The sequence below is a fragment of the Cupressus sempervirens genome, chromosome 3, assembly GCF_028749045.1.
Source record: "Cupressus sempervirens isolate cs-2001-9-10 chromosome 3, ASM2874904v1, whole genome shotgun sequence".
In the NCBI taxonomy this organism is placed as follows: domain Eukaryota; kingdom Viridiplantae; phylum Streptophyta; class Pinopsida; order Cupressales; family Cupressaceae; genus Cupressus; species Cupressus sempervirens.
In genome coordinates this window covers 72,496,546-72,568,634 of record NC_143120.1, presented here as the reverse complement: position 1 = coordinate 72,568,634, position 72,089 = coordinate 72,496,546, and positions in this window count along the sequence as shown.

Here is a 72,089-nt window from a genome sequence, read left to right as displayed (position 1 = left end):
ATGGGAGAAAAGATCTGATACTATCCTTGCAACTTTTAGAGTATCAAAAAAATACACTCATCATCTGTTTTGTTTTTACCACATCCCTGCAAAACTGTGCATAGATATTTGAACTTCATCAAGAATTCCTCAATGGTGGGAAAGCTATCAGGTGTCAAAGAAGTCAACTCTGCATTAAGTTGAAGTGCCCAAAACTCATCCACTTGGCCAAACAAAGTCTAAAATTTGAGCCAATAAGCCCGTGGAGTAGTCAAACCATCCAAGTGAAATAACAAACTATCTAAAATTTGAGTGCAATCAGTCCCATGGCTTCATCCATTTTGTTCCTGTGCTGTAGAACCTCATAAGGTCACATAAGAGCAAGCTGATTCACATTGAGGCAGCACCATAAGCCTCTTGACATGAGAAGCCTGGTCATTTGTGTCTTCCAGGTGTGATAGTTGTGTGGCGTGAGTTAAATCACAAAAGGATTTGACATTGAGAGAAAGAAAAGACAGAAGTAGAAGGGTATGATTCTGAAGGAAATTACAGAATAGGAAATGCTCCCCCAACCCCCCCCCCCCCCACAATGAATAAAAAATATCCCCCAAAACCAAAGCAACAACTGTGGAAAAACACAAAAATTGAGAAAAGAACCTGGAATTTGAATGCAAAGAAGAGGAAAATAGAAGCCTCTAATTCAATGCCAAATTTAGAAGCTCAAACAAAGTTAGAATCACATGAAAATAACACCATTGTCTTTGTCTCTGAGTCAGCTTTTCGGTGGTTCTTTCAGATCACAAAAATACGTCTGTATGCTCAAGTTATGAGCAAAAAATTGATTGCTGCTCCAAAAAAAGGCTCTCTGAAAAATTATAGACATAGAGTTAAAATTGATGCCCATATGGCCACCTCCAGGAAGTTTCCAGGAAAAAAAATTTATTTTCTGAAAATGATGTCATCCATCGAAAAGGTGATGTTAGCATTTGCCAAAAAATGATGGCAGCAAGTGACGTCAGAGACCATTTTCTGATGTCAACAGTCGTGATGTTGACGTCAGCTAGTGTGGTAGCTGTGGTGGTGCCACTGGTGGCGGCAAGGCAAAGGCAGAGCTGGGCTGGTGGCTTTGTCGGAGGAGGTGGCAGGTTGGCAATTCACTGGTGGTGGCGGGGTGGAGGTCGCGCCATGGGTGGAGCGCAAACGGCAGCGGAGCTAGGGCCGAGCGCAGGCGGCACTCCGACAGTCGTGGGGTGGCGCTGAGGTGGTGGGTGGGCGGAGTAGCCCTAAACATGCCCTTTTTTTTGATTTTTTTCTCAACAAATGTGTCTGTACGACCTCTAAAAGGGCAAAAATATTTTCCAAGATGCCTTGAGGCCAAAAACAACAAGTTTTTTAATGTATTTTGACTGCAAATGGCCTTTCGAATCCAATGGCAATGTCCATTTGAGCCCAAGTGCCCCAAAAATTTTCCCTTCACCCTTCTGAAAAAGAAAACTCCTAAAAAGTTGGGGTTTCTGACTGCGAATTGTGGCTTCAAAAATCTTCAAAAGGGGAAGTAGCAGGCTCACTTTGATACCATGTAGAAGTTGAGAAATTCAACTTAACAAATCCTCAAGAAAACCTACATGCAAATATCTTGTAATGAAAAGAAGCCAAAAAATAGAAAAAATAGAGCTTAGAAGTTCTCAAAAATGTGAGAGAGAAAAATGTATTCTAAGTTATGCAAACAAAATACAAAAGTTCAACCTTTTAAGGTGAATGAAACCCTAAAGGAAAGAAAGCTAGGTTTACACATTATAATTAATATAAAATATTAATTATATGCACCTAAGAGAGCTAAAGCACCTAGAGTAATAAATAATTTACTCTAACAAGTCCATCATTGATCTATTCCTCCTCTCTACAATTTGATGCTATGGGGGAGTTCCAGGTGCTAATGTTTGTCTCTTAATTCCTTTATCATTGCAAAATGTCTCAAATTTCTTTGATGTGAACTCTCCTCCTCTGTTTGATCTTAGGAACTTCAGACTCTTCCTTGTTTCTTTCTCAACCTTGGCTAAATACCACTTAAACATTTGAAGTGCATCATATTTTTGCTTTAAGAGCATGACAATCATCATCCTAGAGTAGTCATGAGCAAAAAACATTATATATCTATCTCCTTTGTAGCTTTGCACTTCTATTGGGCCACATAAATTAGTATGGACTAACTCTAGTACTTTTTTTGGAAGTATAAGTTTTGCTTTTGAAACTTGACTTGGTCAACTTTTCTAGCTGACACTATTTACATATTGTATTTTTAGGCTTCTTCAATTTAAGAAAACCTCTGACTTTCTTCATATTGCTAATGCTAATCAAATTATCAAAGTTGACATGACATAGCCTTTTATGCCATAGCCACTTATCATCAAATCTTACAATAAGACAAGTAGCATGTTCAATTGTGTTTTGTCTTTGATGTTACAAAAATGTCATATAAGTTATTAGATAGAGTCTACCAAGCTTTTTTGGTTAGAAAGGCATAAGACAGAGTCTACCAAGCTTAGAAAGTTAGCAAAGAAGGTACAGTGTCTACCAGGCATTCTCAGGCTTTATCTTGTGCACATAGTTGTTACCGAGCTTTCAAGGTTAAGCAAGGAAATTTAGTTGTTACTGAGCTTAGTCAGTCATCAAAGGGAAATATGATAGAGACAGTTCTTACCGAGCTCTCATGTTTAGCAAAGGAAATTTATTTAATAGTAACAGATTTTAACAGTAACAATAATAGTAAAGGAAATTTAGTTCTTACCAAGTTCACTCGGTAGCCAAAGGATTTTGTAGATTTTGTAGTGTTAATTGAGTTGAGATAGTTAACTCAAGAAATTATTTTTAGAGTAGTATTTATTGAGCAAGGTTGGCCAATGAAGGATTTCATTGTTTTGGGAAATAAAGTTTATTTGTTTAATGTAATATTTGTAGCTAATTGATGTATTGTTTATTGGTAAATGTAACTTGTGAATGAGCTGACTTGATAATTTGAATGGTATATATAAGAGGTCAAGTTGTGAATTCTAAGTGAGTGTGATGGATTTGATGTGATATGAATGTGAAGGAGGACTATTATTGTGAGAGAAATTTTTGAAAGATGACCAGAGATCATTGAGGAGTAGCAAAGCTATATTTGATCAAGGAGGATCTAATGGTGTAGAATAGAGATCTGTATTCAACAAATTTAGTTGCATCTTATTCAGGTCAATTCATTGTTACTTTCTAACCATTGTAGCAGTGGTTTCAAAATCTCTTAACAAAGTTGGTTTATTAGCCATTTTGTAAATCCTCTAACAAGGTGGATAGTTTAGTTGAATTGTTCTAAAGACCTCTAGCAAGGCCACTCCTAATAGGGTGATTAAATCCTCTAATAGGGTCACACCTAACAGTGTGTTTTGTAATCTTTAATAGGGTTGGCTCCTAATAGGGCTCACTTTAGAAGAATGAAATTTGGTAGCTAATTACTTGATGGTTTTTCCCATATTGGGTTTCCATGTTAAATCTGGTGTCTCTTGTGTTCATGTTATTTAGTTTTGCATGCATGCTAATAATTATGAATTCTTAAAGATCAGTAACAAGTTAATCAATCAAGTTACAATATTTTTGTGAATGTTTCGAGTGACAACAGTGACTAGTTATTTAAGATATCTAAGGGATATGTGGATTTGTTTTTGTGGTAATTGATGCACCCCACCCTTCTTAGTTACTCCATCTATAATTCCAACATACCTCATCATCATTTTCATCAGAATTGTCTTTTTCAACAATGTAGCACTTTTTGCCTTTGTCTTTATAATCTTTGCTATCATCTTCTCTTCTATTTTTGTACTTGTTGCCTTCTTTGTAGTTCTTCTTCTATGTACACCTTGGAGTGATATGTCCTACTTCATTGCAATTAAAACAAATGATAGGCAACTTGCCTTTGAACTTACCTTTGCCTCTGTGAAATCTCCTGGCCAGGAATGCTTCCAATTGTTCCACATCTTCTTCATCTATGTTGCTGTGATTGGATGCATATTTTATCTTTATTTTCTTCATATTTGTTTTCACCTCTTCAGTGTCTTTCAACAGTAGCTTGGCCTTGAAAGCAAATTCAAGATTCTTAGGTCTGTAGTTATCAAAGTTAGATAACTCAAATGCAGTAAGTCTTCCCACTATGCCTTCAAGAGTTAGTTTTTTTCTTGGTATGCATCTCAACTCTTGGATGGCTGATACTCTAATAGCATAGTTGGGGAGAAAGATTCTTAAAACTTTGCTAATAACAATTTCATCATCTAAATGACTAGTCACACTTCTTGTTACACTTACTACTTCCTTTATTCTAGAGGCATATTGAGCAATGTTCTCACCTTCCTCCATTTTCATGTCATCAAACTTTCCTCTAAGGCTTTTTTCTTTAGCTCTTTGGACATTCTAATATCCTCAATAAATATTTTTCAAGGCTTCCCACATCTTGAATGTAGAAGTACATCCCTTGATGTCATCAAATTCAGAATAGTTGAGAGAAGAGGCAATCTCCAACATTGCCTGATTGTGCTCCTTCTTTTTCTTCATATCTTCTATAGTAGGGACACTAGTTAAATCAACATGTTCCACTATGATTGAGGTTTTTGCATGATCACCTATTGATCTAAGGTGTAGCTTCATTAAACTTTACCATGCAATAAAGTTATCTATGTTGAACTTGGAAACTTCTCTCTTAGACATCTTGATCTTTTTGCTTCTAGTACCTTTAAACCAAATCAGTAGATGGCTCTGATACCAATTGTTAGAAATGCTTTAGAATAAATGAAGGGGGGGTGAATTATTTATTCAAGGTCCAAATGTCCTAATAAAACTTTTTCACTAAATATAGTGACCCCATTTATACTAACCATGTGTCCAATTTAAAAATTCTTCTTAGCAAGTTACTAATAAATCAACATGTAGGAATACAGCATGAAAAATCAACACATGACATAGTGATTTACGTGGAAACCCAATTTGTGAAAAACTACTAGTAACATGCTACCTTGTTTCTCACTCTTCTAAAGTGATGCCCTATGAAAGGCCAACCCTATTAAAGGCTACAAAACACATTGTTAAATGTGACCCGATTAAGGGATTTCAACCACCCTATTAGAAGTGGGCCTGGTTAAATGACTTTAGATCATTCACTTGGAATGTCACCTTATTCAAGGATTTCTCAATGGTGGTTAGACCAACCTAAGTCCATAGGATTTTTCCCTAACTGATACAATTGCTAGAGAGTAACAATAAGGGCTTTTGACCTGATATAACTCACAACATAACTTGTATTTTTTAGATCTCAATTCAATTCACAAATTTTCTTGGCTTTTAGTCTTTGCAACTTTGACAGCTTGTCCTCCTTTCAATCTTTGTCTCCTTCAGTCTCCATGCTTGTTGTGCCAATGCAATCACCTCTATGGTCACTTATCAAAGTATAGTCTCTATACTTTGTTCTCCCTCTCAATGCCTTCTCCTTGACATCACACACTCTCTCCAATATCTATTTTCTTCTTAACTTGTAACTCCTTAAGTATGAGTTTGGAATAATTTTCCTGCTCTAATCTTCTTGTTCTTATTTTGGGTTTGAATGGATTAGGTAAGATACAATGTATCATCCCCTTATCTTATTTATTCTAGAAACATCATGTGTAATCCACTTGTATTCACCTAAAAATGGTTAACCTAGAATTATGCACCACCAGCTCAACATCCTTATCTTCCATCTAGTTCACAAAATTTAAGGTAACAAACTTATCAACTCAGATTTGGAAAATCTTTTACTTTTTAAATAATGTAGTAGCTCAACACTATTGACTTTCTAATGCTTGACACATGCTGTGTTACTCAACACCTACTATGGCTACACTCAGCATCAACTAAGTTTTATTGATGCTCAACACCTATTACATTTTGTCTAGCTCGGTACCTAAACTTACTTGGCAGCTTTTGTTTCACTCGACACACACTAGATTTTTTGTTTTCTTGGCACTCACTAATAATCTTCTCAGCATGAACTAACTTGCTTGGCACCCACTAATTAATTTATTCAAGCTTTACAAATAGATTTGTTATGACTTATTCTTCTAGAGTTTCTAAGTGTGGCCAACCTCTATATCTTCAAGTGTATTATCAATACATCACTTTACCATTATCTTATCTGATTCTTGTACTTCATTACAAAATCATAACTCAACCTTTCCTTTAGGTGCTTTTGTTACATCTTATTGATTAAATCCTCTTCATCAATCAACTAAGTGATAGTACTTGGATCTTGTAAGAAATTTTCATTCTAGCAAATAGCAAGTCTGACATTAGTGACAAAACAATGATTGAAAACATTCTTTCTCAACAATCTCCCATCTTCAATAATGATCTTTTCAGATAGATTTCAACAAGATGGAATAAAGGCTATGCCAATATTATGGCAAGTCATTAGTAATTTTTTGATAAGTATCAGTTAGCCCCTACAACCCCAAGTTCCATCACTGATAAAATAAGGTGGACATGAAATTAAAATTGGATATCAAAGAATAAAAGAGGATATGATAGAATAAGATAAGGAGAAGCAATGTGTAAATCAAAGACAAGACATCAAATCTTATAGGATCAAATTATGCTCTCAAGGGAGAGTATTCATGTTTTAAAAACATGATTATTTTATTCATGAAAAAATGTTTTTTCCACTAATGTTAAAGGGGGAGATTGTTGATTTTTTAGCCTATGTTTCCAATTAGTGTTGAAACACTTAGTCATTTACTAGGAAAAATTATAAAGTCATCACTGCAAGAGAGTTATTAAGTAAAGGCCAAGCATACAAAGCTTATACCAAGTAAGATAGTGATTGCCAAGTATTCAATAGTGACTAAGTAGAAGAAAGAGCTGAGAAATATAGTTGAGACTAAGCATGTTGACAAGTTACTATGTTTTGATAAATAAGGTATATAGAAGCCAAGTAAGAACATGGAGAAGTTTACATGACCAAGCATCAAAGCATTCAAGTGTTGAGTAGTTCACTTTTGACATATAAGTTTTTAATGACACAAACACATATGTAAACAATTTTTGGCAAAATTTTCTATGATATTTAATATTTGAAGATCTAGTTAAGGATTTTATCACATGTCATTGGAAAAGGTAATGATCATAACATGTGCGATTCAACCAATAGAAAAAGGGATAGAAATGAAAAAATATAATGAAGTGTTAGTTTTTAATAAAGATTTAGATCCTTCACAAGATGTCTATTTAAGGAGGATTCTAATCCTAGAATAATAGAGGTTTTTGACATGCATAAGAGTGTATGGGTATGTAAAGGAGTGAAGGAAGAAGTTTCAAGGACAAATGAGACAAAGAGAAATCATAGCAGTGAAGGATTCAATAGAGTTATCAGCTTACTATATCAGATTAGAGATATAGCAAAGAGGAGACCCAAGATCAAATTGTAAAGAAAATTAAGGGTTAGGTACTAAATTAGTTATTGTTAATTGAGAAAGGGTAAATATCTTAATAGTGATCTTAACATATCTATGTAAGCCTCCTAATAGAGTCCTTACTTCATTGTGAGTGTAAAATATTTTAACAAGGTGAGACCTAATAGTCTCTTGAGCTTTTAACAGGGTAGACCCCTCATAAGGTAGATCATATTTTATGATCAAATATTGTAATCCTAAAAGGTTAACTTTACTATTGCAATAGTGAACATTTGTGGGTTTCATCCCAACCCTAGTTTTACCTTCATCTTGAAGTGTTTCTGGGCAACCAAATTATTGTGTTATGTATTGAACTCTTTATGGATGTGATATATTTTATTTATGTGTTAGCATTACAATTATGGTAGATCTATGAGATTAACTAGGTATGAATGAATGAAATTGGTCTTGAGCTCAAAATTTTAAGATCCTAATTCACCCCTTCTCTGAATCTTATATCTCATATAACTATTCCAGCAACTCCTTCACAATCATCTCTTTTTGTCCCAATTTTTTGATCTTCCTTAACAAGCTAACTTGATAATCAAAAGGAAGAAACATATTTATCTTGTTCACCATCTCCAACTAGGTTCTAATATTTTCCTTTGCTCTTTTCTATCTATCAATTTGAAAATGCTCCCACAACAATGAGATTTAACCTTTCATACTAGTGACTGTAATCTTCAACTTCCTATATTTAGGGGTGCTTTCAAACTCAAAGAGATCCATATCAAATATCCAATCCAAAACAACATTGGTATCCAAATTTCAATCATAAGGAACATCTTCCACAATAAGATTTGGATGTGCCATAGATAATATTCTTAATAATCTTTCCTCAAGTTCAAGATTAGGGTTTCATGCTACTAATTCATCATCACTCACATCATCAAGGAAAAATCCTTTCCTCTAGGATTTCTTCACATCATCTAATCTAGTTACAATATCTCTCAACATGTCTAGTGTGGCATTGTAAACATTTCCTCTACCTTGAACCATTTTGACAAATAGGTTCCTACAAGATTGTAACCCTCTACTAGTTATAGGTCAAATCTCCAAATCTAGCACCCTACAACCAAAATCAATCAAGGTTCTACACGATCCAATATTCACAAGGATGAACCTCAAGCTCTACTACCACCTGATGTAGGCATGGTTTGAAAATTAGGCCCAAAGGCATGCCTAAAAGTCCAAATACCCTATAGAGTAAACACAAAGGAAAAAAATAATAGATAACATAAATGAGAGAATAAATATAAATATATTTAATTATTCATCAAATTATCAACAAAGATGCCCACTTGTGAGTCTCTTTGGGTTAGGCCAATACAAAAGGGTTAGAAATTAAAAATACAAGATCCATGATCTCTACAAAGTTTGGTTCTAAAATCTCTCTTCTATGAATTTGATATTATTTTTCTTGTTGATTTTCCAAGGTCTCTTGATATTCTTGATTCTACTAATCTTGCTGGTCAAATCTCCTCTGAGTTAGACACTTTATGTTTCACCTTTGGATAATGTGTGAGATGTTTTCTTTCCTCTCGCATATGAACATTTTTCTCTATATTTTCATTATGTTCAATCTTCTATGTACTTTGTTGTGTCTATAGGGGTTAGTAGGTAGTTTTTAGAAATATCCCCTCTCTTGGGTATCAATGGCTATCATTCATAGACATTTTTACCTCACCCTTCTTTCTTGTGTGCTTTTTTATTTGTACTCTATTTTTTATTTTCATTAATCTAATTTTTTACATGCTTTAGTTAATTTAATCTAAAGAATATAGATTTTGAATTTTTTCAAAATTACTTATTTCTAATTTTTAGGTTGACAAAGAAGAAAATGCACTCTACTAAGGTTTGTACAGCTTCTATCTTAATCCTTTCTCATTTGGCAGCTATCATACCACATTTATTGTGGGAATTATTTTTGGTTATAATGGCCTTAGCCTTCTCTGACCCAGTATTTAATGTTGTTACTAGAGCTACCACTGTTGGAGAAAATGGCTCTACCAAAAAAATGTTTGTTCAAGTTTATTCCCAAGGTGTTCCACAAGGTAACTCCTCTCTTGATATTGTTTTGAATGTCAAGGAATTTGATAGTGCATGCACTTGGCTAGAACAATAGACCTTGATTGGGTATTTTGTGGGTCATACTCCTTTTGAAAGAATTCTACAAGAATGGGTTTCCAAGGTCTATACACCTCAAGGTACCCACCTTGAAGGCATTCAAAGCCTTACCAAAAGATTTTTCCTTTTTGGCTTTGGCAATTCTAGCCAAGCTAAGCACACATTTATTCAAGTCCCCTAGTCTATCAAGTCCTTTCTTCTAGTTTTTTAGCATTCATCTCACAAATTTTCTATCTATGACTAAAAAATTAAGATTCTTGTATGGTTAGAGTTCCCTAGGCTTCCTATCCCATGCTGGTCTTTTCTACAAGACATTCTACAAATTGTTAGCAAGGTTATTTTCCTTGAGCTAGACAAGTTTTTCAATGCTCAGCCCCAATATAGGGTTTGTGTTAAGCTCGACCTCTTTAGGGACCTCAAAGAACTGGTGGAAATTCAGATAGATGGTACCACCTTCACCCAAAAGGTTCTTTACCTAAACCTCCAAAATACCTACTATTAGTGCTACTTTGTAGAACACAAGATTAAGGATTTTTCATTGCTAGGAAGGAATCATTCACCAATTCAAAAGGCCAAACCAACTCTAGCCACTAAAAAGATGAATGGAGTGTTGTGAAAAATGGAAAAGGCTCCATTGTGACTAAGGTAGGCTTTCTCAAGATAGTGGTTGTCTCAGCTCAAGCCTAGTGACATCAGAGCCTTTAGTCCTTTTGCTTCTACCTCCACCTATTTCAAACCCTACTGCTTAGGGGATAGTGGATGTTCATACCCTGAACTCTTTCCCTTCATGGGTTTGATCACTTCAAGAGTCTTCAATAATTTAGTCACATCCCCTTTATCATTCTCATGGCCCAAAAGGTTGCAATGAGGTATTCAAATAGGGGGAGGAGATATAGTGGGTAATCCCTCTTGGAGACCCCTTGTTTGATGCCTTCACATTTTTAGACAATACTTTATCCTCTCTTGGGGATGAGGAATATATCCAAGTTGTGTTATAGTGAATTTCCTCTCATGGAATATATGGGGGCTAACAAACTTCCCTAGAAAACATTTTATTCATGATACTAGGCATCAACTTGGTCATCTTGATGTTCTACATCTTCAAGAAGTTAAGGTTGTTAGGATTCTTCTTAACTTAGCCTATTGTGTTATTTGGCTAGATAGAGCCTTATTTTCTTCTTAGCATGAGGCTAGATGAGGTGTTGTTATCACTCTTCTCTCTCTTCATTTACTTTTATCAGTTATTTTGCATGGCTTTGACCCCATGCAAAAAGTTGTTTGGATTTTGTTGTCTTTTTAGAATTATTCCTTTGATATTGTTAACATCTATGCCCCCAATGATTTTGTTTACCATTCACATCTATGGTGTTGGTTGGAGAATCACTTGTCACCTACCACATGGGTTTTTTGTCTGGATTTCAATATGGTAGAGTTGGCTATTTAATAATGAGGGACATCTTCAGCTGGAAAACAAAAAGCTTGGTTTTACATGCAAATCAAGCTAGGCCTTTTTTATCCCAATTCTAACCTCCTTTGATGTGGTGGGGTTTGGCATACTTGGTCCAAATTTAAAGCTAGGTTTGACAAAGTATTAAAGAGAAAAATGCCATGCCTTTGGCATTACCTATCATTACCTATCATGCATTGCTTATCATGCCTTTTTCACACAAGCATGCATTACCTATCACCCCTTTGCTAGATGTGACCTTGCCATACCATTACCCCATCCTCTTTTCTATCACCTAGCACATAGCTCAGCCATGTCCATGCAAAGCTCAAATTTTTCTCAATACTTCCTTGATGTCCCACTCACACACTATTTCCCACCTTCTTTGATTCTGTAACCTTGAGCCTAGACCACACACCCTTGTTGGGTGGATTCAATGGTGAAATGATGCCATCCTCCATATTGCACAATTTCTTCACATTTATTGGAGACAATTATGTTAATATGAATGCTGATGGTATTCCTTTGCAGGAGTATCCTAAGTATTGGTGAGCATGTGGCAATATTGAGATGTTGCATTCATGACTATGTTTGTCATTGATGTCATCATAGTAGTAAGTTTATGAAGATTGGAAAAGTAGTAGACAAATATCATAGTGGTACAAAAATTGTTTGGATTGTCTGGTAATGTGTGAGAAAGGAAATTTTATACATTGTGTCCTGATGTTGAGATTCAATGAGAATTAAGTAAGTTTAAGATGTATGGAAGATATGCTTGATTTAGAAAGAGTAGTATAGAGACAATGTATTTGATAAGTGGTTTATGATTACATTACTCATATGGTTAAAGTTTAATAAGGTTGATAATTGTGATAATAGTTGTATAATTGATTACCCCCTCTTAGTTATATTGGTGGACTTTATTCTCTAACATTTGGTATTAGAGCATCAAGTCCTTGAAGATAAATCTTAACAACTTTGGGAGATCAATGAAAAATCTTTTTAGAAAGGATAGTCCTAGATTTTATGGAGTCAACTATGATAGTTAGAAAGAGAAGATGAAGAGTCATCTACTATGTATGGTCTAGGTTATTGGCTTTTGACAAAAGGAAACAAGGAAATTGTAAAATTAGAGAAACTTGAAGAATCTAGTGAAGTAGAGAGAGACATATTCATGTGTAACATGAGAGCTAGAGAATCTTTACTAGAAGCTCTTCCAAAGAATGAATACAATTAGGTAAAGGCACTTCAAACATTTCATGAGATTTATAAAGTATTAGAATCTATTTTTGAGGGAGATACACATACAAAAACAATAAGGTTGCAAAATAGGATATCTTCATTTCAAGATAAGAAGCTATGTTGGTAGAATATCAAATATTGTTGCAAGAATCAAGTTATATGGTGGAACAAAGGAAGAATATGATGTTGTGGGGAAGATCTTGAAAACTTTGACACCACCATTCAAGGAAGTAGCACAAATGATTTAATTGTTGATACCATTTACTAGGAAATTTACTAGAGAAACTTTTCTTATTAGATTGGAAGGATCAAAAGTAGGTCTGAGATAGTTTAGACATTTAACAAGAGTGTAGAAAAATTTCATTGCCTTAAGTGTTTGGACAAGTTTGTGCACAAGTGCGAGCACACATGGAGATTTTTCTAGTAGTAGTAGAACTAGATCTAATGAAGATAAGAAGATTGAATAAGGTATAACCCTTCTTGTAAGAAGTGAACCATATGGTAAGAATATATTTAAATGTTGGAATTGTAATGAATTTGGTTACTATGCATCCAAATGTCCCAAAAGAGGGAAAAAGTATAAGGGGAATTTTAAGCCTAGGAGACCTACAATTTTTTTTTATGCAAATAAAGAAGAGAAATTTGATTAAAGTGTTCAAAGTGAAAGTGGTGATGAGCTAGGATTTGTAGCTATTAAAGAAGATGATCTTGAAAAAGAAATTAGAGAAGAAAAATCCCTAATTTCCCAAGTTGAAAAGAAATTTGATTGGATAATATAGGGTGGATATTCACATCACATGACTACTAATATGAATAAGTTTATTAAATTCAAGAATCATGATGGAGGGATTGTTAGAGTTGGTAATAATGTAGCCTATCACATTACAGGGATATGATCCATTATTCTTGATGGAAAGACTAACACTAATGATTTTTATTTTTTTGATGGATTAAAGAATAACTTGTTTAGTGTTGGACAATTGGTGGTCAAAGGATATTAGCTGCAATTCATCAAAATATATTTGCACTATCAAGTATAACGATGGTAAGATGATTGGAACTAGAACAAGGTCTATATGTAATGTATTTTAGTTGAATCCTATTGAAATGAAATGTTTGGTTGCAAAAGTGGATAATAGTTGGTTATGGAATGGGATTTTTTGTCATAAAAACTTTGGTAACATTGTGAAGGTTAGTAGAAAATTTTTAGTTAGAGTTCTACCTAAGATAATAAGGTCTACTAATATTGTTTGCAAAGAATGTATTTTGGCTAAGAAGAAGAAGGTGTAATTTCCTAGGAAGAAGCTCACTACTAAAAAGAAGCTAGAGATTGTTCACATAGACTTAAGTGGCCCTACTATGACAAGAGGATTCTATGGTGAAAGATATTTTATGATTTTACTAGAATGATGTGGGTATCTTTTCTTAAAGAGAAATATGAAGCTTTTGAGAAGTTTTATATCTTTAAGAATGGATTTGAGAATGAATCTAGTGTTAAGATGAAAAGCTTGAGATGACATAGAGGAGGAGAATTTACCACTAGAGAATTTAACATGTTTTGTGAAAAGAATGAAATTAAGAGACAATTATCTTCACCCAAGGCTCCTGAGTAGGATGGGATTGTAGAAAGAATAAATATACTAGTATTAGAGACAACAAGAGAAATGATGTTTGACAATGATGTATCAAAGACATTTTGGAGAGAAGCAGTTAATACAATAGTCTACACTATGAACAAAGTACAAATCATAAAAGGTATGAACAAAACCCCTTATGAATAATGATTTGGTCATTCGCCTTCAGTAAAGTATTTTCAAATCTTTGTAAGTAATTGTTACATTAAGAGAGATGATAATTTGGTAAGATTGATTCAAGAAGTGATGAAGGTATGTTTCTTGGTTATTCATTGAAAAGTAAAGCTTACATATGTTTTGATCATAGAACTAAGACAACATTTGAATGTGCAATTGTAAAAGTTTATGAAAAGTTTGGAGTTAAAGAAAAGATGATCTATTATAATTCTAATGAAGAAGAAGATAAGACTAGAACTGTTAGAGAAAATGTAGAAATTTTTCTTGAGAGTAATAATGATCTATAGACTGATGTGCATATTGTTTAGTAAAGAGGAGAAAAAAACTTCAACTAAGAAATGGGATAAGAATTGAGTTAGCAACTCCTACCTCTAACAAGAATTTGACAAATAATCACCCACTAGAATAGATAATTGGGAGCAAAGACAAATGTGTGATGACAAAAAAATATAGTTAATGAAGAATTATGTCTGATTTCTCAAGTTGAACCTAAGAGTATAGATGAAGCATGTAAAGATGATCATTGGATTCAACCAATGAAGAAAGAAATAGATTAGATTGTCAAGAATGAAACATGGGAATTAGTTCCAAGACCTAAAGATAAGAATGTTATTGGAACTAAATGGGTATTTGGAAACAAGATGAATGAACAAGGTGAAGTTCTAAGAGACAAGGCTAGACTTGTGTGCAAAGGATATTCACAAAAAGAAGGAATGGACTATGAGGAGATATATTCCACTGTAGCTAGAATAGAAGTGGTGAGAATGTTCATAGCTTATGCAGCAAATAATAAATTAAAAACATATTAGACGGATGTTAAATCAACCTTCTTGAATGGAGAACTTCAAAAAGAGGTGTACATTGAGAAGTTTGAAGGTTTCCCTTTGACAAAAGAGAAAGATATGGTATGCAAACAAAAGAAATTTTTATTTGGTTTGAAGCAAGCACCTAGAACCTTATATCCAAGGTTGGACAAGTATTTGGTATAACTTGGATTTGTTAAAGGTATGACAAATAGTAACTTCTATTTTAGAGAAATTGAGAATGGGTTGTTAATAATAGTAATATTTTTTGATGACATAATATTTGGAGGTAATGATGAAGCAAGTGATAAGTTTTTTGAAGAAATGAAGAATGAGTCTAAAATGAGTTTGATAGGATAAATGACATTTTTTCTAGGTTTATACAATGTACAAAAAAGTGATGACATTTTTATTTTTCAAACAAAGTACTTGAAGGTCTTGTTAAAGAGGTTTGCCTTGGAAAGTTGTAAGCCTATTGGTATACCTATGATAAATAGTCACATGTTATCTAGCAAAGATGAGACACCTATAGCTATGCAAAAGAAGTACAAATCCATGATTGGGGGTTTGAAATATCTAACTCACACTAGGCCAGATATAGAAAATAGAGTTGGGATTGTAGCTAGTTTTCAAGCTGATCCTAAGGAGTATCATTATGCAATAATAAAAAGGGTATTCACATATTTGAGGTGAACATCTAATTATGGAATATAGTATGAAAGATCAAGTGATTTCACACTATGTGTTTATACTGATGTGGATTGGGCAAACAATATGGATGATAGAAAGAGCACCAATGGTGGAGCATTCTTTCTTGGAGGAAGATTGGTTTCTTAGCTGAGAAAGAAACAATACTATATCTGAGAGAGTACAGATGAGGCAAAGTATGTAGTAGCAACAACTAACTGTAATCAAGTTATGTGGGTGAAGTAGATGTTGAGGGATATTGGGATAGAATTTCTAGAACTTGTTATCATATATTATTATAACAAAATTATAGTATGTCTTAGAATATTGATTTGGATTCTAAGACTAAGCATATATCTATTAAGGGTCATGTCTTAAGAGAGAAGACATCAGAAAAAAGAGCTAACATTATAATATGTGAGTACTAAAGATCAAATTATAGATATCTTTACAAAGCCCTTACCTAAACATACATTTGAGTACTTGAGAGGTATTCTTGGGGTTATGTCTCTTCCTACTTCTAAGTAGGTGATGTAGAGATTGCATCAGTATGCAAAAGGTCTAGAGTTCTAGAGTTTATCTCCTCTAAGTTATAGTCCACTCCTTTGAACCATGTAATGGTTCCTTCCTTCAATGTTCACCTTTCACCAATCTTGGCCTCCAAGGTTCTTAATGAAACTTGCCTCCTAGGCATAGTTGATTTGATACAAAAATAATGCTAACTAATTTGGGTACTAGTTTGATTAGCCCTTATTTACCTTGTTTCTTCCCTTATAACTCCAAACCCTTTATTAAGATCTTTCCCATACACATCTTAGGTCCTTACCAATGTATTTGATACCTTCCATATCCTTTTTAGACCCTCAAAACACTTATATCCATCTTAGCAATCATTTTTCTATTGCTACCCACCTTAGGCCTATTTAGGCCTAATTGTATTAGGTCTATTTTTACTATTTTGGCTAATTACTACAAATTCTTCCATTCAACCTTATGGAAGACCACATGATTCTGCAATATATCACCTATCACTTTAAGAATCCAAAATTATAGTGCTTCAAGTCACCTACAACCCTAATTTCTCGTAGGCCCTAGTTCTTAGGCTATCTTTAAAGCCTCTAGACCAGTCACAACAAAATGCATCCAATAGGCCTTTGAAATTCACACCAACCCTTAAAACCATTTGTTCCTTCAAGGGGACACTCTAGGGCTTTCATTCATGCCATGAGTTGGTCATACCAAATCATGGTTGTGCTCTCCAATCAATTCTTCACACTATCTGGGCTCACTGGGGCATCACTCCAAAATTAGGAGTTCAGTTGTAGGAACAAAAATGAAGAAGAAAATAGTATATACAATTCATAACCTACCATTCCACAAGGTCATGCATTTTAAACATTGGATGATCATGTTAAGGCCATTTTAGTTCCTACAACTTTGCAAATGAAAGTTGCAGTATCAGTCACCTAAAATATAGTATAAAACTTCAATCTCTCAACTCAAAATTGAACTTGAACATGCAAATGAAATCTAAAACAAAAGCTAAATTCCCATGAAGTTAGATTATGAAATCCAATTTGTACACCACCATACAAGAGGGGAAAAACATTGTAAATGTAAGGAAAAACTCTAAAAAACATTAGTGCAAGTTGTTTACATGTGTGGTCTACAACTAAATCTTCATCACATGCTCAAATACGCAAGCATCATTTGTTACAAATTCCCATCCCTTCATTTGTAACTTCTTCCAAAAGTTGCTTGAGCACCTTTTGAGCATTTCTTGCTTTTGAAAATTTTAGTCAACTCAATGCCCACTAACCTATCCTAGGATCTTTAGGATTCTAAAGGAGACTATGTCCCATATAGAGTAAAATTAAAGAAAATCCCCTCCAAAAAATGATATAAATTATTGGAAAATCTTTCATTATTTTGAAAAAAAAACAAATTATTTTTATCAATGAATCTCTTAATTTTTTTATTTTATATATTATTTACATTGGTGATTATTTTGGAAACATAATTTTTTAGTAGAAAATATTGGCAAATCTCAATAATAATAGGAAGTTTTCTAATCATCATGGAATATTACAAATTAAAAGTGAACATATTTTATCTCATGTAAATTATGAGGATAATTACATTATATTTTAAATCAATATTGAAAACTAAATATTGGTAATATATCCCTAAAGTAACTAATAATTATGATAATTATTGGTGAATTAATTTGAATTTCTTTGATAATATATAATATTTAGGTGAATTAAATCTAATAATGTATCAAATATTGTGGTGAATCTCTGATTTTAATTTTTTTTATAAAATAAATTATTGAGTGATTTTAAATATTGTAGAACTAAATGTAATAAAAATTTGTGATTTAGGTTGCATTAAATCTTAAATTATTAGCCCAATTACTAGCAAAAACTTTCTAAAATTTGTAAAATTATGAATATCGACCACTAAAAAACACCCTAGTCCCATAGTTTCACAAAATTAGCAACTTTTGGTCCACTTGACAATATTTTGACCTTATGAGAAACTTGTGCTCTAGAAAACAAATTAAGACAAGTTTAGATTCAAAGACCATTGGATATTATTATTCTTACACATTCTTAACTAACCCTAAACAAAATATAACCCAACATCAAACCAAAAATGGAGGTGCTTTGCACCAATCAGTCCAGTGGTATAGAGCACTATTATTTGACTGGACTAAATGTTGATGCTTCCTACATAAGGGAGTTTCTATGATGAGCAACATCAATGAGAACTCTTGGTATTTGGTATTGAATAGTGTCTTTAGATACTTGAGTTGGTTAAAGACTTGGAGTAGTAATTTGACATAATGAGACCTTTATCATTGATGTCAATGGGGGAGAAGAGCATGAAAAATATCTCTTAAGTATGTGTAGGGCAGAGATAGTTATTAGGGAGATTTAGAAAGATTCATGTATAAGAGAAGGAATATCTCTATGAGGGAGATACACAACATGAAGAGTTATTAATGCCAAAGGAAAAGATAAGAGTACCTTTAAATGGGGAGAAGTTGAGAGTTGTTTAGTATGAAAAACTATTGTTGACCCTAAGAAGTTCTAGAGTAGAGTAGTATCCCAGAAGATTTTCGATTTGATTGATTAAGAGGATTTGAAAAGATGACAACAACAACAACAACACAATATTGTTTGGTATTCTTGGAATATAGATGTTTTTCATCTATGTTGCCATCAATGTCAAAGGGAAAGATTTTTAGCATGAATACTAATGGTATTCCTTTGGGCGAGTATCCTAAGCATTGGTGAGCATGTGACAGTATTGACATGTTGCATTCATGACTATGTTTTTTATTCATGCAACATAGTAGTAAGTCTATGAAGACTAACTTAGTAGCAAAAAAAGATCATAGTGGTATAGACATGGTTTTGATTATCTATTGATGTGCATCCAAGGACATTTTATACATTGAACCCTGATATTAAGATTCATTGCGCTTTATGTAAGCCAAAAATGTATGAAAGATATACTTGATTTGTAGAAAGAAGTACAAAGATAGTGTACGTAAGAAGTGGTTTCTAATTACATTACTCATATGGTTAAAGTTTAATAAGGTTGATAATTATGATAATAGTTGTATAACGAATTCCTCTCCTCTCAATTATATTGGTGGACTATATATTCTAACAAGTTGGCCACATACCATAGAAGATCTTATGAAGCCACTACTAAAGATCTGTGTACAACATCAAAAGTTCACACCATGAATCTGTTTGATACATATTTATAGGTCTGACATGCTAATATTTAACACTAGAAATAAGTTGCACATAGTTATACCACTAGAGATGCTCAAATCAAATCTTGTCTCCACTAGATGGAGGTTGGCAATTAGGCTTCTAATGAATATTTCAATGTAGTGTGGGCTCACCATTCTATCGTAGGCATCAGACACATAAGGGAAAACCAATAGGTTCTGTCTAACCTACCTAGAATCCTTCAAGATTTTGTGTTGTTAGTAAGCATTACAAACCAACCTTTTTGCTATTCCCAATAGGCTTGGTCTAGTGAAATATGCCTTTTGTGAGAAGAAGCTCATGCTTGTTGATCTCAAGGAGGCTATGATCTCTATGGTTGATGATAAAGCCCTTGGATGTGATGGTTTCTTGTGTAAACTTTAGAAATCTCTATGGGAGGAAATTGAACCTAATTTGTATTAGATATATCAAGAAGCATACAATTCTCATTCCCTAGGAAGCATTATTAATAAGGGTAATCTCAAATTCATACCTAAAGTCAACAATCCTAAAGACATATGCAATTGGAGACCCATCACTTTGTTGAATGTCTCTTACAAGATTATTCCCAAGGATCTCTCCATTATAATCCAACACCATCTCCCTTAGATTATTTATCTAGACTAGACTAGCTTCATTAAATCTAGATATATTCAAGATAATATTATTGTTGCTTGGGAAGGTACAGAGTAGGCTTGTTAATCCAAACATTAGGCCTTGTTTCCTAAGATTTTTTTCCAAAGCTTGTGATCGAATTGAATGGCCTTTCATTTTGGCCATGCTTCAAGCCTTGGGGTTTTGCCTCGTCTTTCTATAATCAATTCATATGCTTTTTGGCAATTCTTTTGCTTGAATTACAATAAACAATCAACAATTTGAAGCTTTCAGGCTTTATAGATCTATCTGTCAAGGTTTTCCTTTAGTGTCTTGTATTTATGATTTGATGACTGAAGGATTTGGCTATCTTCTTTTCAATGCTATCTCTTGGAGTCTTGTGTGTGGTATCACTCTCACAGATTCTACTTTGTAGCTTGTGAATGACCATTTTATGAATGACTCATTTCTCACCCTTCTGGAGGATGATGATAATATTGCCAATGCCTTAAATTCTTGGATACTTTTTGCCTTGCCTCTGAGTTTGTTATTCAATGGCACAAGATGCTTTGCTATAGATAATCCATTTTTCTAGGCCCTCAATTGCTGCAATGTTATGCATGGAAATGGGTTAAGTGTAGTGAAATCTTTCAATTTTTGGGCATTTCTTTTGCTTTTCAAGTTTCCCTTGTGGAGGTATGGAATGTTTTCTTGGTGTTGTTTGAGAAGATATTGGACTGTTGGATCACCAAACCTCTCTCTCTTGTAGGAAAATTTTAGATTTGTTCTAAAGTGTTGGTTGATATGCATGTTTATTAATCCTTGTGTTGGGCCCCTTCTAAAGCTTCATACCTCAAGCTTGAATGCCTACTAATGGATTTCCACTGCGTTTCTGATGCTATGCATCACAACTTTCATAGAGTTGCCTGGAATTTTTTTTGTCTTCTCAAAGACTATGTTGATCTTGGACCACTTCCCACACGCAAATAGGGGATTACCTTATGCGCTAAATGGGTCATTTAGGCTCTCACTGGTGATGAGGCCTAGAAAATCTTGTTGTGTCATTGCATTTCTTTAGGCTTTTTGGTTAACCAGCCATACTGGAAGGGGATTGGCTTTCAAACCCTTATTGTGACCACTAAGCCAATGTAGATTCAAGTTAGCTTTGTTGCTAAATGCATTTGGAAAGCCTAAGAAGCCATCAAGTTGTGGCCTTTTTGGATAGGTAATGGGTTCAGAGATGGGCTCTCTATGAACCAACAATATTTGTGGTAGTCTCCCTTATTTTTTGTTCAAGGTGTTCCACTGGCTAAAATTCAAGGAGCTAGTGTGTTGTGCTTATTTCAAAGGGGAGTCAAGACATCCAAATATGTCTTTTCTAGGGTTGCTATGAGCCTTTTCTCATAGGAGGACCTTCAAGTGGAATTCAGGCTTTTCTGTCTAGATTGACAAACAATTGATCTTCTAGTTTCTGTGGTGCCTCTCCATCTTTTGCACAAGCTTGATATTCATTCATGTCACCCATGGTTGAAAGATTAGAAGTGGCATCCTACCACTCCTTTGACTAGTTATAAACCCAAGCTAGGATATCGATGGCTAGTTCCCTAGCTTTTGATGGTTGGCACTCTCACCATCATTGGCATTTGCAATCCTCTTATAGCACTTGGAGTCTTAGATTTTCCACAGTTTGGAAAACTATCATAGAGCTTAAAATAGCTCACTTTTCCTAGTGTCTTCTTTTCCAAGGGATTCCATTGGGCCCTCGACTCTAATATCTGGGTGTCTTGGACCCTAGATGTCCTTTTTGTGGCTAGCCAGAACATTTCCTACATATTTTTTGGTTTTGTAGGAAAGCCCATAATTATTAGCTCTGGATTCATGATTTTTTAAGCCTTTCTGCCCAGAAGCCTTTTCCTGGCATATGGTTGTGTTGGGAGATTTGAGCAGATGTCCTTTTAAGTACTCCTAGATATGACATGCTTTTAGAATGGAGGTTGTATTTACTATATGGAAGGACCATAATGTTGTTTTATTCTCTCATAGGTTTCTTGATATACAAGTCAGTATGTAGTCTAAAGCATGTATTTGTAATAATTTCATGATGTAGATTTAAGTACAGACAGATAAGGTGGGGCTAGACGTAGCTCACCTACAAGAGCTTTTAGCTCATTGTGGTAATGCCCCTTGTATGATCGCTTGGGTACCATTAGATACCTTCTCTGGTGATCATACTCATGATTTCCAGAGAGGCTGAAGTAGTTTAGTGCATTGCTCGCATACTCCCAGGTTGCAACTTTCTTATTGCTCTCCTAGTGGTGGTTTTGATAGTCATTGTCATCGACCTTGCCTCCACAGAGGATGGGTTTGGGCTAGTCCTGAGTGACTCCTCTTGTTGCCTCTGATGCAGGCTGGCCTTGTGTAGATAGAAACCCTAAATGGGATTTCCCTCACCTAGATTTAGCTATCTCTCTACATAGGCTAGAGGGAGTGAAAGAGATAGATGATGTTGTTGCCACCCCTATTGATGGTTGGGTTCCCCCTGAGCCATCTACCAACCTCACCGACTTTTGGATTCTAATGATAAAGATCCTTGCTTGGGTGACATTGATCATGTAGCTTGAGGACTTTATTATTATGTTAATTTTTTCAATGAATAGTTGTCTTATCCAACTATGTGCTAAGTGAACTCATGAGGTGATTGTGTATCCCTTGACCCCTTTTTTATGAATATGTATCTTTAATATTTAATTAATAGGAAATGTCTATTCATAAAAATAAAAATCAATTGGACTAAAAAATAAATTGAATATGACAAGATAATTTGAAAAGTCATATTAATCTATATGGTTCTGAATATAGTTTGTTTAATTATTATATTTATTTTCTATTTACTAGTGAGCATATTTGTATAGCAATCATTAAAGTCATTTTTCTATAGATATAGAATAATAATAAATAATTATTAATTATTTTAGAAAATATAGGTACATGTGTATCATTATTCTAATTTAAAAAAATATTTTGGGTGCACACATGGAGTAATGCATTATAGAAACAATCTATGTATAAATTGTAGTGAATCTCACTTCAACGTGTTATGAAAAACTATGCAACAAAAATATATGAAAAAGATTACTAGTATTACGAATTTATAATTAAATTTTATAATGTTATCTTTCCTACATATAAAATTATGTTTTTACAAAAGTAACATCAATTTTGTAAATTTATTATTAAATATATAAATAGTAGCTTTGTAAAGAAATTATAAATTATTTTTAAATTTAATAAATAATAGATTTCTAATTTTTAAATAAATTTTCAAAAATTATTAATTCACATTATTTCAAGTCCTTCACAATTTATTGTTTTATAGATGTTACATGGTGAAGTTTTAGCGAATGTTCATTTCAAAGTTCTGTTTTGATCAAAATTTAATATTAAATATTGTGAGATCATCCAAATCATAAGCAAAACTACACATAAGAATAAAAAAGGTTGTGTAATCTATCAAGACTTATATTATTTGTACAATTACATTATATAATATATTTTTAATATTAAAATTTTGAGACATATCAAAACAAAGAATGGATCAACATATAAATAAACACTAAACATTGGCTATTTCATATACAATCAAACACAACCACACATTAAACCCTCCTTCAACCAACCTCTCTTAAAAATACATAACCAATGTAATGCTAATACCTTGTCATTTGTTTTCATTATCAAATTAAAACACAATTTAACAATCCATAGCTTCTCAAATTTCCCTTTAAAAATTAAAAACAAACCTCAATAAAAAGCTACATATATTAGTTGTTTCCTCTCTTCATAACATATCAATAGTGTTCCTCTTTATGCCAAACATATCCATCCCTTCAATTTAGTCCCTTTCTTACATTAAAATAAATACAATGAAGTTACATAATCACAAAAAAAAGGGGCTAGGGGAAACAGGATCACCTCGTGAGTTCATATAGTCTAAGGCCAGAGATCAACTATTCATCAAAAAAACTTTTAGAAAACAAAAAAACCTCAGACTGCCAGCCAAAGGAGGAGGATCTTTATCATCAGATCCTCACCCAAGGGTAGGGTGAGTAGATGGCTCAAGGGGAGCCCATCTGTCAACAACGACAACATTATCTTCTTCTTTTTCTTCTTTGGACAATATATTATGTTGTATTCAACACACACTCTAATACTCTTCTTGAAATTAACCACATAACATTATAAGACAATTGTGTATAAATAATAATGAAAAAATATTTACAATAAAAAATTCGCACTCATACAAAATATTTATTAACTAGCTGCATAGAAAAATAAAGTATAAAACACTAAGAATTATACTCATTACATATTTAAGAAAAACATAATTAAGAAGGAAAAAGTGAAAAAAAAAAATCATTTTCCCCATGGATCATAAATCCTCTCTTGAATTTAAGAGTAAAACGAGATGACTTTTTGAACGGGGGAGAAAATATCTAATCCTAATATTAAGGTCAAACCTCCACGACTATTGCAAACTACATTTAAGAAGAAAAGTTGGGCCATTTGAATAAAAAAAACAAAGATTGAATTCAGGAAACACATTTGAATAAACTCATATTATTTCATGCTCTATGGAAGGTTATTATAGTTCCACCTTAGTAGGGAAATAATTACATGGGGCTCAAAAGTTCGAAATAATCATATTTTTTAAGTGAGCATGTCCCACAATTATTCCTTAAGTGTCTCCATACCCTAAGTCGAATGGAAGCAAAGAATCAAGCACTTCCACTCTAGAAGCAATGGCAAAACTCTTGTCCTATGTGATATGAACTCCAACACAAAGATTTAAATGTATTTTACCAAATTAGTGTTGTTGTTGATCCAAATATTTCAAACTCCAATGCCTTGCAATTATTTCATTTTGTTTGTATGTAATTGTTTTCAATGTGATGATTGGTGTATAAGATAACATTGTTTTTATAATTTATAAGTGATTTTATTTTTATTTTACATGTTCAAGTGGAGTTTTGTAATATATTTTATTTATTTTTATGATTGGTTAATAAATTTAAAATTAAATGACTTTGATTTATTAGTACAATTTATTTTAAAAAAAAAGAAATTTATCATTTTTCTTAATAGATTGTTATAAATTATTTAGGATGTGAATTATGTCAATTTGAATACTAAAATATTATAGTGAAGAATTAATTCTAATTCATTATTACCTTGAAGAATAAGAGGATCTAATATAAAAATCTTTTTCCACTTTATATTATTACAAGAATATGATACTATCATGGCACCAACGATTTACACATATAATATGATTAACTATTGTTTTCAATAATGAAACCAAACCATTGAATTAATAATAATAACTTATCTAAAAGAAGTCAAACAATTTTGTTGCTAAATTTCCAACATCAAGTTGATGCATTAGTTTAAGCATTTGAAATTGACATATAAAAATCAAATTGACATGTAGGGTCAAGCTCTATGACCACAAAAATCAACCAAAATAACCAACATTAGTGTTATTATTCCTTAGATTATTACCATCTAATAAGTTTCAACTTTTAAATATAGTGGCTAGTCATTCAAGAATATTATCTTATTTATCTAAACAATGTGAATCAATTTTATTAATTATTTAGCCCATAGACTTATTGTGGGTGCTTTGCTCCCATATTTTATTTTTGTGCTAGAACTTTTTAAAGATTTTCTAGTTTAATGACTTTCCAATGAAACACAAAAACCCTTTTCTTTTCCACAATGTCAAAAAACAATCATTAATTAGAAACTCCCTAAAATTTAAATTTCCAAGTTTGCCACCATTTCTATAAAATATTTAGATGGATAATGTTAAAACAAGACCATTCATGAGCAAAACATGGAAATCTATTTCTATCATTGATTCTAGTGCAATTTCTTGAGTTGCAACAATGCCATTTGCATACAACTTCTTTGTTAAATGGAGCCATTACAACACCTAGAAATAGTAAAGTATTTTGTCTTAAGCTCCCCATTAATCTTCCATTATCATATTTTTCGAAGGTACATACTATTGCAATCACTTGTGCATAATGAGTAATTAATTTTTCCTATTTCAAGTATTTTTTATAATTAATTTAATCTTTTGATTTTGTCTAATGTTTATATGTCAAATTTTAATTTCTAAAATAATTTAAAATATTTTAATTTAATTTGATTGGCTCATATTATTTGAATCTTATAGGAGCAAATTTCTAGAACCACTACCCTATATTTAAGAATGAAATATATATAAAATATGAAACATATATGACTTATATCAAAGTCATAAAACTTATCAAATTATTTTTTAGCTATAATAGTTATATTTTATAAATTCAAATTTTTATGTTAGAAATGTATGTAGTTTGAATCAAATTATTTTAATCTTAATATTTTAACTTAATATTTTAACGAAAATAAGTGAATTCTAACATTACACTTATATGATAATTTTTTTCAATTATATTTTTTTTAGAAATTATTATTTTCAAAGATTTAAATATGTATGAAGATTTTTTTTTAATTTTAATTAAATATTGATTGAATTTTATTAAACTAACATCATTACAATTGACTATTAAATTTTATTCTTAAACTATTATAACTTACCTCAACTCACTATTTTCTAACTATTAAATTTTTAATCTTAAACTTCAAGCAAATACAAGCCACTGCATGGCACTTGTTATACTTATATGAATAATATCATCTTCCTTCATATTGTAGACAAAAGTTAGTTTCTTCAAACCAAATAATAAATTCATTCTAAATCTAACAAAATGAACTCATTGTAAATCCAACAAATGAAGAAACCCATTTTCAATTTCTTCATTCTTGAGTACAAAATTTAGATTTTTTCTTTGAATATTTTTGATGAGTAGCACAAATTTGTTGGACTAGGCTCAAATAGTGCAAGTGCAGGAAGAGTTCTACTAGTTGAATGATAAAAATGTAGCCTCCTTCATGAACAATTATTTTATTTTGAAGAGTGGATATTTCTAATGCTTTAAGGAATTTTTTCAAATGGAATGTTGGTTTTCTCTTATTTGGAGACCTCATCTATTATATTATATTGATTTGAGTTGATAGGTACATCAATTAGTTTAATTTTTTTCAAAGCTTTTTTTGGATATAGATTGAATCAAAATATTGGTTTGAATGTCTCAAAAGTAATAATGCCACACTTTCAATAACATCTAATTTTTATGTATTTGCATCCATATGATACTAATAGAGATTAATAAGTTTTAAAAAATAAAAGATTCTACTTAACTATGTTTAGAGATAATTCAATAATTTTTTAAAATTTGGTTTTGAATAATATCAAAATTTTATACATTTCTAAATTTGACTATATTCTAATATTTATAGATCATTTAATTCAAATCAAGAAAGAAAGCACAACTTTAAATCTATTTAAATTAGTGAATGAAAAAACATATCAAATTTTTAAAGTCAATTTTATTTGAAGTCATCAAATTTGTTATTGATGTTAAGTTTGTGAGAAGTATGATTGATGCATTTATTTTCTTTTCTAATTTTTTCATTTGTATTATAATTAGAATAAAAATATAATTATGAAAAATTGTTTTAATAAAAAATAAATCTAACGTAAAATTATTCTTTTAAATAGATAATATTTAGTTGGTAAAAAAAAATTCATATTGAATTTAAAACTTATTTTTACAATTTCTAAAACCTAAACTTTATTCTTCTCCAATAATGAAACTTTCCCATTAGCATTCACAGTTTTAAGGATAAGTTTCTAATTTTTATTTTATATATTTTATGTAAAAATTATCGATTCGTAATGTACTTCTTTTCCTAAAATTGTTTTCAAGTAATTCTTTATATAGAAAATTTATGTTTCATCAGTTGTACATATACAACAAAAAATAAATTTAATATTTTATTATAAATACCTTCACCTAAATAATGATTGGAACAATGAGGACACATTCATATCTTGTATAGTTACCATATGCTACATTACCTTCTATTTAGATAGTCATAGACATTAATATTCTTTTACATTTATTGTCATTTTTAATGCTCTTTGTTCATTCACACTCATTCATTATATGGAGTGCAAATTCAAACAAGTTTGATTATATTATAGAAATTGATTTAGGTTAATTCTTTTTGAATGAATATTTTTTTTTAGTTCTTATCTTTCTTATCTTTATTTATTTTTACTAATATGTCAAATCAATACCTTATCTACCTCTTCCTTTTCATAATTAAATACAAAATATCTTCTTTTGTTTGTATTCAACTAGACAAATCACTCTTATTGGCTAATTGTTGCATGAACATAAATGTGCAACTACTAGTTTAATACATCCTAAGTTTTTATCTCATATTTAATAACTTTATAGTGTTATTTAATTATTTTTCTTAGAATATTTGTGTGTATAGATATGATCTATTTACATTTAATAATACAGATTTTTATTTTATTTAGCTAAAATTAAAATAATTGTAACATATATTGCCACAACCAGATCACCATATAGATCAAGTGAAAAAATAGTGACAATCTTATATATTATAATAGCCTAAACAAAATTGCATAGACTAGAGAATAATTGAAGCAAACTTGTCATCATCTCACCAAATAGTAGAAATATTAAAAACAACAATCCTAAAAATGAATACATAATAAAAAGTGAGTGTATATTTAATAAGAAACTATAAATTAATCATGTACAACTAAACATTTTTAATCATCAATTCAACTTCTCAAATTGGATGGAACACCATTTAATTAAATTTGATGAATTATAAACTCATTCACTATGAAATATGAATCTTTTGTGTAAAGGTAGACCATGTCAAATATGCCCAAAAATCTAAAGGGAAAATCTAGCATGTCTAAAATTAAACCAACCCTTGGGCTACTCCTAAAAATACCATCCAATTTTAAAAAAGCATAATTAATTCAAAAAATCCACCTAATTGTGCACATCTAACATCTTTTTTTTTTTTTACTATAGAAGGGTCACCAAAACTAATTCCATCAAGTTCACCATTGTGGAACACAAAAATTATGTATATATGCAATTAAATATATTTAATTAGCATTCATTATATTTTTCCAATTGTAGAGAGTTTATGTTGATCATAATTTACCATGTTGAGCTACTAAATGGTTATGCACATGCTTGAGTTAGTCCAATAAAATTTCAAAAAGATTTCCCTTTTAAAGGTAACTTAGACTATATTATAGTGATAATTTTTTTTTAATATAATCTAGTTTTTTTAAAATATGGCACTATATTTTATTTTTTAAATTGAATCAATATTTTTTTTGTAAAAAGGGATAGGCAAAATTTTAACATGACCAATGACATTAGCACAATATAAACTCTAGGTCTACTCAAATCAGTTTAGATCTAGAGATCTAAATTAGTGAGGGCATAAGAAGCGTGTTCATCCTCATTTGACAATGATTTTGTTCAAGCCTTTGTTCACATTGGACTAGTGAAGATATATGCCCACAATCACAATAGCCCAATAAGAGTGTGAAACTTGATAGCCACAACAACAATAACAACAACACCACTTAACCAACATAGTGTTCATATTAGAAACCTGAATAAATGATAATGTGTGTAGAACTTTATAAGATAATATTTATCTATGCATTTAAATCAAGTAGATATCCTTTGCAAAGTATATCTACTCAAATAATCAAGTATTTGGTTGCAAATAAAGATCTATATGGATGTTCCAAATAGGCACAATACTAAAACATCTACTTTTTCACCTCTTTTTCCTTGGGGGGAAATTAAAAAATAAATCACCAAGTCTTTTTAAAGATAATAGAGGTGGTTACCAAGAAAAAAACTTAGAATGGAGTCCATTTGTTACTTGGTAATGCATATAGTTCTTGATTCTGGATTTCTAAAAAAATAAGACTACATTTCATCTATTTATACATTTCATTTATTTATAGTTAATAAATGGACATCTCTATTTATAATTTGATATTCAATAATATTGTTCCTTTTCTAATATATTTATCTACTTTGAGATGGTATTTTCTTGGTGGAATGACTTTGAAAAGTCTTTGAGCTTGTTTTGTAAAAGGCAAGAAAGAATCATCATCTAAAATTAAAATTTATTGAATTAAAGTTGTGTAATAGTTATTTTTATAAGATATAATATATTTCAAATTATGACATTACATTCTTAGGAAAAAAAATATTTTTGAAAAACTTTGTAAGACATAATAATTTGAAATAAGCATTCAAGTAAGGACCATTTTCAAAATATTTCTTCACTAAAAGAAGAAATTATATGGTTAAAAAGATAATTCATGTTAGTTGTATCTAAAAACAATACAAAAATATAGTTTAAGTTAACTCTATTTTCTTTCATAATCAAAAAAGTTAATAGGTTATTTTTAGGAATACATATATCAATATAAGCAAGAAGCTCACAATGAAGGTGTTTCTACTTGATAGCTTATTATTTTCTTGAAATTTTATTTTACACTAAAAAAGAAATTTATTTAGTCAATCTAAATTTAGGAAAGGAACATATATATATGTTAGAAGTTAGATGAGATTTCTAATGGAATAGTTGTTGGTTCTATTTGGCATAAATGTCTTGTTATTGATCTCAACATATGTGTCAACGAGATAATATTCTTGATTTGTTAGCTAAAGTTGATCATTTTGGTAAAAAAATGATTTTGAGGATAAGGTCATTTGATGACCATATTATTTTATTAGATGTGTGAAGATGATATGTATATCATCACATATATTTAAGCTTGATTTTTTGAATTTCTAGTGAATTTTTTGGAAATAGATTACAATTAATTTTCTTGTGAATAATTCAAGACATTGTTGTAGTATTTTCTTAGGAAAGCTTCTAGACATGGTAATACAATCTCTATTGGATTTTTTCATTGATTGAAGATAGATAAGACATGTTTTTCTTGTAACAAAAGACAATAAATTTTTCCTTTGCAACCTTAGTCAAGAAACATGTAAATTTGATTAATGAGCATGATTATTATTTTTAATTAAGTCAAAATGGGTTTTCAAGGGGCCTAGAAACCCATTATAATAAAATCATTTGTCGATAAACATTAACTCTAGACTATAAAAAATAACCAAAAAAGGACGAACTATCCAACTAGAGGAACTAACACACTCCGAAGATACCAACAAAGAAACAACAAATATAAAAGAAAACATACACTAAAAATAGGACAAGAGAGAAAAATAAACCAAACTATTGAGAAGCTCAACATCTTAAATCTCTAGTTTCTCCATGTCTTTTGTAGTCTTCTTGATATTTTGAATCTCCTTCATTGTATGTTGGTCCTTCTTTTGAGTATTCCCTCTTGTGCTTCTATCGAGGCTAGAGGTAGCTTCCCTAGGACTATCTTTCTTATCACCCACCTAGATAATGACTTTGTCACTTTGAGGACTCCAATTTTCCAACAAGGATCCTTAGATGATTTGTCAAGGCCATTAGAAATTTTTAGCTTTGAGCCCCAATGCTCCTCAACACAAATTTAATATTGGAAAATAATTTCTTTCTAGGAAGGAAATCTTGTTCTCCATGTGGAATCACCATTCTCCTTAATAATGAGATCCTCCTTCTCACCAATTCCCACTCTCACATCTTCTACTAACTCTTTTCCCACCATTGTGACCTCAAGCATGTCAAATTTACTCTCCATATATTGAATCTTAATATTAATGTCCTTAATTCCTTGAGAGGACCACTTGATACCACTATAGAAATCCAAAAACCTATATTTAGCATCCTAAAGAACAAAAATACCCTTCTCATAGTTGGAATCAATGAGGATAATATTTGAGGGATCAATCAATGACTCTATGCTAATATTAACCCTATCAATCATGACACCTATAGAAAATTCCAATCTCTACCCAAGAACCCTTAGGTTAAGAGAATCAACCTATTTAGTAGAGGATTTTTTGCCAACATTAGACATGCCATCATCCTCCATATCCCCATAATTAGCATCATCATCCCTAGGAGGTAGGTGTAGGGAATTTATTAATTTTGTCCTTTAGGCTATGAACCTTGTTAATGAAATACACTTTTTTCTTCTTATGCTCCCTCTCAACAACCATTTCCACTTTACCCTCATTATAATCATCACCCAAAGAAACCTCCCCTTTCTTATTCATTTTCTTCTTCATCCATTTCTTCTAGGTCTTATGGGTCCTCTTCCCCTTAGATGAAAAAGGAAAAGCATTGCCCCTTTTTTTACTAGACTTCACCCCTTCCTCTTATATTCTAAATACTCACTAAGATTAGTATCAAAGAATTATTTATCATCAATAAATTTAGAACTCTCAGTAAAATCCCCTAACTCTTTATACATAGAAATAGTATTTGAAATTCTCATAAATTATAACCATAATCCATCATGGATAGGGTGATTTCCATCATCCTTTGACCTAAGGCCATTAATACTATTTTTCAAGGAAGCATAGAGGTAATAGGGAATGTTGGTGTTTTAAAATGAACTAAAACTACTAAGCAACAAAATGCTTAATACCAAGATGATAGTACTTATACAATCTAAAGACTAGCCAATTCTTGTTAACAATTGCATGGGCAAAGCATTTGGGCCCAACTTCAACAAAACCAAGGGTGGTTTTCTACTCTTCTAGCTCTGCAAAACTAGGGTGGGTATACCCAGGGATGATTCAAGACTGGGAAAACTGTATGAGGATTATTTTTAGCTTCATTCTAATTCTCATCTCAAATCCTTAAATACATACACAATTCTTGATAACTTGATAAACACATGCCATATAACAGATATGGCCAAAAATTCTTCTATAGATCTACAAGTGCTCTCAACAAAAGTGGTTAACTAAAGCTAAAATATTCCATGTAGACAAGTACTGGCCAGCTTTTAAGATCTACAAGAAACAAAAGTAAAATTGATTTAATTATGCATTTTTGACAACTATTTGTGACATACTCTCTTTCAACTGGATCAAATTTGATCAGTGCCTAATCCATTGTGGCATAGAGTCTACTACAAATTTCTTGATCTAATTTGTTGCCTTACAAAAAAATTTATCAGAAATTCTTATCAAAATTTATCATTCAAAACCCTTTCCACTACTATAGCAACCTTATCACATTCACCAAAGCTTTTACTTAATTCATTGAAATTATAGCAGTGATAAACAGATATACAACCTAATTGGATTGCATTCAATTGCACAGGCCTTTACCTATACAATATCAAGATAACCAAGTAATCAAAAGGAGACAAAGTTCAAAAAGAACTAATATGGGGATAGTTCAAAATTTGTATTCATTTTCCTTGAAAATTGTATACAATTTACAATAGACTCAGAATGACCTTCAGAAAGAAACACATATCATTTTGTATTCATGTATTCTCAAGATCTGATAGAGAAAATACACCACCAACTTTTACTCAATACAATGGACCAAAAAAAAACTAAGCATATCACTTAGAAAAATAAAATTCAGACCATCACATTGCCTTGAAAACTCACTTATATAGGTGTGAGTTGCAAAAAGCAAAGGGCAAATGTGACTGACAGATGTCCTTACAAGAGGAAACACATACATCTGTCAAAAAAAAATGACTAACATGAAGTTATGCCAATCACACGTTCTCTTGCAGGCTTTTTTCTATCACCTCCTTTCATTGATTTTGCTCCAATGGTGATTCTATCATATATGTAACTGCTAAGCATGTCCCTGAAAAAATCTATTCTGATGATTGCACTCTATCCTTGACCTGTGGGTTTTGTCAAGATAACTTCTTTGTGAAATTCATCTTTACTTGCCACTCTTCACTGATCATGCCAGGCTTTAGAAATAATGGAAAAATTACTTAGTGTGCAAACCTTGAGCAGGGAGACAATGTGGCTGTCAAATATAACAAAATGGGTAACTTCTAATTCCTAGCCACATCTGTTTTCTTAACCACCTTTTGACCAAAATTTTCCAGCCACTGACACAAAAAAGGTGCATGCTAACAAAATGTGAGAATGACCATACCCATGAGTATGAAATCCTCCTCACATTCCTCAAAAACTATGCACAAGATCCCACACATTTCTGTTACCCTAGCATCAGGCTATGATATCTTGAAATTTGTTTAAAGGATGATGTTACCACTGAGAGGGTTGTTATCTTACCAGGTTCATTCATTATCCTTCTCAAAACCTTGGTTACTTGACTACGACATCTTACCATAGTTTCAAAGAGATGAAACTTTAAGAAAACACTCAGGATTACTAGTTTTCCTCTATCAAAAATCCATATACTCTATATGGGACAAAACACTTCTTTTTTGCAAACCAGTTTGAACTAGTATGCAAGATATTACAATCCGAGGCCCAAATATTTTTACCTAGTAAACCCTCTGCTATCCATAACCCAAGATCTAGTGAACTCTTTAGAACCATCCTTTGATTAAACCATACAAGACTGAAATTTGTTTGGAAACTATGGCATGCGAACTTACTTGGAGTTTTTTTCTCTTCGTAATTCTACAATTTATCTTTGAACCAATTGCTTCACACTCATGCCATATTTATCCAAGTCCTTGTAGTAATTATCTTCATTCAGAAAAGATTTCAAAATCTTTGTTCGTGCAAGGTGAAACTGGGAAAATCTTGCCTGTTATACTCTATTATTAACTTCACATGAGAAAATTTTCACATCTTATTAATGTACAGAGTGCCGCCACCTTCAATATTTAAAACTTTTTTGTCAATCTTAAAAATCATATGATCATGGGGTACAGAGAAAGACAACTAGGTGTCGCACTCGACAAGTTGGCCCTCTAATCCAATGAAAATTTCCCACGTACACAACTCTTTCCTTGATGGTGCTTCTGTCTGGACCCACTAGCAATTGAGGACACGTGTCAGTAGGTCGCTACTTCGCTATACATAAAGAATGAGCACCTTGCTATAGCGAAGCAGTGACAACCATCGATATGATCTTGATCTTGCAGAAGATATGTTACTCTACTACCTAGGAAAATAGTGGTGGGCCCTCATTCGCTACCTCACTATACGTATTGTTCAAGCAACTCTTTATGGCAAGATAGTGATGGGCATTGATTTGAGATTACATCAAAGGTGGAGAAACTACACCAAGTACCCTGAGGAAAAGTGGGTCCTACACTCGCTATGTTGCAAAGACTAAACATTGTGCAACTCTTTATAGCGAGATGGTGAGGATTGTAGATTGAAACTTGATTGAACAATTGGGGTCTCTTGAATGCTTTATGAGTGAGGCATGGGTCCCAGGCATTGATGACATAGGAAGTTCTACACTACTGGTGATCAAAAAATCCTTTACTTTAGTCTTAGTCACCATCTATGTCACTTGAGGTCCCAATGGATGTTCATTTCATGGAGTCTCGCTACTTCGCTAATGGTGATATGGAAAAATTTTCCGATAGCAAGATAGCGAGACCATCAAAATGATCATCATTTCGGCATTGATTTTTGATTTTCTCCAATTGGGTCCCTTTTCCTATTTTGACAGCATTTTCCAGATGTCCGTGACTGAATGATCAGTTAGAAAAATAAAATTGACTACCATATCTTCATCTTGTGGTCCCGTTTTGTAACTTCCCAACTCTCGCTACCTCACTATACATAAAGAGTCCCCATCTTTTCATAGCAAAGAAATGACAATGGTGGATCTAATTAGATTAGATGCTTGGGAGATTTTGGGAGGAAAAGTAGCTTGAGGCGTAGAAGATTTAAAGGGAACAGAATATTGGCCCGATTTAAAATTTTAAACATTTCACGCCTGACCATTTATGAAGGTAAAGAGACATATAGTTTTCATAAAACTTTCAAAGGCTTGCAAATAGACAACTTATCTAGAAACCCTATTATCTATTTATGGAGACAATCTAAAGATTTTATATCTAGGAAAAGGATTTCTATCATTCAAAAATTCAGACCAACAAGGAATAAAAATTTTCTCGTTATGATGGAAGTAATTCAACAACACAAAATTATAATCATAAGCCTTAGAGTAGTTTCTATTGAGGGTAATGTATTACATTATATCCCTAAGAACCACTCTCCTAATTCTCTTGATGTCTTTTTTATTCTTGTGGCCCCTGATATCCTCATTAGTACCCATTTCTTCATCATCCTCATTATAATCATTAGTTAAAGTAACTTACCCTTTCTTATTCTTTTTCTTTATCTCTTTCTTCTGGTTCTTGAGGGTAATATTCCTCTTAGATGAGGAATCCAAATCCTTACCCTTTTTTTACTATAATTCACCTCTTCCTCTTTAGACTCTAAATTTTATCTACATGGGTATAAGAGAAATCTTCCTCATTAAGAAATTTAAAGCCCTATGTATCATCCGCAAACTCTTAATACTCAGTAATAGACACATCCATAGTATTATATCTAAAAATTATTATAAATTATAACCATAAGACTATCATAGATACATGAATTTCTAGCCACCTTTGATGCAAGGCTATTAATACTAGGATTCAAGGAAGAATAGAGGTAGCATGAATTAAGACCTTCTGGTTATGATAAAATTGATTATGTTGGAAATTATAATGGAAAAGTAAACTCTAAGTTGGAGGGGGGGGGGGGAGGGGGTGAATCAATACTTCAAAACTTTAACAATAAAATTATTTGCCACACATTCATCTCATAATTTGCATGTAAAGTAAAATAGCTAACTACACACATGTTCATCCATAGCATGAAATAAATAACACATATGATAAAAGATATTTTGTTATCCAAAAATGCTTCAATGAGAAGGAAAAACTAGGGTGGGGATGACACCAAGAAATCTTCACTATTGCAGCTATAAAGTGTAGCCAATTAAGGTTACAATAATCTTGATCATAAACTATGATCTACCCTGTGAAAGGTCTACCCTGTTAAAGGCTTACAAAGACTGTTAGGTCTCACCTTGTTAAAGGACTTTCAATTACAATAAAGTAAGCACACTACTAAAGGCATGTTAAGACTACTCTATTAGGATATTTGCACTGATTCACCTATTGAAATGTTTTAGTATTAATCCTTCAATTAGCACTTTATTGCTAGATGTTAGATCTTCTCTTTCTTGGTGTGTACTTTATCCTTCTAATTACATATATCTCCTATGTCTTCTCTCTTTTCTTTCCTCTATTCTCTCCAACTGATTCTACAATTCATAGCATTATTACAACCTATATAGCCACTACAAATACTTTCTACACTTAGCATTCTCTTGTCTCACATGTTACTTACTCATACATCACTTACAAACTATTTAGGGTTTGTCTCCTTAAGTAAACACAAGTTGGCTAGGTTTAGTTTAGAATCAACAATTGTGATTCATCCATTTTTTCTCTTAGAACATCCCTCAATTTTATTGGTATCAAGTACTACATAGGGATTCACAATATACACCTGTATAAATTTTCTAGAATCACAAAACAATCCTTAAGTTGGCCCAAAAATGGTTTACATAAGAGTTTGTTCCATTACAAAAAAACTATGTCCAAAACTATTCACTCGATATTTGAAGCCTCCAATTCTTGGCATCCACTATATCTTTAATGATGTTACTTGGCATACTCTATTTACTTGGCTCATGAGTAACTCAACACTAATTATCTACTTGACACATACTGGTGCTCAATATTGGCTATATATGTTACTTGGCATGAATTTTCTGGTAACTTTATTCTTAGCATGCTTTGATCACTTGGCTCACATTGATTGTTTAGCTTGCACTATAATATTGATAGAATAATGACTAAGTGTTTTGTCATGACCTTGTCAAAACCAATCTGAGATTAACAATCTCCCTCTTTGACATGAGTGGAAAAACATGATATCATGGTTATACAATCCCTTATTATGAGCATAACTCAAATATATATAAATTATTCATTTCTCATACAATATATATACATTATTTGGTTCTCATACAAAATTTCAAAATTTTGCAAAATTGATGACTTAATAGTCATAGCTCTCCAAAATTTCATAAGTCCCCCTGAGTTGAGTGTTCCTTGTTGTATCTAAATTTTGTATAACTCTTGATAAGCATATATGTTGCACTATTTTTGTCCCCTATTTTTGTCTCAAAACTATATTATTCTCTTATTCTCATTTCCCTTTTCATTCCCCCTCTATTATCTCATTCCCCCTTTTTTGACACTTATGTCATGGGTGGTACACGAAGAGTGTGTTTTTCCAAAAAGAATTTATGGACCTCCATAATGATCTTTAATGTTGCATCCCAATTGTTACATGTTACCTCTAGAGATTGATATTGTATATCTAGCTCCACAAAAATTTTAACTAAGAAATCATAAGTGGAAAGATGTGAATCTTTCTTCATCAATGTTTCAGTAAAGGCTAGTTTCTTGTGTAACACCTCCATGTGTGGGGTCAAAATGGATTCAATGCTAATGAAGGTAGCTCAAATGTTAGCATCTTGTAATTTCAGCTAGGCAATGCTACCTTGAGTGGATAGAAGTCTCTAAAAATGTGACTAACATTGACCTAGACATAGTTGTAAGGTATTACCTCTAGTCTTTAGATCTTCCTCTAGTTGGTCAATATGCATCTAAACTTCTTGTGTGAAATGATTCACATCACACAACTTGGTGTAAAGAGAGAAAATTTTCTCCAACACCTTCTTCACATTCTCTATCTTGGTTGCTAGTTCAACCTATCATAATGCAATAACACTAGATATCTTTTCAAGAATTTGGGTTTAAAACTTCTTTTCTAACCTTTCTAATGGTCTAGTGTTTGAGTCTAGGACATCATCATTTATCTTGTCAAAAATATATACTAGTTGCTCAAGAATAGGTTTATCTTCATTAGGATCTGAGAGACGTAAAGCATCAAGTAATATATCTTTGATTCCATGAAGCACTTGCTTCTGCTTATGCTCCCTTCTCAACAACTCTTGGTGTTTCTTCCTATGAAAAGCTTACTATAGAATTCTCATCTACTCAATGATGATTGCGTTTAGATAAAACTTGGATAATTCAATCACCTCATGAAGACTTACATCTCCATAAGATATTTTTTCTAAGCTCCTTGATGTTTCTACACTTGGTCTAGATATCTACAATGGTATTTCTTGAGCTCTTGGCCACTTAAAAACTTGACTACTAGTAAGGTAACTAGAGCCTAGATAGAAATTTGTTCCTCTAGAGTAGTAGTCACCTTGAATTCTTAGGGCTTGTCATCATGTCTATCCTCTATCTATTCTTCACCTTGTATCTATGGTCTAGGCGTATGACTTACTTCTTGTCCTAGATTAACATTAGTTTGATCCTTCTCAATTGTAATTAAGGCTTTCTTATGTGAAATGAATCATACTAGAGGTAATGCAACTAGTGGTGTACTAACACCTTTCTAATCAATGCTTGCACTTTGTTCTTCTACAAATTTGACCTCTTGGGGCACACTAGATGCATCAATTTTCTTCTCTCCTACTGATGTTGTATCTACCTTTTCAATTTCATCTATTCTCACCAATATAGGGTTTGTGCATAATTGTGCTACCATGGTGGAACCCTTCAATATCTTCTTTAAATTATCCTCAGTCAAAGGATTGATGTTCTGAGAGGAATTGTTTGTAACATCCTTGATTTGTATTGAGTCCTGCTAACTCACTTGGTCTACATGTGGAGGACTATTTCTAGGCACCTGTACATCTTGTAAATTTTGTTCATCTTGCTACTTTTCTTTAGCTATAGCCTCTTCTTCTACTACTTTCTCAATGGCTCCCACACTACTATCTTTGATTGATACCTCTTGTGCTTGATCAGTTGTCTCTTGCTCAACTTGTTTAGGTTCTTACAATGCTTTCTCATTTTTCTCTATTATTATAGGAGTGGGCAACCCATAAATAGATCTCAAAATAGTTTGCTTTTGGTTACCACATCCTCAATCTACTTATTCAATATATGGAAAGCTCTATATTTGGGGGCAAATTTTGTTTTGTTCTTTCCCATAGCCTTCTTAATATATCTTTTATTTAATTCTAGCATTACTTGTGATAAAGTTGATTTCCTAATTTGTCTCTCTCTTTGTAGGTTGTATTGCCATTTCTTCTCAACTCAATCATATAAGCACTTAGGTAGTGAGTTGGCAATCTCAATAGGAGTTGAATTGAATGTAGCCATCATCACATATATGGCTTCCTCTATAGTATTTTGTTCAACTTTTCCTATCTTATTAAAATCTATGTGTGCAAAGCCAGAAAAATCTACATTTGATTTTATATTATCACACAAATTGCTTAAGTCAGAGGAGGGATTGTGGCTTGCCACCTTGAATTGGCTCATGCCATTAGATTTTTTCTTGTCCTCATTTGACTCAACTAAAGCTACATATTTTCTCCTCTCATATGTCTTCTTGACTAGTTGTCTCAGCTTTGATAAAGTAGTAGTCCTCTTTCCTTTTGGTTTCTTAGCAACCTTGACTTACTTAGTGGCTGCCCTTGTGTTGGACCTAATAATAGGAACTTCTAGGTTCTATTGTAATAGTTTCACAATCTTCTTCATGGATTTCTCCACTTCAAGCTCCTTAACTTTTCTTTATTCTTGGTAGTTCCAAGTGTTTCCTCGGCTTCTTCTTCCTCGAAACCTTCTTCATGAGCTCCCTCATCTTCTCATTATCCTTGAGTGATTTCCAAAGGTTCTTGGACTAGTTTTTCCTCTTCATCATCTTCATCTTCTTCTTCATCTCCCCCTTCACCAAATCTTTCCTTCAACTTCTTCACAAGTTTATTCTTCTTCCTTACCACTAAAGTTGTCCTCAAGTCAATTGTAATTTTGGGCATGGCTTCCTTGTAGTTACCAAATGAGGCAACATTTTTATCTATTTCTTCTACTAGTAAAGTTGTGATAGTTGCGAATGCCTCAACAACATTGATCTCATATGGCAAGGGCTTAAGCCATTTGACCCAAGGAATAGCTACCTACACATATGTATAGTCAGTATCAACTAAGAAGAAAACATCATTATAGTGTTCCTCAACAAGTGACACTAGAATTCTTAGTATCTACTTCATAGATTTCTTATAATCCTCAAAATAACAAGTCATTATTGACTCAAAGTTATTCCATGTTGGCAATATTCAAGATATGACAAGTTACTAAGAGGGGAGGGGTGAATCAATAACTTTAAATTCTTCCTTTTAAATTTTCCACAAATCAATCTATGCTACTGCATGAATTAATATTGAAAGTTAAAACATTCATCACACAAAAGAACACAATATTTTGGTGACCCAAAAACCTTCCAAATAGAAAGTAAAACTGGGGTAGGGATGATACCCACAAAACTTCAATATTGCAGCATAAAGTTGACCTATTAAGGCTTAAATTGACCACTTCTAGTGATCTACTCTGATAGAAGCACAAAGTACTACTAGGTCCACCTTGTTAGAGGATTTACAAACATACAATGAAGTATGCACTCGGTTAAGAGATTTGTACAAAGACTATTAAGTCTACCTTGTTAGAGGATTTAGAAACTGATTCACCTGTTAAGATGAAGTAGTGAATCTACTTACAACTGATTGCAAATAAGATCTTTTATTCACTAATTACCTTATGTGATGGATATAACCTTTTTGCCTCTATAATGACCTTGTTGTATTCCTTGAACTATTGTTGACAATCTTTTGCATCTACTTCTCAAGAATATTTCATATTACTTCTCTATTGCTTTATACATATGATATCTTACAATACACCTTACATATATACCTTTCAAATTTACAAAACTATAAAGTTAGCTAAAACACAAGTGATCAAATACATTACAAAGTCGGCCAAATAGTAAATAACTAGGGTTCACTAAACTAACTCGGTGACCTAATACACAATGTATACTGCATTACTCGACATCGTCATGCACTCAGTAGATGTGAAGGCTTAGTCCATACTAATCACTCGATGTAGTTCTAAACTTAGTGACCACTAGTGACTTGATAGATGTAGTGTCACTCGGTAGATTCTACACACTGAGTTTACCTTGCTTCACTTGGTAAACATTACTGCTTCCAATGCTTGGTTTACACTAAATCTTCATGATACAAGCTTACTACTTAGTAGACATTATGAAGCTTAGTAGACACTATTGATTTTCACATTTTGTGTATTCACTTGCTAGCCACTATTTTCTTGGTGTAAACTGCTAAACTCTGCAAAGCTTGGTTAACATTAGAATGCTCAGTGAGTGTAGAAAATTAAGTGTTGAGCTCGGTAGCTATACTGATATGGATAAGTATGGCACTACTAAATTAATGCCAATGATCTCCCCCTTTGGCATTAGTAACAAAACACTTACAAGACAAAACATATGTACATGAACTGACTCACTAAATTTTGGTTTTTCAAAATTGATCTTTGTAAGGCTACTGCATATACATTTCTACATATATCTCCTTGATGACACATAATCTATATAAAAAGATAATTATGTACATAGCTATACACATATACATGTTGACTCTATTGAGTGCTATCTACCCCTTTCACTTATATTGATACCTCTCTTTATATACAAAATTTCCCCTTTTTGCTTATACTAATATCTCTCCTCCTTTTTGAAAGTAATGCGAAAGAGCTACATATACTATCTATATAGTTACACCAAAATTAGAGAGAAATTCTTGATGTACCTTAAGAATGATGGCAAATGAGGTATCCCAATTCTCTTGCAAAATTTGGTAGGTGGAGAGAGCAATCTAAATTTCTATTGATAATTTGATCATGTGATCAGCCGCTGAGAAGTTCTAATCCTGGACCAATGTCTTGCAATGAGTAATATGTTTCTGCATTGTATCCATTATTGGCAAGATCATGTTCTAAATATCAATCAAGGTTTCTCTTATTCTTGCTTCTTCTCTTAGAAGTTCTGCTTGCACTTTTGCTAGATATTTCACCTTGGTGTGATGAGAGGAACTGGAAGAGGGGTTAGCCTACAACTTTGATGCACTTGATTTCATTGGTAAAACCAAACATATCAAAAAATTTGGCAAAAAGTGATGCTGCATTATTAAAAGAATTTTCAAAATTACCCAAAAATGTGGACAACTCCACTTGTTTGATTGCAATCTATTGAGCAATATGCTCTAGCACCTTGTTATCAAACTTCCTTTTAGCCTTTTCAATTAGTTTCTCTTGTCCAGAGGAGTCCTCATTATATTTTTGTATAGCCTCTTCTAACTGAATCAAAATATGTTGAATTGAATCCACTTCAATACTTATAGCATTTATAATTATATTCTTGGCATTTTCAATTATTATGTACTCCTTATCCCTTTCAAACCTTAGTTGCTTCTACGTAGCTTTATTTTCTATGAGTTGACTGGCTAATCTCAGTTCTTCAATAGTAGTAGTCTCATAGTAAATCTTACATATTATTATCTCTATGTCTAAGTCAATGTCTTCTTCAATTTGCTTTCCACTGATCAGAATTTTCAATGGTTGCCTTTGTTTTACTTCAATGATGATTGGTTTGACTTTTGGGATAGACACAATAGTAGAGATAGAAGGGCTAGTAGTGAAAAATGGAGTAGGACTTAAGGATTGAATGCCAATATGAGTACTAACCAAATAAAAAACTAAAAAACTTCCCAAAAATGGTGCCACATTCAGTAGAATACCCATAGAAGTGTCTAAACTTACTGGAATCGAAGTAGATGTAGACAATGCTAATGAAAAAAATTTGTAGAGCTTATTGGAATTGATGAAGAAAAAATTGTAGAACTTACCGATGCACTAACTAAAGATGCATAAGCAGAGGGAGCTAACCCAGTAGTTGAAGAAGTAATAGTCAGCTTAGTAGATGAAGTGCTTGACACATCTACTGCAGACACTTAGAGCTGGGAGGTGGCTAGTGAAGATTGAGCAATTAATGTTGTTGTTGTGCTCACAATCTCACTAGTAGAAGCTATCTCTATAGATGTGATAGTATGTGGTGGAGCGTGAGGAAGAGATGCAATTGCTTCTACTACAATTTTGACTAGATCATCTTCATCCTTTTCTTCCTCTTCTACTTCTTCCTCCTTTCCTTCTTCATCCATTTCTTCTACTTCCTCCTCCTCTTCTTCCTTCTCTTCTTCTTCCTTCTCCTCCATTAGAGCATGCAATTCACCTTCAATAACTGTGATGGATGGAGTATTGTCATCATCATCATCATCATCACTATCATCATCTTTAATTATAACAGTTTCATCTGATGGCTTTTTGAGATGATATAGATCTCTCCAGACATCTAAGGAATGCTTAACCACTGATTTGATGTTATTCATTAATATAAAACATGAGTTAAGCTTTAGAATCATTCTGTCTTCATGCTCTTTTATTGCCTTCTTTACTTCTGCATTAGTTAGATTAGGTACTAACTATCTCAATTGTTGTTCAAAGATGTCTTTTATAGTTTGCACCGTGTTCTCCCATCTGACTTGGATTTTGGAAAAAATATATGCATGGATTTGAGGTTGAATTTGAGTAGGGGAGTATTTCCAAATACCCATCTTCTCCATTACTAACGCCTCAATCTCTTTTTGCTTAGCTAGAATTCAAGTCACATATCTGAGAACTTTGAAGTTACATATTCCTACTCCAACTCTTAGCTATTTTATCCTTTCCTCAAATGTAGGTGGAGAGAAAATGAATACTAGTTCACTTTTACCTTTCCTACCTTGCCTGGAGAATACTACACTTAATTTCTTCTGAGGTTTAGTTATAATCACCCTATGTTTCTTCCTTGCTTGTTCCTCTTTCTTTGATTCTTCTTCTTCTTCATCATCATATTTCTCTTCTTCATCCTCACCCTTTCCCTCGGTAAGCATTAGAGGACCTTCAACTATCTTCAATTTGGCAATTCTCTTCTTGCCTCTGTTGAGAGCTTGAGGAATCTTGATACTGAGCTCTATCCTCTTCTTGGCCTCCTCATAAGTGCCAAATGCAGGAAGATTTGGATTGGTTGGCTCATTTACTAGAGCCTCAATGATGTCTCTTGCTTCATCAATGTTAATTTCATAAGACAATTGTCTTACCCATGCCACTCTTGGTGTGACTGCTTGAATGTACACTCTGTCATAGTTCACCATGAAGCATATGTCATCCTTGTAGTCTTCCACAAGCTTGGGTGGGATTTAGAATCTATTTTTCATTTTCTCCTTGAATGCCTCAAAATAATTATCCAATACCCTTTCAAAATTTTCACCCATTTCTTCAATAAATTCATTTATCTGATAAAGGAGAGGGGTGTCTTTCCTCCATATGACTATGCCCTTAGATGGAAAGAATTTTTGAACATAAAAGAATAAACAAGTAAGAAATGAATTGAACATGAAGGAATTGTTCTTGGAAGTCTTCACACTTTCAATGCTTTTGTTCAATTGCTTCAGTAATACATCTGACAAATCAAATTCAAGGTTCTTCTTTATAACCTTGTATGCTAGGTGAACTACCTCACAAGGAATGCTATTTGACCAACTTGAGCTATAGATCTTATGTGCAATGATATGGATTCCAAACCTAATCTCTATGTCAATGACATTATTTAGTTTCAAACCTCTACCATTCCACTTGACTAGGGTTTTCTTCTATAGCTCCTCCTGACCTAGGGTTTTGATTGACTTAGCTTTTCTTAGTATTGGCAGACCCATAACCTTGTGTATCATCTTCTTTGTAATTAGAATGGGTTGCTCCAACCATAATTGACCATTGTGGAGTCGGCTCAATATATATCTTATCCATTTTACTTGGAAATTTTGAGGCATGTGAGGGATATGAGTTAATCCTTTAGCTTCCAAATGTTTATGCTTGGTTTTCAAAACTCTATCAACACACATTTCTACTAGGGCATTATCCATTTCTAATGTCCCTAATTCTTGAATAGAGCATTTAAAGTGAGTTCATATGTCATTAATTAGGAGTACCTTAGGTAGGATTTGTGACTGAGTGTTGAGATAATGGGTGTTGCACACATTGCATAATATTGTTATATTTTATTATGTAATGTTCCACCTAGATGGATGTGCAACATGTAAAGATTCCCATGAAATATTCTTGATGAGTTGTATTGTAACATTTTGAAAATATTTTATGTAATTATTTAATATTGGGGAAAAGAATTAAATGCCCAATATTAAATGTGGGGTCAGTGGGTTAGGTAGCACATGGTTTTAGCACATGGTTTTATGTAATACCACTTAGTGGTTTTGTGGGACTTGCTACTATATAAGTAGCCACAAAGGTAGTTTTTGTAGAGAGTAAGAGTGACAAGGAGAAGACAAAAGCCAAGAGTCAAGTAGGACAAGGCTTGATAGGTTAGCCAAGGGAGCATTTGTGAAGGTTGAAAGCATGGCATGGGATGTGTAGATTCATGCTTGTTCACATAGTTTTCTCAGTTGTGTCTATGGCCATGAAGGCTTCCATGGTTGTATGGCAATGGCATTTTTTCTGAATAATACATGGTGATGGATGCTTTTGGAGGCTGAGTTTTTCCCTCAATGAGGGTTTCCCAGGGTATATCTTGTGTCACATTTTGTGGGTATGTTGTCTATTCTCTTGCATGTGGATTTTAATTTCGTATTTATTTTAGATCTATTATGGATTATGTGGAAACGGTTATATTCTTTGTTGCCAAGTTTCCTTACAAGTGGTATCAGAGCTATGGTTTTATTATTGTAACCCTAGATTAAATCCATGGGAATGCATGAGAGGATAAAAGAAAAGGGCAAGATATATAAATGATTTATTACAGATCTAAGGGTTTTGGATTTGCTATTATGATGGGATGTTAAAAGATTTGGGCATGTGAAATTGTTGGAGAAAAAGAGTTTTTTGGATGTTTCATTTAAATGAGGGTTTTTTGGGGGTAGCATGCAGAAATGACCTCCTGGGTAAAAACAGACCTCACCATTGGATCCGAGTCGACATTTCCATAAATTTTGATATATAATATGCCCTAGTTTGGCCATGTTTAGAAGAAATGAAAGAATTTTTTTAGTTTCAGCCCATGATGGCCATCAAATTTAATCCCATCGAAATTTTTGTCACTGAAAAAAAAAAAAATGAAAAATCGTACTGAAAATGGTAAAAAGACTGTCTTAGTGAAATAGCCATAACTTTCTCTCAGAATATCGAATTTCAGAGTTCTTATAGGCGTTGAAAAGCTAATTCAGAGCACTACAAGATGGTGTAGGTTTAGTTCTATGATTTTAAAAATTTTTCAAGTTTTAAGAGCCCTAAACTCAGATGTTATTTATTTGGAGCACGGATTAGGGCATAACTTGGGCATATAGAGTCAAATTTTGGACTTTGAGTAGTCAACAAAAAGCTCTTGAAAAGCTCTACACAATGGTTTAGATTTAGTACAGGTTTGGCATAATTTATTTGGTGATATATTGATCTGAACAGTTTATAAGTATATTTTGACTATGGTAACATTGTGAGTTTATGGCATTGAAGATTTAAGATTTGATGTCATTGTATACTCAGTTCATATTTTAGATTGATCTCATGTTGATATAGTTATTAGTGTTTGGATTTGGATATGCATGATGACTTGTTGTATCTACAAGTTGTGTAGTGTTGTAAGCGGTCTATACTTATAAGTTGCATTTATAGCTTGGTTATGGGTTGTTTTTGCCCATTGATCTTTCATTATTGATGCATATCCAAATTGGTGGCTTGGATTTGGGTTGTCTATGCCCTAAGTCACATGATTTTATGATTTTATCTTCATGTAGAAGGGATGAGATGTTGTTACTAGGTACAGTCATGGTGGAGGATTGTGGTTGACTATTTTATGCTAACAGGTTGGACATATTGAGAACCAGATGCTTGGTTCATGGATGTAATCATGGTGCCATGGATTTTGGCATGACATGATTAGATATACAGGTACATCCTTGATGTTCATTAGCTTGAATTTTTTATTTGGTTATGGTGGTATATTTTCTTGGTTGAGGATCATGGTTATTTGGTTTTCTTTTGAGGAGCTCATGATGTGCACTTTGAGTTCTTTGATGGTTTAATGCCTTGGTTGATTCTCATGGTTAGAGGATGGTATTTTCATCATGATGTCATGGATAGCTTGGATACACGGTTTAGTGGGAGCTTGTGACAGTGATGGGGTGACAGTGCAGGATTAGTTCCTGGTTTGGTTTGGATCTTCATATAGAAGATGGATTTTATGATGCCATAGGTGACTTGGTACCACAATTGAGTGGGAGTTTTTGGTATTGATATATTTATTGAGTGTTTGCAGATGTTGGAGGTTTGTCTTAGATCCTGTTGCTACAGAAGTGTCTTTGACATTTGCATGGTGCACTTGGTTATCTTCATGGTGTGTGGAGATGGTTAAATCTTGAGGACTCATGGAGTTCTTGGTTATCTTCATGGTGTGTGGAGATGGTTCTTTTTGGTATGTGGAGATGGTTTTCTTCATGGTGTGTGGAGATGGTTGCATCTTGAAGACTCACAGGGTTCTTGGCAAAGGTGTGGTTTATGCTTTTATTTGGCATGTTATCCTTGGTATGAATATGGTTTCATTATTATGTCATGGTATACTCTTGATATGCGTTTAGAGTTGTGACATGTTATAGTGTGTTCATATGGAGCATGTTATCTCTTTAGTTGAGATGGTAAGATCATGTTGTCATGTTTATGTTCTTGAGGCCATGGTTGGAACTTTGACATTGATCTGGATTTAGTTTCTTGGTATTGAGTACACTGATCATAAGCTAGATACTTCATGATATTGCTATGTTGCATTTGGATTTGGCATGGATTGAATGGTTATAGGTGCTCATGGATACTTAGAGACGGTGGTGATGCTGATTTCTCTTGGATTAGAGAAGTATTTGTTAGGACGGTTGATGGTTTCAGCAAGAAGTCCAAGGGGCAATCACCTGATATGGACTTGAGAGGAGATTGTTCTTAGATGAGTCTTAGTTGGAGACTTGGGTATCTTGATGAGCATTCTCATTCCCCACTCTTGGTCTACTCGGTGGTTTGCTACTTGAGAGGTATAGCCCATTATTTTCTCTCAGTTGCATTATATTTATGCTTGTCTTTCATGGATATGGATCTTGAGCTATGGTACATGAGTTAGTTCTGGAGGGTTCATTTGAGAGATGGTTTAACATTGGTTATCTCCATGTGCATATGTTGTTATGCTGGTTGAGTTTGGGAGATGGTTTTATATTGGGCATTTTCCTTGGATTAGGAATGGTTATTCCTTGGTTTAGGAATAGTTTATGAGTTTGATCTTCTTGTGAGAGGCTTACATCCATGATTAGTTATATGGTATGGTTTGGGTGTTGTTGAGGCTTCTTGTTGGGGTTTTATGGAGGAGATCATACTTGCACAGTTTACATCTAGAGGTGTGTGTAGAAGGACATGATACAGGTTATGATTTGCATGGTTTCTCTGGTCTTGGTTATCTTCCTGAATGTTTAGTTTTTGCCTACATTGGATTTGAGATTGGTTAGAGATTGTGATCACTAGTTTGTGCTCATGTATGTCATGTGAGAGATGACATGGTTATTCCTTTATCTCTTTCCTCTGTTGGTTGTGGTGAACTTGGGAGAGCATTGGAAACTTGTTATGAGAGTTGTTCTTGCAGGATATCAGTCTATGTATTGTGGATGTCCTTGATACTACATGGATTTGCTTCTTTGAGATGTTGTTGAGTGGATTGGTTATAGATTTGACATTATCTTTTGCAGTGGGAGCTTCTTGGTATATATGTGGTAGGTATTGCTCATGAAGCTTGTGATTGCAAGTTTTAGATTAGATATGTCGGTGATATGAGATTCACTTGTTATACCTTTGAGGTATGGATAGCTGGATGGGTTGGCACTTTGTTGTGGGTGCTATTTCAGCTATGGATATTTTGACAACTATGGATACATGTGATTACCTTTGGATCAGGTTTTTTTGTGCTTGGAATTTCAGTTGGTACAGGATTTTATGATCTTCTAATCTGACAGGTTGGGTGGTTTTCTCTTTGGATGGCTTCTATGTATGTCCAGTGGGAGTGGCATAATAGGAGGTGAGATCATTCATGTTCGAGATGTTGGATACTTTGATTTTGTTGCGGATGGAGCACTTGGTGTATTTTGATTCATGATGGTGGATGTGTTGGGAGAGATTGTTCCCTTGTTCATTTATGTGGCTACGGATGACCCTATGCAATGTATACAACAAGTGGAAGATTGTTGAGATAATGGATGTTGCACACAATGCATAATATTATTATATTTTATTATGTAATGTTCCACCTAGATGGACGTGCAACATGTAAAGATTCCCATGAAATATTCTTGATGAGTTGTATTGTAACATTGTGAAAATATTTTATGTAATTATTTAATATTGGAGAAAAGAATTAAATGCCCAATATTAAATGTGGGGTCAGTGGGTTAGGTAGCACATGGTTTTAGCACATGTTTTATGTAATACCACTTAGTGGTTTTGTGGGACTTGCTACTATATAAGCAGCCACAAGGGTAGTTGTTGTAGAGAGTAAGAGTGACAAGGAGAAGACAAAAGGCAAGAGTCGAGCGGGACAAGGCTTGACAGGTTAGCCAAGGGAGCATTTGTGAAGGTTGAAAGCATGGCATGGGATGTGTGGATTCATGCTTGTTCACATAGTTTTCTCAGTTGTGGCTATGGCCATGAAGGCTTCCATTGTTGTATGGAAATGGTATTTTTGCTGAATATTACATGGTGATGGATGCTTTTGGAGGCTAGGTTTTTCCCTCAATGAGGGTTTCCTAAGGTATATCTCATGTCACATTTTATGGGTATGTTGTCTATTCTCTTGCATGTGGATTTTAATTTCGTATTTATTTTAGATCTATTATGGGTTATGTGGAAATGGTTATATTCTTTGTTGCCAAGTTTCCTTACACTGAGCACCATAAGGATCAAGTGATTTAGCAACAGCCAGAATGATCTTGAAATTTGGTGCTTTCCATTCAACACCCTTAACCAACATTTTAGAACCCTTCTTTGGTTTAGTGTTGCTTCCACTGGTAGACACCATCACTGCTTAGTAGATGATAAAAATTTTAAAGATCTCATTGCTACATTGCCCAAAAACACTACAATGCTCTTTCAAATCACTGTGCTCTTCAAATGTTGTGAATACGATGAAAAATGAAGTTGAAATTGCCCTTTTTGTTGAGAAATTTTCATAAATTCTTGATGCCATTATGAAAAAGTGCATGATAGACTATCATCCACTGACCTGACTCAATAATAGTATCAACTCAAAAAACAAAACAAATTTCCTTTACTCCCGACCTTGCTCAGTAAGGTCTAGGACCAAATTTTATTTGTGGAGTCTGATGCAACTTGGCAAAGGATAACATTTTTGTGATTCCTAGTGTATCTGGAATACCAATTGGATCATTTGCATTCCTTATATTTCTTGGAACTGCCTATGATTTTTTTGCTGAGTATAGCTCCAATGCATTCTTAGGAATTTTAGTTTGAGGGGATAGAGTCACCCACTTGTTGAGTGACTTCACTACCATGATTTGAGCTCGTATCCTCAGTAGATTTAGGAATCCATTGCTGCCTCATTTGTTTCCTTATATTGTTAGCCCTTGCTTTCTTTTCATCTTTAACTTTGCCTATATTCATGTAGTTTTTAGCTATATGACTGAGTTCACTGCATGTGTAACACCTTATAGTAGAATCTTTCTTTCTTAGGTGATGCCTTGCACAATTTATGCCAGTGTATCCATATTCTCCACAATAATGACATCTACACCAAGTATTGTAGTCCCATCCAAATATTTCTTTTACAAATTGTTTATCTAGACTGAATTATTTCGATCTACATTGAGATGCCTTGTGACCATGCTTTTTGCATTTGTGACATTTACCTTCAAATTTTGATTTCTCCTTGCATTAATTGGCTTTGTGACCATGCTAATTATAGTTGTAGCACTTTCCATTGAATTTTTTTTTCCATTGCTCTAGCATTTGTTCGATGTATGACCAATTTTTCCACAATGATTGCATGAGGGTTTTTAATTCATTTTTGCACCTTGCTTGGAAGATTCACCTTGTTCTTCATTGTATCTGAGTCCTGCTTTACCTTTTTGCCTATGAAGATTCTACTCATTTTATTGATTCAATTGATTCATGTCTTCTTGTGATTTCAAAATTCTCTCATTGATTTTTTTTTTTAGCATTTAGTTCATTCTTCAATTTTTCAACAATTTTCTTTTCACATCTCAGTTCTCTCATTATTCTTTCATTAATTTCCCTTTCATAATTCTTTCATTCTATTCTTTGAGAATCCTGATTTCTTCATTTGCTCTAGTGATTTGATCAATGAGGTCTTCATGCTGATTGGATTGATTTTTTTCATCATTTTTTCTTGCCTCCAAGTCTTCATTTTCCTTATTCCTTTGTTCCAAAATTTCACATAGCCTAATTGATTGGATTTCTTGTTCTCTTTTGAGTTTCCTTACTTCTTCTTGCAAAGAGCCATTCTTTGCTAGGAGTTCCTTGATTGCCTTATTAGCTTCATCTAAGTTGCTTGATGTGAAAATGTCTTCAATCTTTTCTTCAACATAGTGATGGTCATCCATTTGTCTTGTAAGTTGCTTCCTTCTTTTTAGGGATTGGGAAAGATGCTCCTTTGCTTCTTTGAGTTGAGCTATGGCCATCTCCAAATATAGCTTTTTATTTTCAATTTCCTTGTCAAGTCTGAATATCTCCATTTGTCCTTAGATCTTTGCTCAAGCTATCAAACTTTTATCTTAAGAACCGCAAAGCTCTAATACAATTTTTTGGGAATATTCAAGATGTGACAAGTTATTGAGAGGGGAGGGGTGAATCAATAAATTTAAATTCTTCCTTTTAAATTTTCCAAAATTCAATCTATACTACTGCATGCATAATATTGAAAGTTAAAAAAATCATCACACAAAAGAACACAATATTTTGGTGACCCAAAAACTTTCCAAATAGAAAGTAAAATTGGGGTGGGGATGATACCCACAAAACTTCAACATTGTAGCATAAAGTTGGCCTGTTAAGGCTTACATTGACCACTTCTGGTGATCTACCCTATTAGGAGCACAAAGGGCTGCTAGGTCCACCTTATTAGAGGATTTACAAACATACAATGAAGTATGCACTCGGTTAAGAGATTTTTACAAAGACTGTTAAGTCTATCTTGTTAGAGGATTTAGAAACTGATTCACCTATTAAGATGAAGCAGTGGATCTACTTACAACTTATTGCTAATAAGATGCTTTATGCACTTATCACCTTATGTGATGGATATAACCTTTCTACCTCTGTAATGACCTTTCTGTATTCCTTAAACTGCTACTTCTCAAGAATATTTCATATTACTTTGCTATTGCTTTATACATACGATATCTTACAATACACCTTGCATATATACCTTTTAAATTTACAAAATTGCAAGGTCAGCCAAAAAATAAGTGAACAAATACATTACAAAGTTGGCCCAATAGTACATAACTAGGGTTCAATGAATTGACTTGATGAGCTTCTGATACATGACGTACATTGCATTAGTCACCATCGTCATGCACTCAATAGAAGTGAAGGCTTAGTCCATACTAATCACTTGATGTAGTTTTGAATTCGGTGACCACTAGTGACTTGGTAGATGTAGTGTCACTTGGTAGATACTACACACTGAGTTTACCTTGCTTCACTCGGTAAACACTACTGCTTCCAATGCTCGGTTTACACTGAATCTTCATGACACAAGCTTACTGATTGATAGACACTATGAAGCTTGATAGACACTGCTGATCTTCACATTGCTTGTATTTTCTTGGTAGCCACTATCTACTTGGTGTAAACTACTAAACTCTTCAAAGCTTGGTTAACACTGGAATTCTCGGTGAGTGTATAAAATTAAGTGCTGAGCTCAGTAGCTATACTAATATGGGTAAGTGTTGTCACTAATGGAAATACTAACTTAATGCCAACAATTCCCAAGTTGCTCTATAAATTCTGTAATATAAACTACAAAAGACCTATTTCTCTTCCAAGATACTTTACCAAAGGAAGGAAATATGTTATACACATAGAATAATATACAAACTAGTAAAGAGATAAATTTTCAAGATGCACTCTTAGTTTATCTTATGGCCTATAGTTTTTTAGATAGTTGCTAAAGTTGCAACTCAGGAAGGTTATAGGTGTGGTCTCTCTTCACCATTTTGTATCCCAAATGTACAACCATGTAGGAAAAACTATTGAATATGCTAGATTTAAATAATTTTTGAGCTATAACTCTCACAACAAAAGCAATTAGGTAGTCTAAAATATAATTTATAAGCACCTATGTTCTTCTCAATCACTTCCTTCACATCACTTCACATGCTCCTGGGTTTGTCTAGGGTAGGATACCCTATCACTTGGTTAATGATCCTCTTAGTGATATTAATTAGTCAATTTTACAACCATATGAAGTTTTCATGTATTCTACTGAGCACAATCTTGATCCATTTAGTCTTCAATACATTAGGGAAATCTAGGGCATGTGTCAGCCCTTTCCTCTCTACAATTTTATTCTTTTCCCTTAAAAATAAATCATCATAAAGTTGGCTTTACAATTCCCTTGCTTCCATGTCATCTATACTCCCAACTTTACATGTATAACAACACTTGACATCTTGAATCATTAAGACTCTAGGTGGTATCATTGATAGCACACCAGATGGGTCTCCTTTATATGCAATTTCAAGTATTACTTTGGAAGGTGGTTGTTCAACATTAATTACTATTTAATTTCATATTCAACACTTCCTTTCCCTCTTTTCTTAGAGCTAGCTACCATATTTGATACCTAGGGTTTACAAAAATTCAAACAACTAAACTCGACACTAGTGAAATACCTTTTAAATTTGATGAATATGTCGAGTTGTAGTTGAATTTAGCTCACAAATGCAAGAATATCCTATTTCAATTTTCCTTTGTTCTCTTTGTGCTCTCTTCAGTCACTGGTGAATGTAAATGCATTGAGAAATGACTATATAACCCTTAAAATTTTGCAATAAATGCTTAATTCTTATACAACTATAAGCTCAGTCAATATACACTATTTTCAACTCACTCAACTTACAAATGATTTCCACTACACTTGATTAATCATGATGCAAACTCAACCAATACTACCATACCTAATAGCTCAGTATCAACTAAAATTTCTTTCACACTCGATAGTAACTATAAAACCTTTCATGCTCAACATCAACATGAAAACTAAAAAAATTATAGATTTCTTCTAGGTTGAAACCAATACATTGCATATTAATTCATGCATATATAACATTTTTAGAACTTATTATTTTGGAAATGATGTAAAATATATCATCAAAATATTAGCCACACACATACCTTTTTTATTGCCTAGTTAGGGGTGATGTGATCGCTTGATCCATTAGATGAAGTGACCTTATGTGAGGTTGATGTGCTACAATCTTCCTTTTTCTTCCATGTCTTATTCATCTACATTTGAAATTTTTCAATATCAACATTCTCTTTACCTTTATTAAATTTACTACTTGGTTCCTTTGACCTTGTTTGGTGGTTTATAGTGATGTGACTAGTCTTCAAACAACTAAAGCATGTAGTCTTACTCAACCATCTACTGTAATGACTTATAAAATGTATTCTAATGCAATTATTAGGAACATGTACATGCTCTTGACAATAATGATAGTTTTACCTTGTGTTGTAATCCCAATTGTAGGAGTTTCCATTTTTTTGTACCTTTGTGTGTTTGAAGTATTAGTCCTACATTCATCTACCTAATGTCCTTGATTGTTGCATTAATGATGGTAACCCTTGAATTTATTCTTATAGTTCTGATTTGCATTGTTGCTCCTAAAAATATTTTCTGTATGACCTAAATTTCCATAAGTATAAAAAGTATATTTGTAGTTATTACATTTTTTGTTTCTTTTTTCACCACTTTTAGATGATTCTCCTTCCTCAATACTAGTGTATCCTAATACAATAGTATCATTGTTGAATCTAGGAGATCTCATTAGTTTCTCAAAGTATTTTATAGCTTCACTAGGTTTGTTGACACATTCAACAAATTCCTTTTTTTTCAATTAATTCCTAGGTTTTTCATCTATAACTTTAGGGTTGTGACCTCAATATTCTTTCTATTCAATTCATGATTGTCAATCATCAATGGATTCATTGAATCCAATTGCACGTTAGAAATCCTTTTTAGCTTTGATGTCTTCTCTTCCAGTCTATTGGTCAATGTTCTTTTGTTATCTTCAACCATGACTTTTTCTTCCTCAAATTTCTTTTTCTTCTTGGTCACCTTACATAACAACATTGATTGGAATTCTTGTTCTATCTTAAGATTTATGACCTCTTTAGTTAGGGCACCATTCTTTTCCAAAAGATTTGTAATTGGTGCATCTGTTGGAATCATAAATGTTGATGATATTACTATGGGGGAGTATTGTGGAAACATGATTAGATCATTATCATGATGATATGTTAAATTCATGATTATGTTTGTTATTGATGTTAGAAGAACAATGAAAAGACCAAGTTTGTACAGATAGACAGTTGAGAACTCTCAAAAGTGAGGTTAAAGGGAGATCATACTATGTGTCTAGTATATGTAGGTAACCTCAAAAATATGTGATATTAAGTCTGGAAGAAGTTATGTAAGTTTTGGTGATGACTATTCTTAGATAGAGTTTTTAGAGGCATGTTCTAGCAAACTTGTTATATCTCTTAGCAGTGTTGTCACTCTTCATAATGACATGTGTATGAAAAAATATTCAACTTGTAAGGAAAAAGATTAATGTTATCACTAATTATAGCATGTTCTTAATTGTTAGAAATATATATGATAGGCTAAATTATTGAGAGGGGAGGGGCAAATTAGTAACCAATAGAACTTTATGCTTATTTACCAATTAATCCTTCATAAATATTGTGATCTAATTGCATGCATGAAAAACTAAAAGAATTAAAATATTCATAACATTTTGACACACAATATGGTGACCCAGAAAAATTCCAAATAGAATGTAAAATTGGGGTGGGGATGATACCCACAAGCTTTAGCATTGTAGTATAAAGTTGGCCTGTTAAGGTTAAAAAATGATCACTTCTAATGATTTTCCCTATTAGGAGAAATAAGGACTACTAGGTCCACCTTGAAAAAGGATTTACAAACATATAATGAAGTATGCACTTTGTAAAGAGATTTACAAAAGACTGTCAATTCTACTTTGTGAAAGGATTTAACTGATCCACCTATTAGGATGAAATAGTGGTTGATCTCCGATCTGTAACTTGATTTTTTGAATGGGATTATTTTGTGTGTAATGATCACCTTACTGTGATAGATAAAACTTTTTTGCTCCTTAAATTGTTGTAGCCTTTTACTTCATACTTTTTCTCTTCAAATTTGCATCATACTCACATCATAGATAATATTTTGATCTGAATACAATATATTACATATATACCGATCCAATTTACAATTCATCAACATTAGCTACAACACAAGTTTACAAAAAATTCACAAAGTCGGCCCAACTGCAGTAACTTGAGTTTTGAAGACTAACTTGGTGAGGTTCTAATACTCAACATCCATTGTCAATGCTCAACATCATCATGCATTCAATAGATGTATAAGTTTAGTCCATACTAATCACTTCCAAGTAGTCTAAACTTGGTCTACATTGGTGACTTGGTGAATACTGTGAAACTTGACATATAAACTAAATCACTTGATTCACACTACATAGCTTAGCCAATGCTATTACTATGGGCTTGGTATAAACTAAATTACTTGTTTAACACTAAATAGCTCAATTAACACTAGATTCACATCATTGTAACTGCAAACTTGGTAAGCATTGTACAACTCAGTTTGCACTACAGAGCTTGGTAAAAAATAAGAAGCTTAGTTTACACTGATAATCACCAACCTAGTAGAAATTGCTTAGCACAAATTGAATACTATTCCTTGAACTTGGTAGCAACTATAGAAATCGATAAAGCCTAAAATACTTGGTTAACACTATTAACTATACAATATACTTAGTAAATAGTAATTGTCTGAATAAATATGCATCACTAATAAAAAACTTGACTTCAATGTCAAAAGTATCCCCCTTTGGCATTAGTGACAAAAACACTTAATCAATCAAAATTGAATTCTCAAAAAGTTTCAAAAAAATCTTTATTCTTCATTCTGCGTCTTCAACTTGGTAGAATACTATATTTTTGAGATTTTTCGAAATTGCTTTTGTAAGAGATATTTATCTGAATATCTATACATGTATATAATACGATGCTACTACCCCATACATCTATATTCAATATTTTATACATCTTATATACATCATCTCATCTTTTCCCCTTTAAACATCACATCTTCTTCCCCTTTTAACAATATGCTTTACATGTTATATACATTTACATCTTCTCCCCCACTTTGTGACATAAATGTCAAAGGTTTATTTTATATAGTAATACTAGAATGTGAAAAGAAATTAGAATTTACCTTAAGAATTAATGCCATTGTCTTGTCCCAATTTTCTTGCAACACCTTGCTTATGTGTAATGCAATCTAAACTTTTATTGATAGTTCTATCATGTGATCAACAATAGAGAAGTTGTTATCATGGATGAGGGTTTTAGCATGTGTAATCTATTTTTGCAATGCATCCATGTTCAAGAGAATCATGCCTTGTATATATACTAGTGTAGCTCTTATCCTGGCTTCTTCTCTTAGCAATTTTGCCTACATGTTAGTTAGAAATTTGATATTTGTATAGTAGATAGAACTATAGCTTGGGTCAAGTTGCAACTATTGTGCACTTGCCTTTAGATCTTCATCAATCTTTGAAAGTTTATCTTTCATTTTCTTGGTGAAAGTTGATGTGTCATAAAGTTTACCAAATAAAGAATTTACATTGTTGCAAGAGGTCTCCAATGAGCCTAGAATACTAAACAAGTCTAGTTGATGTATGGAAATATTTTGTGCTACAATCTCCAAAACTTTATTCTCAAATTTATTCTCTTCTCTCTGCAACAATTTATTTTGTCCATTCAAATCTTCATTGAATTTCTGGACTACTTCTACTAACTAAGCCAAAATTGGTTGCAAAGTGTCAACCTCTATGTTGAGTGCCTTTGCAAGAATATTGTTCGCATCTTTAAGAACTTGAAATTCTTTATTCCTTTCATCTCTAAGCCTCTATTGCTTAGCTTTCTTTTGAAGTAGCTCTCCAACTTTATGCATCTAATCAAGATTAAGACTTGAGATATCCCAATTTAGGCTAACTGCCTCCTCATCAAGATCAATGTTTTCTTCCTTTTCTTTACCTTTGCTCAAAACTTTTGTACTCAGTTGAGGCTTGGTCTCAACTATCCTTATACTTATTATTTGCATGCTAGGAATAGGAAAAATATTAGAAATAGAAGGACTAGAAGAAAATGTAGATATAACACTTATTGAAGAAATACCTTGTGTGACCAAAATTGATGGATGAGGAAGTACTAACTACTTGGTAGATGAAGTGCTTGTCACTTTTGTCAATGAAGTACCAAGTTGAATAGGTGCAAATATTATTTGAGTGCTTGAACTTGCAATGTTTGACACAACCAATTCTGTAGTAGCTTTCTCTAAGCTTGGTGTCTTCAATGCTTTGCTCAAAGAATGAGGAAGTGAGGCAATGACCATTATTGTAATCTTCACAGGGTCAATCTCCTCAATATTCTAAATCTCAAGGAGATTCACATCATTAGCTTCCTATTCTTGTTCCTCATCATCAATATTTTCATAATGTGTTACCCCTTCACCATCAATTTCCTCTTCCTTGTCATCTTCCTTGTCACTGCCATCAACAACAAAATGACTCTATTTGTGAAGATTATAAATATTTTTCCATGTGTTGGTGGCATTCCTTACCACATGTTTAATGTCATTGATCAATACGAAACAAGTGTTGAATCTCAAAGTAAGTTTTTCTTCATTCTTCTTGATGGAGTCTTTTATTTCTTTATCATTCAAGCTCAGCATGAGTTGTTTAGGGTTTTCTCATATATGACTTTAGCAATTTTATTTGCATGCTCCCATCTTGGCTTTATTTTCTCCATTAGTTATTTGGGAATCTAGTGGAGGATGCCATTTCTTAGTAGGGTTTTTGAAAATATAGAAATCTTCAATAGTAATTTCCATAGATTACCTAGATGCTTTGAAATTGCTCTGCACAAATAGCTCTTTAAAATTGATGGTGACAAATGAATTTGATTTCACATTTTTTTATCAAATTTCACCTTTCAATCACCATAAATTCCTAGTACAATCTCTTGGTTGATGATAGACTATCTTCCACTTGGCTTGCATTAAATGCTCGATAGAGACATTCATGACTCAATGTCCACATAAAACTTAGTAACTCTTGACCTTTCTTGGTAGCATCTACAACCTGACCTCACTTGGTAATGACTAGCATTTAATACCTTTGCATCTTGAATGTTGATATGGATCTTTCCTTCTAGCTAATTGGAATTGATGTAAAATGTCTGCTTCAAAATCCTAGTTCCAGATCTCCTTGTAAGAGATCAAGTAGAAATGTTTGAGTCACCAAATTCTTGAGTGACATGTTCTTCATTACTCAAACTTGCATTCTTAAAAGATTTTTGAATCCATTGTTGTCTAATCTACTTTTTGATGTTTTTAGCCTTGGCTTTCTTTACATTTTCAATTCTTTTAGTTTTTATACAATTCTTGGCAAGATGACCAAGTTCTATACAAATAAACATCTTCTAGAGGTGTCTCTTGTCCTCATGTGATGTTTTACACAATTCATTTCAATGTGTCCAAATTCTCCATAGTAGTGACATCTATACCAAGTTTTGTAGTCCTAACCAAATATAGCTTTTACAATTTGTTCTACTGGATTCAATGTCTTAGTTTTACATTTAGAAGATTTATTCCCGTGCTTCTTGCATTTATGACATTTTCCTTCAAATTTAGGTTTCTCTTTGCATTCATTAGCTTTATGACCATGCTAAATACAATTGTGGCATTTTTTATTAAATTTAACTTTCCCATTGCTCCAACATTTGTTTAATGTATGACCTAACTTACCATAGTCATTACAAGTAGATCTTTGATTATTTTGAGCTTCTTTCTTGGATGATTCACATTCTTCTATATATTCAATTCCTACTTTTCCTTTTTGTCTATATTATGTTAGCTTAAAGAATAAATTTGACAATTGACTGTCAATACACTTAACCAAGATCAAGAGTAAGTGTCGAGTAAGATGAAGTGCCGAGTGTAACAAGTGTCGAGTGTTAACAAGTGCTGAGTGTAACAAGTGCTGAGTGTAACAAGTGCTGAGTGTTAACAAGTGCCAAGTGTAACAAGTGTTGAGTGAAATAGGTGTCGAGTGTTAACAAGTGCTGAGAGAAACAAGTGTCGAATGTTAGCAAGTGCCGAGTGATATAGTTTTGTTTAGGTGTCAAGCTATCCAGGAAACGACATGTGCCAAGTATCAACAATACTTCAGGAGCCGAGTAACTCAGTAGATCAGCATAAAAGTTTGAAATTGCACAAACTATGATGCAAATAGTTTTTGCAGCTAACATAAGGTAAACTTCAAGGGATTTAATGATAAAATTGAATCTTTTAATTTTTCCATGCAATTCACATGCAGCAAATAAGAAAAATGATAAAGGCATGCAACTAATCAGTAAAAGACAAGTATTGAGCAGGAAATTGAGATTCAATATGGATCGTAGCTCCAAATCAAACCCTAAGTCTTTGAAGTCTTTATAAGGAAGATGAAATTTTATTGTAAATACATGAGAGGAAATACAAGGGTGTATAAGGAAATCTATTTTTAGAAGCAAGGGCTATCATATCACAAAGGATCAAGATCAGAGAAGGTGGAAAAGGAGCCTGCATTCAGCAATCAAGGATTGTAATCTATCAAGTTTATTGTATCTAATACTCTCTAGAAATTGTATTAGAATGAAAATCCTATGGTGATAGGTTAGCTTTACAACTATTTTGTAGATCCTTTTGACTAGGTGATTAAAATCCTTTAATAGGGCAGGCCTTTAATAGGGAAAACCATTAGAAGTGGTTGAACAATATTACTGCAGTAAATTTTGCGGGTATCATTCCCACCCTAGTTTTACCTTCTTATTCTTGGAGGGTTTCTAGGTTACCAAATTCCAGTGTTATGAGTTATTGATGCATGAGTTTTGTTACATGTTTATTTGATGTATTTACATGCATGCAATTTACTTTTAGTTAAAATTTTTATTGGCTAAAGTGTGATACTTATGATTCAACCCCCCCCCCCCCTCATAAGTACTCTTTCCATATTTGAATATTCCAACAATTGGTATCAGAGCATATCCAGGTTCTCACAAGGAAAAGTCTAACAGCTTGGAGGACAAGATCTAAAGATGGAAGCTTTCAAACTTGGAAAGATCATTGAAAATCAGGTGATAGATGTGCAACTTTCTCTGCATAGCTTGGATGAATTCAAAAACAAATTGAGAAACTCATTAAAAAAGAGGAAGGATCTAGCCATAGCTGAAAATGATATACATTACAAGGAGATTGATACCACCGACATATTTTCCAGCGGAGACACTAAAGAGTTTGATACAGCAATAGCAAAACTGATGGAGAAAAATAAAATTCAAGCAGATGAGATAAGATCTCTCAAAATGGAACATGAATCACAAGCTATAATGATATGTGAAATTACTGAACAAAAGAAAAGAGCAGTTGATGATAAGGTCATGATGGAAAATGACAAAAGGAATCTTGCAAACAAACTTGAAGAAAAATGTACTGAATTGACAAGTATCTCAAACATGCAGATGGATACACTTGCTCAAATGATGAACCTTCATCATGAACTCAATATGAAAGATATTGAGATCTCTACTTTAAAGATGTAGAAGGAGCAAATGCAGAATGAATTGAACAGAGAAAGAGAGGTGGCAGAAAATCTCAACAAATCAAGTGAAGCCATCAAATATTTTGAGCAAATACTGAAATCTCCAAGATCAACCCATGATACAACAGGGCTTGGATATAATAGCACTAAAGTTGGAGAATCATCAAAGAGTGCAAAAAAAAGAAGTAAAAAAGGTAAAGATGTTAAACCTATATGTCATTTCTATGGAAAGAAAGGACATACATCTAATGTATGTAGAAGCAAGAATGCCCATCATCATGATAAAACCAAAAGCATAAATCATTGTCATAAATGAAAGAAGCAAGGTCATCAAGCATATGAATGTAGAACCCAAACTATTAAGACATCAAGATTTGATGGACATTGTTATAATTGCAAAAAGTATGGACATAGAGCTTTTGAATGTAGATCAAAGTCTATGTGGAAAATAAATTAACTAGCAAAAACATCAAACCATGAATTTTGGGATTACAACACCAGGTATAGCTATCACTATTGTCAAGAATATGGACATATCCCACAGAACTACATAAGAACACATTTTAGAGGGAACTATAAAAGATGGTTGAGTCAAACTACATGTTTCTTTAGGGCCCATTTTTCGTTGCACCAAAAGACATGACTATTAGTGAACATGGAACACCACATAATTAACCACCTGTGAGTAGGGGAACACATCACATCACCCAACAATCTCCCCCTCGATGCACATACTAGGTGCTTACACAGGTCAAGAAAGCACCAGGGAGATTTGAACCCATGACCAAGCCAAAACCAGGCTCTGATACCAATTGTAGGACCCATTTGCCGTTGCACCAAAAGCCATGACTATTAATGAAAATGGAACACCAAATAATTAACCACCTATGGGTAGGGGAGTGCATCGCATCACAAAATAGTTTCAGTTGCTTAAAAACTGGTCATGTCAGTAGGAATTGCCCAAAAAGGTCAAAGGCATCAAGTTCTGAGTTCAGCAATGGAAAGGAAAACATAGATGTTGGACATATCAAAAGTGAAATGAATAAGACATGGAGGAAGAAAGATGAGTATAGCACATCAAGTGTAGAGATCACTTCACCTAATAGGTCAAGTGATCACACTTCATCAAATTAAGAAAAGAATAAGTGTGTGAGATTGATAAACCAAGTTATATCATAAATCAGTCCCAAGACATAGAAGAATTGCAAAAATGAAATCAGCATAAGCAAAGATGCTAAGTCAAAATTGAGAACTTTGCAAAGATCTGTCAAAGTTGTCTTCAAGAGCTGAGTTGCTAATAAAAATTGAGTTGATAGTTGATGTCGAGCTGTGAAATATCAATAGGAGCTGAGTAAAGTAAAACACAATGGGAGACGAGTCATGTCGAAACCTTTCGGGTGCCGAGTAGATAGTTGGTAGCGTACTAAGCATTTATTACTCTATTTTGAAGGGTACATAAATCCAATTTTTTATCATTTTCCCACCATTCAAATGAGAAGCAAAGTCGAGAAGAGCAGAGAAGATCAAGATCAGCTCAGAAGCCATTTGTGAAGATTTCAATAGCGATTGAAGACAATTTTCATCTATTTAAGGTATTTTACTTAAGTGTCGAGCTACGTAGGACTTATAAACTTGTTTAAATCATAAACCCAAGTTTGGAGAACAATGGCATCTGGGTCAGGAACCACTAAGGGTATAGAGATTCATGAAGTACAATTGGTCAGCAACAAAGTTAAACAAATTGAATTTAAGCCTATTCCAGAAGTAGCATACAGGAATGATCCTACAGGTGCATTATTAGTTATTTTGGATAAAGTTGTTATGGTCCAAGATGTTCGTAGATGTTATAACTGCAAAATTGGTGCCATAGGAGATTTAGAAATCTATAATGCATATGATAAACTATGTGAAAACAAAGTACTAAAAAATGAGTTTTCAATCATAGAAAGAAAAGGATTAACCAAAACCCTAGCATTTTCGATTGTCTTCAAAACTGAATGGGTACGGATAGTTCTGAGCCGAATACATGATGGAGCTTTTTGGTTAGAGTCAGGGCCAGTAAAATTCACCAAGAAAACTATTCATAGGGTTACTAGTATTCCAACCCTAGATCGGCCAAAGACCCTGCGAAGTGACAAAAGGGAAGTAATAGAGAAAAATACAAGTGCCAAATGGAACAATAGAGGAATGACTATCAACACAGTCACAGATCCCCTACTATATTTTGTTGTGAGAATCATTTCACATAAATTTTATCAATCAAGCAGGTTCAACAGTGTACCTTGTATAGCAGTTGATGTTGCATACAAGATAATCAAAAGGGATCACACTTATGATTTAGCAGAGCTCATGTTTTAACAGATTAATGAAAATCTGGGAGCTATAAGAAAGAGTAAGGGAGCTCAATGCAAATTTGGATCAATTTTGATGTGCATGTTTTTCTATTTGATGAAAGAATTTCCTTCTATGGGTAAGGTAAGATGGAATCCAGACAAAACAATTGTTGAACAAATCAATGGATACATTGAACAGATGGGTGAAAATTTTGATGCCTAAATGACTGGTTACTTTGAGGACTTCAAAAAGTCCATGAAACAAAGAATGAGAATTCCAGTCTCATTGATTGAGAAATATGAAAAAGACATTTTTTTCTTGTAGATATAGATTATACCTACATACAGGCAGTTATACCTAGAGTAATATGGCTTAGGCCACTAGGTTATGAACTTGATATTGATCAAGCTTTTGCAACAATAACAGCCCTACTTGTAGAAGAAGCTAATAAAAATTCAAAATTTTTTGGAAACTATGATGTTGTCAAATCAAAGGTGATAACAAATTTGAAGATTGCTTCAATAGTAAAGAAGAAAGAGAAAATGGTGAGACAAATCAAGAGAAAATTTGGCATGGAAGAAGAAGGAACATCAGAAGAAGAGGGAGAAGACATTGAAGAAGAAGGAGATAAAATTCAAAGTCTGACTCAAGGGTTAGGAGAAGATAAAGAGGAGAGTGTTGAGGTAGAAGAAGCCAAGGAAGCACCAGTTAAGAGAAAGACCACAACTCCTTCTGCTCCTCAATCCAAGGGGAAGAAAGTAGCTGCTCTACACCAAAGAGACCTACCACAAGGGCTGCAGCACAAAAAGCCCAAGAGGAGGCAAAAGGAAAGAAGAAATACTCAAAGAAGACTTTTGCTGAGTCAAAGAAAAGGAAATTTATTCCCCAACCTGAAACAGATGAGGAGAAAACAAAGTCAGAGGACAATAGTCAATTTCAAGTGGTAAGACACAAACCCTAGACCACTGTTGATAAATTATGTTCAAAAATTAGGAATGATGACTTAAAAGGTTTAAAGAACTTGAATTTTTCTAAGCTCACCAAAGAAGAGCAAAATAAATTAGAGGAATCTATGTATGCTATGATGGCTGAATATAAGCACACACCTCTAGAATTAGATGAATCTATGCCAAAAGAATTGTATAAAATTGTAGAGGATAAATGGCATTTTTTGTTTACAAATGGAAAAAGAGATAAGGGAGTCAACATTAGCTAGATTGTTGCCTGATTTGACTAAAGATCAAGTAACAAATGCAGTAAAAAGGCATAATAACAGACTCACTCCCAAGTATAGAGCATTCAACATATTGCAGAATAAAATATAAGAGGTAGTTACTAAATCCACAAGATTGTGGAAAATAGTTTACAAGAAAATAGAAGATGTGTATAATGAAGAATATAAGGCAGAGGAAAGTGCCAAGACAAAGGAAAAGAAGGTGTCAGGAACCAAAGAAAAATAGAAGGAACTAGTGGAGAAGAAGAGTAAAGAAGAAAAGGAAGAAGAGGCACATACTGAGGAGAAAGAGGAAGAGAAAGATACAATTGAGCCACAAGATCAAAGTATGCAAGACATATAGGTATCTCCTCCTAGTCCTCCTCATGCCACTATCACACCTACAGATATCATAAAAATAAAAGATGTTACAGACACTTCAAATCCAAACATCAATCCATTAACTGCAGAGGATTTAGAAATCTTTGACCAATCATCACTAGTAGCAAAATTAAGTTCAAATCATGTATTAGTCAGTGTTGATGAATTACAGAATCTAGAAGTTAAAATAGAGATAGTTAAGGTAAAAGCACAAGTTCCACCTTTGACCATACAAACTACTGGTATTCTATTTCTTCCACCACCACCTCCACCAAGTATAGTCACTTATACACTCCAAATGCCGAGTATAGCAGCAAGGGAAATAAAAGAAACATCTGAACAACCAACAAGTTCAACCCCACCTAGCGATCATAAAAGGGATATTCAAGCTGAAGAAAAATATGAGACAAAGAAGAAGGAGGAGACTACAATACAAACATTGGTTGCATTACCAAAATTTGGTACTCCAACACAGACTCTTCAACAGCTGAGCACAGATGGGTTACAACTACAAATCAGGACACCAGGCTCAAGCTCATCAAAGGCAGTTAGGAAACTTCACTATGGAGTTCCTGAACTTGATGAAGAAATAAAGATCCCATATTATGAATCTAGCACTCTTACTGAAGAAAAGATTAATGAAATTCAGAGTGCATTGGACAAAAGAAGGAGACAAGAAGCACTAAGAAAAGAATACAAGCATAAGCTTACCTTGAATGAAATTAAAGATATATTCACAGAATCTTTTTGCTTATAGTCTCCAGATGAGTCAAGACCAATTATAGAGAAACTATCTGATATACTTGACCAAGTGACTAATGAAGACCAGCAAACAAATGCCAAATTGCTTGAATGGTTAGAAAGGAAGTTCCAAGGTAAGGTAAATAGTAAAATATTTGGTGAGATAGCACTGTCATACGAAGAACTAGCAAAGAAAGTTATAATAGTTAAAATTGTACTAGGAAACATATTTTCCCTGTACAACAAGTTGTGTGATTTTTCCACATTCACACAGGGCACTAGCCAGAAAATAATGAGCTTGGAAAACAATCTAAAAATTTCTACCATGCAACTCCCCACAAATCCAGCTCAGAGTGAGAAGCATTTTCTCCAATTGCTTCACACACAAAGAGAGTTAGCTATCTTAGCAGCAGAGGAGGCAACCAGAAAAGCTAAATTGATGCAAATTCAATCATCAATAACTCCTCATTTGGAACTACTTCACAAGGAGTAGATAAATGCAGAGACAGTCCTCAGGAAAGACCCCAATCTTTCTTCATCTGATGGACTTGTACACCTAGTAGCAGAGATTTCCATTTAGCATAAGACATTGGATGTCACATTAGCAAATTGGGATATAGCTCTGAAGGTACTCCTTGAAGTAAATAGCACATTTTTGGCTAAGTATGGCATTTCATTGTAAGACCCTTGACATAAGTGTCAAAAAGGGGGAGAATAAGTAATAAGAGAGTAATAAGAAGTGATTAAGTATGGGGGAGTTAAGTACATGAATGAAATGATAAGTATGATAAAGGGGGAGATAGAAAATTTTGGGAGCAAATTTTGAGATAGCAAATTTTGAATGTAGGATAAATTAATGAGTCACAAGGATCTTAATTAAGTGTTTTTGCCACTCATGTCAAAGGGGGAGATTGTTAGCTTAAAGAATAAATTTGACAACTAAGTGTCAATACACTTAACCAAGATCAAGAGTAAGTTCCGAGTAAGATGAAATCTCGAGTGTAACAAGTGCCAAGTGTTAACAAGTGCTAAGTGTAACAAGTGCCGAGTGTTAACAAGTGTCAAGTGTAACAAGTGCCAAGTGTTAACAAGTGCTAAGTGTAACAAGTGTCGAGTGAAACAGGTGCCAAGTGTTAACAAGTGCTGAGAGCAACAAGTGCCGAGTGTTAGTAGGTGCTGAGTGATATAGTTTTGTTTAGGTGCCGAGCTATCCAAGAAATAGCATGTGCCAAGTATCAGCAATACTTCAGGAGCTGAGTAACTCAGTAGATCAGCATAAAAGTTTGAAATTGCACAAACTATGATGCAAACAATTTTTGCAGCTAACATAAGGTAAACTTCAAGGGATTTAATGATAAAATAATATCTTTTATTTTTTCCATGCAATTCACATGCAGCCAATAAGAAAAATGATAAAGGCATGCAACCAATCAGTAAAAGACAAGTCTTGAGCAGGAAATTGAGATTCAATATGGATCGTAGATCCAAATCAAACCCTAAGTCTTTGAAGTCTTTATTCGGAAGATGAAATTTCATTGTAAATACATGAGAGGACATACAAGGGTGTATAAGGAAATATGTTTTCAGAAGCAAGGGTTATCAGATCACAAAGGATCAAGATCAGAGAAGGCGAAAAAGGAGCCTGCATTCAGCAACCAAGGATTGTAATCTATTAGGTTTATTGTATCTAATACTCTCTAGCAATTGTATTAGAATGAAAAACCTATGGTGATAGGTTATCTTTACAGCTATTTTGTAAATTCTTTTGATTAGGTGATTAAAATCCTTTAACAGGGTGACACTTCATGTTAAGTGTTTGTAAATCCTCTAACCAGGCCACTATTAATACAGTGTAAAGCCTTTAACAGGGGAAACCATCAGAAGTGGTTGAACAATATTGTTGTAGTAAATTTTGTGCGTATCATTCCCACCCCAGTTTTACCTTCTTATTCCTGGAGGGTTTTTGGGTTACCAAATTCTAGTGTTATGAGTTATTGATGCATGAGTTTTGTTACATTTTATTTGATGTATTTACATGCATGCAATTTACTTTCAGTTAAAAGTTTTATTGGCTAAAGTGTGATACTTATGATTCACCCCCCCTCATAAGTACTCTTTCCATATTTGAATATTCCAACATATTAGATTTTCTCATTCAATTGATTCATGTATGCTTGAGATTTTGTCATCCATTCATTTATCTGTCTTTTAGTATTTAGATCATTCTGCAATCTTTCATTCTCTAATCTTAGATCATGATTTCCTCATTTGCATTGGTAAGCTAATCAATGAAGTCTTCCTGCTAAAGAGATAGGTGCTAAATTTCATTATTCTTTCCTTCTAACTCTTCTTTTATCTTGTTTTTCTCTTCCATGACTTCACACAATCTTACTGATTGCATTTCTTGTTCTCCTTTCAGCTTTCTAATTTCTTCTTGAAGTGTATCATTCTTTTCTAAAAATTCTTTGATTGCTTCATTTGTTTCATTTGAATTTCTTTTTGAATGGATGTCTTCAATTCTTTCTTCAATGCATAGTTGGTAATTCATTTGTACTACAAGATCTTTTCTTCTTTTCAAGGATTGAGAAAGTTGATCCTTTGCTTTCTTTTCTCAATAGCCAATTCCAAATCCAACTTTTCATTGTCAATAGCCTTATCAAGTTTGAATACCTCCACTACCTTTTATCTTTTCTCAAGCTATTTCTAAGGAAACTCAGGTGCAAAAATAGCTTCCTACACTAATCTCGTAAGGAAAGTATGATGCAAATCCTATTAAAATCTTTTACACTTACAGATTCAAAATCATGTAAACAACAATATTGCAGCCAACCATGCATACAAAAAATAGACAGAGAAAGAAACACATAACACAAAGATTTTCCGATGGGGAAAAGCCTTTCGGTAAAACAACCCCACCCCTCCAGAACCTGCACAATGTATTATCTTCAACAAAAAGTTACAATACACTTGCAGTGCAAGCTCAATAGTGACAAAAAAAGACTCCAATAGCAACTCACAGTACCAACAATACACCCTCACACATCACTTCTCTTCGTAACCCTAAAAATTCTTATAACATGTGCTTCACTTTAGGGCTACTCCCAAAGATAAATTGTATTAGGGTTTTACCATTCTTCGAGAAATAGGAACCCTAAAAAATTTTTTGGGGCGATGCCTCGAACCCCACTGTTGGGGTAGAGTGTATAGTACTCCAATTTATCAGTTGCCACATGTCTTCACCTATCATTTAATCTTCCTAACATAGCTCTTACGTGTCATAGGAATCTGTCATAGCCATTTTAGCCATGATCTCCTTACACACAATTCAAGATGTCGACACATTAACATTATTTTCAAGAAATACATTTTACAAAACAAATAATAAGAATAGGAATTATACAAGGTTGAGACACCTTATTCCTAACACTATTAACCTTTTTCTCTAAGAACCACAAAGCTTTGATGCCAATTGTTGGAAATATATATGATAGGCTAAGATACTGAGAGGGAAGGGCTGAATTAGTAACCAATAAAACTTTATCCTTATTTACCAATTAATCCTTCATGAGTATTCTAATCTAATTGAATGCATAAAAAATTGAAAGCATTAAAACATTCATATTAATTTGACACACAATATTTTGACCCAAAAAACTTCCAAATAGAAAGTAAAACTAGGGTGGGGATGATACCCACAATCTTTAGTATTGCAATATAAATTTGGAAAGTTAAGGCTTACAATGATCACTTCTGATGATTTTCTCTATTAGGAAAAATAAGGACTACTAGGTCCACCTTGCAAAAGGATTTACAAAAATACAATGAAGTATGCACTCTGTAAAGAGATTTACAAAATATTGTTAAGTATACCTTGTGAAAGAATTTAACTAATCCTCCTATTTGGATGAAATAGTGGCTGATCTTTGATCTGTAACTTGATTTGTTGAATGAGATTCCTTTGCATGTAATGATCACCTTGCTGTAATAGATAAAACTTTGCTACTCATACCATAGTAGCCTTTTACATCACACTTCTGCTCTTCACATTTGCATCATACTCATATCATATATCATATTTGAATGTGATAAAATACATTACATATATACTAGTCTAATTTACAATTTATCAAAGTCATCTACAATACAAGTTTACATAAAATACACAAAGTCAGCTCAACTATAAAAATTGAGGTTTTGAAGACTAACTCAGTGAGGTTTTGATACTTGACATCCACTATCACTACTTGACATCATCATACATTTGGTAGATGTAGAGTTTTGGTCCATACTCATCACTTCCAATTAGTTTGAACTTGGTCTCCACTAGTGACTCAGTGAATACTATGAAACTTGGTATATAAAT